Source organism: Zingiber officinale, chromosome 5A, assembly GCF_018446385.1.
Source record: "Zingiber officinale cultivar Zhangliang chromosome 5A, Zo_v1.1, whole genome shotgun sequence".
Lineage (NCBI taxonomy): Eukaryota > Viridiplantae > Streptophyta > Magnoliopsida > Zingiberales > Zingiberaceae > Zingiber > Zingiber officinale.
In genome coordinates, this window is record NC_055994.1 from 71,537,075 (window position 1) to 71,609,163 (window position 72,089).

Consider the following 72,089-nt stretch of genomic DNA (forward strand, 5'->3'; position numbering starts at 1 on the left):
TTGGTGGCTGTGTGACATACATAGAATGCTCCATGTGTCTCCTCAGCTGTTTGATTTTCTCCAACCTGATTTGCCTGATAAGAGTTCCTACTTCGGCAATCTTTGGCGAGGTGACCAAATCGATTGCATATTTTGCATCTCGATTGGCCTTTGAACCAACCGTCCTTCTCTGAGTGATTTGGCTTATTGCAGTTGCTGCAATTCGATGAGTTATCTTTTCCTCTTCCTTTTGAGTTACGTCCACCTCGTCCTCTTGATTTCCATCCACCTCGTGATTGACCCTCTCGTTCGTTGTTACCAATTTTGAGCTTTGATTGGAATGCACCCTCTATTTGCTTTTCAGAATGTCTGGACAATCTTTGCTCGAACGATTTTAGGGACGCCATCACTTCTTGAACTGTGAGTGTTGTAAGGTCCTTTGTTTCTTCAATGACGACAACAATGGGATCATATTTCTCGGGAAGACAGATGAGAATCTTTCGTACCAGTCTCTGATCTATAATATCTTCACCATGAGATTTCATTATGTTGACCAAATCAAAGATTCTGGTTGAGAATTCCATGAGTGTTTCTTTCTCCTGCATCTTGGCATTTTCGAATTCCTTGAGTAGTGATTGGAGCTTAATCGCTCTCACTTTCACATCTCCTTGAAATTCGCTCTGCAAGATCTCCCATGCTTCTTTAGCAGTGTCGGCACGCATGATTCTGGGAAATATAGCCTTAGTGACTGCTCTTTGAAGGATTGAGAGAGCACTTGGTCGGCTTGTCGAGACTTCTCTAATTTCTACAGACCGGCTTCATTGAGGACAATGGTTTCCTCGGGCTCTTGCACTCCATTCTCCACAATCTCCCATTGGTTAAGAGATCGAAAGATGGTCTTCATCTTTACGTACCAGAAATCATAGTCTTCGCCATTAAACTCTGGGATGAGATGGTTGATGTTTGTTAAGCTCGAGCTGACCATGGATTTGGATTGGTAGAACCTGGAGGCTCTGATACCAACTATTGAAATATTTTGGTAGAACTCTTGAGGAGAAAGAGATATTTTGTCTTCTATATCTTTAAACTTTTGATTACAAAGTCATTATATAGACTTGAAAGAAACTTAGAGGGTAAGTAAACTTAAATGCTAAGTAACCGTTTAGCTTATCAAGATGATTCTTTGATTCATACAACAATTGCATGCACGATGGAAAAGTGATGGTCCAACTTTCTCATAATGATGGTCAACACATTAACTTTAACACCCTCGATGCTGAGTTTTCTGGTTTCATCCATTGCACCCCTAGCTGCTTCATCGAAGATGAAAGATACCTTGACTGCAAGCACAACGTTGATAATCTCCATGTCATCCAACTTGGCTTTGTTCTTTTATGACCACGGCATCTATATATGCTGAGTGGTGGTTTGGCTCGGCCAGGAAGAGCAATGATTCAACTTGGCCAGGAAGAGCGGTGACTCTTTGCTTCCATGGCTAATTAACTTCTCTGACTATAAATATTTTGACCAAGGAGATTGTTGTGCCGCTCTACTCCGGGAGAGATTATTCGGCCATGACAGTAAGTTTGTCACGTTCCATGGCCTATACGATGCCACATACTCGTTAAAGATTTTAACCAGGCGGAAAGCTGCTGCCGGACATGGTGGAAGAGTTTATAACGGAGGCACGGAGCATTTTCGACGGAGGACTCTTTGATCTCAAGTAATGGCGTGGTTCTGCCATCGACACCTCGGTGGTGAGCTTGGGCTGATGAAGCTTGTAAATCTGTTGAATGTGGAGACCGATGGTGTCGCTCACCAAGCATGATTCGATAGTTTGGTAACCACACTAATTTTCCATGAGATGCATAAGAGGTGGGAGATAGACGACGAGCAAGTGTTTATGATTCTTTACGACTTGGAGAGTGCTTGCTAGGAGATTAAGGCTCCATATTCTCTCCGATGCCCACCAGCTTAACACCGAGTAGGAGTATTATTGTACCACTAGTGTTGATGATGTGCTCATCTTGTCCTTTCCCGTCTTAGCCCTTCAGCTACAGCGAGGGTGGTGGTGGCACTGTTCAGCCGCCGGCGACACCGTACGCCAGATGGTTTCCCGTTTCCAGCTCCAATCAGTTACCCTTGCCCTCGATCGATATCTTAGTTTGCAGTTAACTATTACTGCTTAGAAACCCTGATTCAAACTGTTGGGATTGTTTTTGTTTGGTTAATTTGTTATTAGAATTCTGTTGTTTGGTTGGCTGTTAGAACTCCGTTGAAAAGTATGTAATCAGCATTTGTTGTATAAAATTGAATTCTTATTGTTTGTTTGTCGATCAAATTAAATGGTGTTTTTCCTAATTGCTTGTTTGTGTTTTTATTATTAACTTATTTTATGTTTGTAGAAGGCAAAATAGCAGATATCTTTTTAAAAAAGAATGATAGGTCCACACGATAACTTTTCGCAACATTATTTCCTTATCCGAAACTCAAATCTGTATTATACAACGCTATTTAATGAGAAAATTAAGCAGTTTTTAGTGGAGCAGTTGAATAATGATTTTAATAAAAATAATATTTTAAAAAAGAAAAATTAGGACGAATAACTTTTTAATATTTTTAAAAATATTTTATTAAAATAATTTCAGTAATTTGCCGTTTAAAGAAAAAGGAAGCGTAATTCAGAAATATAATAATTCAGTAAAATGCCGTACTTACTCTCTGATGTTCTCAAGTTCCACCCAGAGTTTCAACTGTGAGTGAGAGCGGTTGCTCTCTCTCAGTCTCGCGTTAGGGTTCTTACGGGTTCCGGTTGTTGCCTCGAGTCTTGACGATGGCCGAGAGGGAGATGTCAGCATCGTTCCTCCTCCTTCTACTAGCTTCGTCACTCCTTCGGATTTGTGCAGGGGATCCCGTAATTCGTCTTTTCCGTGTTTTGAGCTAAGTTTTCCCTCCCTTTTTTTAAGCTGAGGGTTTAACACTTTTGTGGGTTATGTTTTAGTTGTTCTATGAGTCGTTCGATGAGCCGTTCGAGGGACGTTGGATTGCATCGGAGAAGGAGGACTATAAAGGTATACCATTTACCCCGAGATCTGTTGGTAGTATCGGGATGCTTGTACTGCCCCCCCTCTTTGATACTTGAGCTCTTCGAGTAAGTTGGTTATTTTCTCTAATTTTTCATATAGGTGAGTTCTATTATTGACTATTAAGTCTTTTGATTGTAATAATACTTGTTGAGTTTATTGAGTTTCTGTTTCAGACACAGCTTTCAAGTTTATTGATTGTTTTAAATAATCAAGATTACGTAAAACTTTAGCTAATACCTTTTGTAGTTGAAGAGAAATAGTAAGTAGATGTTCAACCTTGTGAGTTAAAGCTTGATTATGAGTTTCTACAGAAAGAGCAAAGCTTAAAAGTAAATCAGTTAAAGTATTTTAAGTGCGGTTGCTCAGAATGTAAAAGATGACCAAGTTGTTTACTTCTAACGTAACAAGTATGTTTGTTATGATCTAGAGTTATTATATTTTTGGGTTGTAAAGCAAGATCTAAATAAGAAAGAGTTTTAATAGTAGTAGAGGTTGTACACATAAAGAAACTAGAGAACGTATGACTCTGAAACCAAGTAGAGCTTCGATGATGGTTTTTTTTTTTTTTTGGGTGCAAGTAAGTTTTTCTGGGTGCAAGTAGAGCTTTGATGGGTGGTTTTCTGGTTTTTTTTTTTAGCAGAGGTGTTTGATTGTTGGATTAGGTCTAAACCTTAGGTAGTTGTATTGTTGTCCTAGAACTCACCAGTGAGTCTCACCTAGTAGAAAGCCTAGAGAACCGTTGTATACTCCTTGGTTTCTTATCCCAGCCATTCAGGTCTTACTGCAGCATACAAGCTATATTGCTTTACTTAGCCCGCACAGGTTTTCCATAACCAAGAACTATTGTTCTATCTTCTTTCTTAGCTAGTTACAGATCTGAGAAGGACTGAGCACTATTGTTCTTAAAACAACAAAACAAACACCATAAGGTTTAGAAAGAAAGAGTTACTGAGCCATGAACTAGTCCACATAATATTATTATAAACAAAGTACTTCTACAGAATACTTAATACTTACAAGAAACACTGCTACTGCTTAGAGAGGAGAGAGATTACAAACGTTGCACACTTATGCTTACAAGCTTCTTCTTCGATGCTTATTGCATGAAGAGAAGGTCTCTATTTATAGAGAAAGGAGAAGGAACTAGAAGAGCTACGTGGAAGATAAGTGAATGTTGTATGAGGTCAGCACATATGTTAGAAAGTTGATGAGGTCACTGCTTCTGTATAAGTACTGCTGACTTCATGGCTTACGTCATAAGTGAGCGGCCGTCATGTCTTTCTTCAGAGATTAAATTTCCATCATATTGATTAAATTTGCTTCTTCTACTGATCCCATGGACGGTGGAAGAGTTGTAGTAGAAGCAATTGAAGGAGTCTTTTGTTTTAACCATGCCAAATTTTTCTTTTGATAAAATTGGCATAGATTTTGATGTTGCGTTGTATATTGAAAAGGAAAATGAACTGTGCCTCATTTTGTATCGTAAATGTTTCTCCTGCAAGAACATAGTCTGTAGGGTCTTGATATGGATCCCATAACCAAGAACTGCCTTGAAGAGAAGCCCTCCAATGTTTTAGTTATTCAGATAATGGTTTAGGTGAGAGTCATTCTTTGTCTGGATGTGAGGGATATTCTTCAAAAGGTGATAAGTGGATATTGAGGCCTTGAACATCAAGTTTGATTAAGTGTTTTGCTGGTTCTGTTTGAGTAGGAAGTCATTCTGGCGGCGAACTATCAAACGTGGCTAAGACAAATGTTTCTCTTTCTTCAAGTAGATGTTGAATAAGTTTTCCAAGTACTTGTGGTAGTAATGGAATAGAGTCTAATTCTTGTATCCATACTTGATGGAGAAGTCCATAAGTCATTAATGAGTCTAATAAGTCGTCCACGATAATTTCTTCTTTGAAAGTTCTCAAGTTGTATGTTGGCTTGTCTTATCGAAAATAATAATTGACATCTACATCCTAATTCAGTAGGATGAGTACATTGTGGAAACTGGTTTGTACAAGGAAGTTTATCAGAATATTCTTCAGTATAAGTGATCATTATTCCTGAAGTGGGATTTTGATGAAACCAATTTAGAGCATCTGCTAGCTCTAAGAAAGTTTTGTAGGAAGAAATATCAGCTAATGTGTGTAAGTATAATGTAATGTCTTCTGGAAGTGCTTTCAGGGAGAAAAGATTATCTCTTTTTTTTTGGACCTTGTAGTAGTTCTAAGGACTTCTCCATCAAGTATGGATAAAAGAATTAGACTCTATTCCATTACTACTACCAGTACTTGGAAAACTTATTCAACATCTGCTTGAAGAAAAAGAAACGTTTGTCTTAGCCATGTTTGATAGCTCGCCGCCAGAATGACTTCCTACTCAAACAGAACCAGCAAGACACTTAATCAAACTTGATGTTCAAGGCCTCAATATCCACTTATCACCTTTTGAAGAATATCCCTCACATCCAGACAAAGAATGACTCTCACCTAAACCATTATCTGAACAACTAAAACATTGGAGGGCTTCTTTTCAAGGCAGTTCTTGGTTATGGGATCCATATCAAGACCCTACAGACTATGTTCTTGCAGGAGAAACATTTACTGAGAAAATTTACTAGCCTACAAAATGCGGCACAGTTCATTTTCCTTTTCAATATACAACACAACATCAAAATCTATGCCAATTTTATCAAAAGAAAAATTTGGCATGGTTAAAACAGAAGACTCCTTCAATTGCTTCTACTACAACTCTTCCACCATCCATGGGATCCGTAGAAGAAGCAAATTTAATCAATATGATGGAAATTTAATCTCTGAAGAAAGACATGACGGACGCTCACTTATGACGTAAGCCATGAAGTCAGCAGTACTTATACGGAAGCAGTGACCTCATCAACTTTCTAACATATGTGCTGACCTCATACAACATTCACTTATCTTCCACGTAGCTCTTCTAGTTCCTTCTCCTTTCTCTATAAATAGAGACCTTCTCTTCATGCGATAAGCATCGAAGAAGAAGCTTGTAAGCATAAGTGTGCAACGTTTGTAATCTCTCTCCTCTCTAAGCAGTAGCAGTGTTTCTTGTAAGTATTAAGTATTCTGTAAAAGTACTTTGTTTATAATAATATTGTGTGGACTAGTTCATGGCTGAGTAACTCTTTCTTTCTAAACCTTATGGTGTTTGTTTTGTTGTTTAAAGGACAATAATACTCAGCCCTTCTCAGATGCTTTCATCTGTAACTAGCTAAGAAAGAAGATAGAACAATAGTTCTTGGTTCGGGAAAACTTGTGCTGGCTAAGTAAGGCAATATAGCTTGCATGCTGCAGTAAGACCTGAATGGCCGGGGTAAGAAACCAAGGATTATACAACGGTTCTCTAGGCTTTCTACTAGGTGAGGCTCATTGGTGAGTTCTAGGACAACAATACAACTACCTAAGGTTTAGACCTAATCCAACAATCAAACACCTCTGCTAAAAAAAAAAAAAACCAGAAAACCACCCATCAAAGCTCTACTTGCACCCAGAAAAACTTACTTGCACCCAAAAAAAAAAAACCATCATCGAAGCTCTACTTGGTTTCAGAGTCATACGTTCTCTAGTTTCTTTATGTGTACAACCTCTACTACTATTAAAACTCTTTCTTATTTAGATCTTGCTTTACAACCCAAAAATATAATAACTCTAGATCATAACAAACATACTTGTTACGTTAGAAGTAAACAACTTGGTCATCTTTTACATTCTGAGCAACCGCACTTAAAATACTTTAACTGATTTACTTTTAAGCTTTGCTCTTTCCGTAGAAACTCATAATCAAGCTTTAACTCACAAGGTTGAACATCTACTTATTGTTTCTCTTCAACTACAAAAGGTACTAACTGAAGTTTTACGTAATCTTGATTATTTAAAACAATCAATAAACTTGAAAGCTGTGTCTGAAACAGAAACTCAATAAACTCAACAAGTATTATTACAATCAAAAGACTTAATAGTCAGTAATAGAACTCACCTATATGAAAAATTAGAGAAAATAACCAACTTACTTGAAATGAACAAGTTGAAATATGAAAATACACATTATGAAGATGCTATAGATTACACTAAACAATTTTCTGTTACAAAAGAAGATGGATATTGTACGATTAATCTTCCTGAAAAAGGTGATCAAATTCAGATACAACAAAATAATACTATTATTGCTTTACTTCTCTTCATTATAGGCTAGTGTTACTTGAATCAAAATTATTACAAGTAGAAAATCATTTAACAAACTCTATAGGGTCTAGTGAAGTCAAAGAAGCTTTTGCAAAACTCACCAAAGATCTAAGTAACTTATCATTAAGAAAAGTGATTGTTAAAACTCCTCCTATTACTTCAAAATTTTTAACATATAAATCTCATGAGTCTGGCAAAAACTGAACCTTTCTCAGACACTTCTAGATCTGTTAGATATATGGAAGCTAATACTTCTTCTTCCTGGTTAGACACAATTACTAGAAGAAATAACACTTCTACTTTAGGTCCACTTCGGTTAGAAGAAGTAATAGATGGAGATAAAGATTTAACAATCTTTTCCAATGAACAATTAAATGCTTTAAATCCCAAGAAACTTTATAGCCAAGGAATTCTAGATTTCTCTACTTCTGTCTATCGACATCATAGACAAGAAGCTCTTCATCTTCCAGATGGAGGTGAAGTCAAACTTGGTCAGATGACAGAAGAGGCAGCAACAAGTCTCTATATGCGAAGACACAATTATATACATCTTGGTCTTATTGTATTTGGTCTAAGAGGATTAACTAGAGCCAAATTAGGGGGAAAAGTATTATTAGTCTTACATGACACTTATTTCTCTTATACAAAGAAAGCAATCATAGGATTAATTGAAGTAGATATGAATGCTAATTTAGGCATTACTTATTTATGTCCTAATTTTAATATGACTATTCGTGACTTTGTTAAACATATCCAAATTCATATTCAAGCTAAAGGATATGGACAATTTCAAGGAGATAATTTACAATTTGATATTATTTTCTTAGGAAAAACCATGAACCATATGCATAATCACTTTAAAATCTCTGTTACAGGTATGATAGAAGCCTTAACAACCAAAGACATACACTTTTTAAAATCAAGAGAATACACTTCTGAAACTTTAGCTGGTTTAGAATGGAATATAAATTTACAAAATCATGATGTTACTTTAAAACCCACTACACCACTAATGTATAAAGATAGTAATAATCAACTTTCTGTTTTCTAGCTATCAACCCACGTCAATGGTACCTGAAATAGAAACAGAAGAAGAATCAATACCTCATCTAAACTTAATGAATCAAGCAATAGCCATAAAAACACAATTAGAAAAACAAAAACAAATACTTACTTGTCTATATCAAAAACACTTAAGTCTACTGCAACCTACAACTATAGGACTAACACAGTTTATGAATCCTATTGAATCCTCAGCTACTTCCAAACCATATGAAGTTAGATTACTAGAAAGTACTATGAAAACTTTGGATTATGGGCAAGGACATCCACCTAGAACTAGGATAGTACCTTATACTAATAATATCCCTTAAGTAAGAACCACTGGAAAACGAAGACCTCCAGAAATGACTTTCTTTGGAAAAGATGCAGTACTCTTGAATATTACAGAATGTGACCCACAATTATATGATACATACTTAGAACAATGGATTTTCAGTCAAAAGAGACTACCAAGCTAAACATGAAATGGATATCGAATCAAGAGAAGCCCTGATTCGAGTAGGAGAAAATTACTTAGGAGATGTAGCTAGAGCAGCCTGGGAGGATTTTAAAACACATTTTCCTCAAGAAATAACTCGTATTGCCTACCAAGGCAATAATATACTTAATTTCTGTTATGCCATTCATAGACTAATAATAGCCAAAGATGTTAATACTGGTTTAGATATTAGACAAAAAAAAAAAAGCTATGAGAGACTTAGAACAATTACAATTATTTAACTGGTATTATATTAAACCTTTTTGTAATGACTTTTTAGCTCTGACAGCAGTTTCAGGAAATTATTGTAATCCTGAATTAGGAGAAAGACTTTTTAGTAAATTACCTGGAGAATTAGGAAAAGAAATACATAAGTCTTGGATTGACTTACAGGTACCTCCTCAATATGATAATATTGGAGTTTGTATCCAACATATCTTAACAACCCTGAAAACTAAATGTACTTATATTCAAATCCAAAAACAACTTAAAAACCAACAGTATAGGTTTTGTAGAGAAATATACATCCCACAACAATATGAGACACAACAACAACAAACTAGGAAGCGACATTTTAAACAAAACAAAAGATTGCCACCCCAAAACCCAAATATAAACTGAAGAAAACATATTATCTTAGGAAAAGTAAAGAACAAAAACCCTTTTTAAATAAAGAAAAACATGTAAGAAAGTTCAAACCTAAGAAAACTTATTCTAATACTATTACATGCTTTGCATGTCATAAACCTGGACATTTATCGTTCGCTTGTCCTGAAAAAAAAACTTATATAGTAGAGAAGCTGAAGTACTTGGAAACACTAATTTAGACTTAATAGATATCCAAGATGATGTGTCTAGTACTTCCTCTATTTATTCAATACTGTCAGTTGTAGACCTAAAAGATCTACCAGCTCCAATACAAAAAGATTACTCTCTAATCAACTCTTTCTTAGATCCTACTTATAGTTCTGTTTCTGATGAAGACTTTTTCTCTGATCCTTTGTTTGAAGACACTCTTCACGATTTTCAGCATTTAAATCTTATGTATCATCACTTCATCCCACAAAATCTTACGGATCTTAGAGCAGATTAAAGAACCTGTACCCATGACTGGCAATTAAAACAAGGATCAGATCATATCCCTTGTTTTGCCTGTGGCTATTATCCTTCATTATTTCAAAGGGGCACTTGTAAATTATGCCATAAACAATGCTGTAATTTATGTCTTAATACTCTTTTTCAGATTATTATCCTACCATCACAACATGTTAAAAAGAGTACCCGAAATACTTTATTAGAATCTCGAGTTTCTATTTTAGAAACTCATCTTAATCTCTTAGAAACTGAATTGACACTTTTTAAGGAAGGACAGTATCCTCCTGAGGAACCTAGCCCATCTTCTTATCTTCAAGATCCTTATCTAGATAGAGGCAAGAGCCCTCTCATAGAAGAATCACCGCCGAATCCTGAATTTGTGTTTATCCAAACTCCCAGTATTTGTAATACTGGTCTTACCTTGGATATACGAGTACAATGCACCTTGAATATACGAGTACAATGCACATTGAATATTCAAGGTCATGAACTTACTCTTCATGCTTTCTTAGATAGTGGCGCTACCACCTCCACTATTGATGAAGTTTTGCTACTCTCTTTTCTCCCTCCTCTGATTAAAACCACTAATACACCTCTACTTAGTACCCAATTTGATGGTCAACAATTAAGTTGTCATAAATTCGTAAAAAATGTTCATCTTCGTTTTTTTTCAAATTGTGGAACGTTTAGTCCTCCTTTAACTTTATCTTAATTATGGATACGGCCTATGCCTCATAAATCTATTCCTCTCATTCTTGGCCTTAATTTATTGGTTTCCCTTGATCGTGCTCTCTTACTTACGAAAGATTATGCTGTCTTTCTTTCTACTCCCATCATCTCGCCTATTCTTTCTGCTTATCCCTAAAAAAAATTGCACTTATATTTAAATACAAAAACAACTTAAGAATCAATAATATGGGTTTTGTAGTCAGATAGATACCCCTCAACAATATGGATCAACAAATCAATAGCAATCTAGACGAAGAAAAATGCCAAGACCTATGATATCGGCAAAACCAAAAATGAAACCTAAGAAAACTTATTGCCTTAGAAAGAGCAAGGAAAAGAAACCTTATCTGAATAGGGATAAACACGTATAGAAATTCAAACCAAAGAAAACTTATGCCAATACAATAACATGCTTTGCCTGCCAGGACATCGTTCTTCTGTCTGTCCAAACAGAAAAATCTATATAGTCCGTATAGTCTGTATAGTTGTGAAGCACGATTAGTAGGGTGTACTAATCTGGACAATCAGATGTTTCTGATACATCTTCTATCTATTCTATTGTGTCTGTTAATGATATGGAAGAAATCTCTTCTTTCGTAGATTATACTTTAACTAACTCATTTTTACAGCCATCTTATGACCTAGCTGCAAAATATGAGACTCTTTATCTTTTGAGTCAGGACAAAGCAATTAACTTTGATGACACAGTAAATCTCTTAAAAGATTTTGACTTAATGTATCATCAATTTATTCCACAAAACTTAATAGATTTAAGATCTGATCAACAAACTTATACTCATGAGTGGAACTTAAACGAAGGATCAGATAGTGTTCCTTGTTTCATATGTGGATTTTATCCCTCTATGCTAAAAAGAGGCACTTGCAAAATTTGTAAAAAACAATGCTATCAGATAGTGTTCCTTGTTTCATGTGGATTTTATCCCTCTATGTTAAAAAGAGGCACTTGCAAAATTTGTAAAAAACAATGCTATATAATTTATGTCTCAAAAGAATATTTCAAATAACCATTCCTCCAATACATACAATCTGAGGAAGTATGAGGAATGTCTTATTAGAAAATTATCTAAATATGAGCCAAAGACTTCGAATCCTTATGCAGATATGCATATGGAAAATACAAAGAAAAAGAACATCTTACTTCTTTAGACTATGAAATTTTAGTTGTGATTTACTGTATAGATTTCTTTATGTTATTTATTTGTAGCAAGTTTGAAATCACAATTAGAACCGACTGAAGCTATAGTATGATATAGTCAATAAACAAAAGGAACTAGAAAAGAATTAGGTTCAAAAGGATGGATTTAGTTCACTGACACCATTATCAATAGAGGATTAAAAATAAATTGGGAACATATAAAAGAAACCAATAACGTCCTTTGGTTTACAGGATAATGGATAGATAAAAGAAAGTCAGAACTTATGGACACAAAACTATGAGGTTCGGAAATCTAGAACTCAACCGTATACTCAAATGGATAATACTTTCCAATTCAATCCAAGATCAAAGTTGGATCCTATCCAACAATGTCTTATTGATAATATCTGGAATATTCCTACGACACCACCAGGAATTGCTATTCATAAGATTTCAATTATTAATGCACTCTTTAACTACTTATTAACAACAATTCAAAAACCCATGAGAAAGAAGTATCTCGTTTTAGGTATTCAAGCATAACTCTATGCAACCTGGGATGAGTTAATATTTGTCATTAAACATTGTAGTAAGCCATTTTACAAAGGCTTTTATTCTATCAAAGAAGCTATGGACTTACTTAGGACTTGAGTGGGCCGAAATTACTTTATCAGTAACTCACTTAAAACAGAATGACAACTTGCTTCAGACAGTGAAGACTTATTACCTCCTCTTGATGACGAAAGTTATTATACTTCTACTTAACAACAACAAAAAAATAGTGACTTATTATTTGTACCATTCAGACCTCAAAGGCCTATGGATTACCAATCCTTGGAAATTCTAAAATCCAAGTCTGGAAAAATTTCAACTACTATATTTTCAGGATGTCAGCTACTTTACTCTTTTCTAAGAGCTAATATTCACTTCGAACACTTTGAGCATAAAAACTACCGAGGAAGACTTATTACTTCTTTCACATTAATGGACTTTGGTCTTCTACAACAACTATGGTTTCATGACTTAGACTCTATAGCACAATTTCCTTATAAATTTAATATTATTCTGCAACATGCACTCAATGAAAGAGAAATTTTCATATTATGCTTCTTTGATAGTTTTCCACTTGAATGACTCTATTTAAAAATTGAACCAGCCAGAAATATTATTAAACTTGGCATACAAGGAGTAAATGTACAACTCCTCCCTTTCGAAGAATACCCTTCAAATCTTGATAAGGGATGAACATCTACTAAACTTCTTGAAGAACAAATAAAACATTGGTGGGCTTCTGTTCAAGGGAGCTCTTTGTTATGGGATCCGTAATTAGATCATGCAGAATATACACTGGCGAGAGAAACATTTACTGATGGGCCAAAACATATGGGTATTGGGTTCTTCCCCTTCAAATATTCTACTCAGCATATATGGGTACTAAGTTCTTTCCTTTCAAATATTCTACTCAACATACAATACTGTCATTTCTACCCGAAGAAAAATAAAGATCAATATGATAAACATAAAGGTAGCCCCACTCCATTACACGGACATTCTACTTTCACCTTACCAACTTCTGTGGGCTCAGTTGAAGAAGCGAATCTCATGGAATTGTAAATAAGCTACTTTTTGGGAGCGCTAACTCTTAGATTGTAAAAAAAGCTATTTTTTTGAGAGCGCTAACTCTCAACTTTTGATATTTTCGATTATCACTTAGCATGACGACTCAGCAAACTGTAACAAGCACTCAAAGATTCTTCTAATCAACATGACTCAACATACCTAAAGATGCTTCTAGCAAGATGACTGTCTCTCCTTCTTCCTCTCCCCTCTTTCTTTCTCTATAAAACCCCTTTGAAACCTTTTAGCCAGGACATCCAAGAAACCCCCAAGCTTGTAAGCAAATCTCTGTAAGCAACCCAATAGTTTGTAAATGTTTTCCGTTTTCTGCAATTTCTTTATTGTAATTGTCTTAGTGTGTAATAAGTTGTTTATATTTTTGTATCTCAGTTTGCCTTTATGAACTCTTAATAAACTTATCTAGGCCCAAGGAAGACTTTTATTTTTTCTTCACTCTGTTTCAAGAATCCTCGGTCCTATCTGAGTAGAAAGGTAACTATCTATGGGAGAGGATGGATCTGCTCTTGTGTCTATGCTTGTAAATCCTATGTCGTCTAAGTAAGGCAAAAAAAGCTGAGAGCATCTATTGTAAGACCTGAAGACGCCAAGGTTAGGCTTGAGATAGAGGATGATAGATCTTGTTGCTCCTTAATAGGTGAAACTCACTGGTGAGAAACAGAAGTGAGAAAATTATCCTCCTAAGTGCCTATATCAATCCCAAAAGCCTAATCTTCCTAAAACCAAGGCTGGTTTTCCTAAAACCAACTCTAAAACTAACTTCACAAAATACATACTCTGTATTTCCAGAAAGAACCATACAATGCCATAGGCACACTACTTAACTCCAAGAATTTAATTCTTGGAGCACCCGATGGGTATCTTTTCCCAAGTCATCTAGAAGTTTGCTAAATAGTCTTTCTCCTAAAGTAAAATTACAATAATTTCCTGATACTATAGGAAGTGTATTCCTTTCATTGTTAAGGTTTCAATCATATCGGTAACAGTGATTTAGAACAATGAGAGACTTAGAACAACTTCAACTTTTCATTGGAACTACATTAAACCCTTTTGCAAGACTTCTTGCCACTAACAATAGTATTGGGAAATTATTGTAATTCTACTTTAGGAGAGACTATTTAGCTAACTTCAAGGTAACTTGGGAAAAGAAAATCAGAGCCTTGCTCAGGCTTAGATAAGTTTATTAAGCTACCATAAAGGCAAACTGAGATACATAAATATAAACAAACTCATTACACACTAAGACAGTTACAATAAATTAATTGCAGAAAGAGGAAAAGACTTACAAACTATTGGGTTGCTTATAGAGACTTGCTTACAAGCTTGGGGGTTTCTTGGATGTCTTGGCTAGAAGGTTTTAGAGGGGTTTTATAGAGAAAGAAAGAGGGGAGAGGAAGAAGGAGAGACATCTACACTCTTTTGGAATGCCAAAGCTGGGTGAGTTACCAATGTTGCAGAAAGTGCTAAGGGCCAGTCGGGCGCCCGACTGGCGCCTAGTGCCTAGAGTGCCTAGGTGCTCTAGTATTTTTAATTTTTTTAATATATATTTTTTAATTTCAGCATTAATAATATTGATATTACTTATAATTATAAATTATTTTGAAGTAATTTTTAGTGTTTCAATACTAATATTTATATTTTTTAAACTTTTTTTAGGTTGGCGCCTAGCGGCTAGGCTCTCTACTACTTTTAATTTTTTTTAATATATTTTTTTTAATTTCAGCATTAATAATATTGATATTATTTATAATTATAAATTATTTTGAAGTAGTTTTTAGTGTTTCAATACTAATATTTATGTTTTTTTAACTTTTTTTAGGTTGGAAGACAAAAAGAAGTTCAAATCCACTTGAAAAGTTCCCTTGAAGACATTAATTTCCTTGTAAAAATTGTTGAGGCTTATTGAAATTATTGTACTTTAATATTTTAAACTCGTTATATTTTATTTTTACTATGATGTAATATCTATTGAGTATCGAACAGGCCACCTATTCAGCGCCTAGGATCGCCTAGACCATCTATTCGGCACCTAGGAGTACACATAAATAGTGATGCTTACTTTGGCCGATTAGAGGGCTTTCGGTTTGGCTAGGGGCCACCTAGTGCCTAGGCGGCCGCCTAGGCCTAAATCTATAACCATGTGAATCACTGAGCATCGAGAAACTTTGAGGGTGTTGAGTCATCATGCTAGAAGCATCTTTAGGTATGCCGAGTCATGTTGATCAGAAGAATCTTTAAGTGCTTGTAACTATTTACCGAGTCATCTGTTAAGTGATAACCAAAAGTATCAAAAGTCACGAGTTAGTGCTCTGAAAAAGTAGCTTTATTTACGGTTCCATGAGATTTGCTTCTTCAACTGAGCCCATAGAAGCTGGTAAGGTGGAAGTAGATTGTCCGTGTGATGGAGTGGGGCTACCTTTATGTTTATCATACCCGTCTTTATTTCTTCGGTAGAAATGAGTCAATGACAAAGTGTTGTATGTTGAGTGGAATATTTGAAGTACCCATATTAAATGTTTCTTCGGCTGGTGTGTATTCTCCTAGGTCTAATTAGGGATCCCATAACCAAGAGCTCCCTTGAACAGAAGGCCGCCAATGTTTTTTCTGTTCTTCAAGAATTTAGTAGATAACCATTCCTTATCAAGATTTGAAGGGTACTCTTCGAAAGGGAGGAGTTGTACATTTACTCCTTGTATGTCAAGTTTAATAATATGTCTGGCTGGTTCAATTTTTAAATTGAGCCATTCAGGTGGAGAACTATTAAAGGAGCATAATAAGAAAGTTTCTCTTTCTTTCAGTGCATGTTGTAGAATAATACTAAATTTATAAGGGAACTATGTTATGGAGTCCAAGTCATGAATCCATAGTTGTTGTAGAAGACCAAAGTCCATTAATATGAAAGGAGTAATAAGTTTTCCTCAGTAACTTTTATGCTCAAAGTGTTCAAAGTTTATATTAGCTCTTAGAAAAGAGTAAAGTAGGTGACATCGAATTAAAGTGTTTGGATTTGTACATTGGGGAACAGTTTCAGGCATTGCATTTTGTAATTGTATTCTTCACCATATGCTATGCTGATATCAATGGTTGGATTCTTATGAAACCAATTAAGAGCTTCTCCAAGTTCCACAAATTGTTTAAAAGTAGAAGTATCTCCAAGAGTTTAATGTAAGTTTGAATATCTTCTGGTAGGTTTTTCTGCCCAGGATAGTAGCTGAAGTTTTTCCAGCCTTGGATTTCAGAATTTCCAAGGATTGGTAATCCATATGCCTTTGAGGCATGTATGGTACAGATAGGAAGTCACTATCTTTTAGTTGTTGTTAAGTAGAAGTATAATAACTTTCGTCGTCAAGAGGAGGTAATAAGTCTTCATTGTCTGAAGCAAGTTGTCCTTCAATTTTAAGTGAGTTACTGATAAAGTAGTTTCGGCCTACTCTAGTCCTAAGTAAGTCCACAGCTTCTTTGATAGAATAAAAGCCTTTGTAAAATGCCTTACTACAATCTTTAATGATGAGTATTAACTCATCCCAGGTTGCATAGAGTTCTACTAGAATGCCTGAAGCACGGATCCTCTAGACCACAAAGTGTGGTCCAGAGGATGGATCAGCTCACTCATAGGTGGGGTTTTATGGACTCCACTTGTTATACAGGTGGGATCCATAAAATCCCACCTATGAACGACCCTGGTCCAGGACCAGGGGTTGTGGTCCAGAGGATCTGGACTGCTGAAAAGGGAGCATAACAAGAATACTTTTTTCCCATAGCTTTTTGAACGGTTGTTAATAAGTAGTTAGAGAGTGCATAATGATTGAAATCTTATGATTAGCAATTCCTGGTGTCGTAGGAATATTCTAGATATCATCAATAAGACATTGTTGGATAGGATCTAGCGTTGATCTTGCATCAAATGGGAAAGTATTATCCATTTGAGTATACTGATGAAGTTCTTGATTTCCAAACCTCAGTTTTGTATCCATAAGTTCTGACTTTCTTTTATCTATCCACTATCCTGTAGACCAAAGGAAATATTAAAAGTTTGGATAAGGTATCAACTAGAGAATTATTGGTTCCCTTTATATATTCTCAATTTATTTTTAATCCTTTATTGATAATGGTGTCAGTGAATTTAATCTATATTTTTGAACCTAATCCTTTTCTAGTTCCTTTTGTTTACTAACTATATGTACTATAGCTTCACAGTTGGTTCTAATTGCAATTTCAAACTTGCTACAGATAAATAACATAAAGAAATCTAGACAGTTAATCAGAATTAAAATTTCATAATCTAAAGAAGTAAAATGTTCTTTTTCTTTGTATTTTCCATATGCATATCTGCATAAGGATTCAAAAGTCTTTGACTTATATTTAAATAATTTTCTAAAGAGAGCTCCAACCCATCCTATTTCACAACGATTACTTGATAGTCAGAATCTAAGGGTAAAGTAAGGACCGATAATTGTTTAACCATAGTTTTAATCTGTTTGAACATATCAATATCCTACTAATTAAAAGTTTTATTATATGGAGGGCCATTGATTTTGTCAATGTATTTAAGATATGGTCGAGCATAATTTAGAAGCCCAAGAAAAGAGTGAAGTGTTTTTATTTCTTCCATTTAATTGGAAACTTCAAAATTTTTATTGCTATATGGGCTTGGAGAGCGATCTTTCCCTACCCAATTTTACTTCCAAGAAAGTCTATATGGGTTGTGACTACTTTCATTTTTTTTCTAGATATTATTAACCTATGTTTCTCAAATAAATTAAAAATTATACGTAGGTGCGCATAGTGTTCTTCCTTAGTTTTGGAGAATACTAGTACACAAATTAAATAAAAAACTCCTCTGAAAATATCATCTATTTTCCTCTAGAAGATTTGGGGAGCTACTTTAAGTCTAAATGACATGACTAGCCATTCAAAGTATTCTTCTGAACAAGAAAATGCAGTCCATTGTATAGCGTTTGGGTGCATTTTGATTTGCCAAAATCTAAACTTCATGTCGAATTTGGAATACCATTTTGAATTTTGAATTTTATTAAGTAACTAGTTTTTATCTAATATTTTATAAGCATCCTCATGACAATTGTCATTAAGACGTTTATAATTAACAATTTTTTACCAAAACACGTAGGAAAGTTTTTGAAATACCCAAATCGCATACACTAGTTTCAAAATTACAAATCACATACCCAATTCCACGTTTGACCTTATCCCAGTCCACTGCTATGTAGCAATTAAATCGATTAATTCGAAACCGGCTAACAGATATATTCGTGTTAAAAAAAATCACTGCTCTCAATATAGTTGGTCAAAGGAGAACTAGACGAACATATAAGAACTAGTTTCATGTTATTTCGAGCATCAACCGATTTTGGCTGAAACTATTTAGGTTCATTCAACCAAATTCAGTTGATAAACCTAGAGGGTTCGGAATGACGTAAAATTAAGTTCTATGAGTTCATTTAGTTCTTATGATTATATTCATAGCCTCAAATATTAATTTGACCAAATATATTAAGAACAATGATTTTTTAACACGAATTAAAGTTTTTGAACACATTCATGTTCAAGAAATCACTACTCTCAATATAGTTGGTTAAATTAATGTTTAAGAGCATTTATATAATTAGGAAAACTAGACGAAGACATTAGATTTGATTTCATGTCATTCTGAGCTCTCTTGGTCCATCAGCCAGTTTTGGCTGAAACTCTTTAGATTCATTCGGCCAAAATAGGTTGACGAACCTAGAGGGCTTGGAATGACGTGAAATTAGGTCATATGAGTTCGTCTAGTTCTCTTGATTATATAAATGCCCTTAAATATTAATTTGATCCACTATGATCCTGTCCGAAAGCTGAATCAACGGACGCTGGGCACGTGACGCTCTCCAACTGCTGACGTAGATCCCTGGCCGTCCGCACGGACTTTCGGCGAACCTGCAAGCAAGTCGGGCCGGGAAGGGGTTCCCGGCGACGATCCTCCGACGCTCAAGTCAGGCAAAGCTCAACAAGAAAGTGACTCCGAGAATCATAGAATGCGTACCTCCAGCGAAGGATGAGGGCCTTTATATAGGGCAGTGGAGAAGCGAGTGCACACATATAGAGGTGTACACGTGTCCTCAGCCCATACCCCAGTAAGGGCCTGTCAGTGAGCTTACTTGACCCCATACTGCTACAGTTCAAGCATGTCTTCGATGGGACAGCGGAACCCCCTGTCGTAAGATTTGGAGTATGGCCTAAACGTAGAACATGCTCGCTGTCAGAAAAAGATGTCCCTTGTCCTTTTCCCCTTGCTTCCGGTCGGGCGTCCGGCCGGCCCGCCTCCGGGCGTCCGGCCGGCTAGCCTCTGCCTTACGTCCGGCCGGGCACATATAGTGGTCTACTTGGAAGATTCTCGGTGATGTGCTTTGTGGAGACTGTTAGCAGTATGCTACCTCATGTTTCGGCCGAACGTGCCCTCCGCTCGACCCTACGATCCTGTACCATGAGTGCCGGGGCCCAGCTTCCTGCTGGGGCGCCTTTTGCCATCAGTTAGACACCGGTCAGCAGGCCGGGCGTTCGACCCACCCATCTCCGGTCGGCCACCTGGCCCTTTGACTTCCACGTGGCGTTAACTCCCCAGAACGGGGGTCCCCTGTTCTTACCGCCGGATCACTTGCCTCCCCTTCAAGTCTAGTCGAAGGAGGCGATTAGTCTGACTGACTGGACTGCGAGTCTAGCCGGGCGGCGCCTTCGTGCCATTATCCTCCGCTCGGCCTACCACAGGGATGGCCTTAAGGTTAGTCAACAGCCACATTCCTTGGACCTCCTCGTAATCTGCGCCAATCTTCGACATTAAGGCTGAGCATGCGCTTATTAAATGCTTCGAATGGTTGAATGCCACGTGGCGCAATGTCGTCATCGTACGGCGGCGGCGTGGGTGTGGTGCTTTGATGGGATCGAAGCGGTTCGAAATGGACGGTGCGATGCACGCTTTGATTCCCGTGACCTGGATCCAACGGTGGAGGCCGCCCGGCCTCCGCCCTATAAAATCTTCGTTTTCTCCTCCGTCGCCTTACTCCTTCCTTCGCGTGCTCCTGGTTAACCCTCGCGTTCTGAAGCTCCGGCGATCGTATTCTTCTGCTTCCGTCGATCTCAGGTGTTCTTCCTTCGATCCTCCTTTTTCTCGTAGGATTCTCTTTTCTTTCTCGTTTCCGGTGCTCTCTTTGCATTTCTTTCCCCAGTTTTCGCTTCCAGGGTACTCTTTTTGCTTGCTGTCATCTTTCTTCAGCCTTTTTGCCTTTTTGATTTCTCCCGCTCGGACCATGGCTAGTTCTTCTCATCCTGAAGACCAGTCTCTCGGCCCATGGTACACTACCATGCAGTCACGATTCGACCAGCGTGACTTTGATGTTCTGACAGATAATTTTGAAATCCCCGCTGACTTTGAACTTCTTTTAGCCGGTCCCTCCGCTCGGCCACATAGGCCGCCGCGCGGAGCTTTCTGTGTATTCCGAGACCAGTTTACTGCCGGTCTGCGTTTCCCTGTACATCCTTTCATTATAGATGTTTGTAACTTTTTCGGCGTTCCGCTCGGCAGTCTAGTACCCAACACTTTTCGCCTTCTCTGTGGGGTTGTTGTTTTGTTCAAAATCCACAACATCCCCCTCCGACCGGACGTCTTTTTTTATTTCTATTACCCCAAGCAGTCCGAGCCGGGCACCTTCATGTTCCAAGCTCGGCCCGGTCTAGTCTTCTTTAACAAACTGCCTTCTTCCAATAAACATTGAAAGGAGTATTTTTTCTATATTCGTATGCCCGATCAGGCCAATTTCCGGACCAAGTGGCAGGTCGACCTACCCCCCACTCCCGAGCTGAAGAAGTTCAAGACCCGCCCGGACTACCTCCATGCTGCAAATATGCTAGCCGGTCTGCGACTTGACATCAATAAGCTTCTTCACGAAGGAGTGATGTACATCTTCGGTACGGACTCCTCTTCCGAGCAGCTTCGGTAAGAATTTAACTTGGGCATATGCTTTGATTGCTAACTGATTTCTCTTCTTTCCTTTGCAGCGGACATCGTCATGGAGTCGGTAATGGCCGACATTTTGAAGAGAAAGGCGGCGGCGCTCGAAGCCGCGGCAACCAAAGAAATGGAAGCGCTTGGTATCCAGCCGGTCGGCTCGCATGAAGAAGAGAGCGGGATACATGCCGGGGAGTTGGCCGCTCAGGCTTCTCTCCCCGGGCCAGCGGTTGGAGCAACCATCAGCCAAGAGCCTTCTGCTCGGGGTGACGACTTAGCTCCGGAAGAAGAGCAGCCTCTCCCCAAAAGGCGCCGAGTGGAGACTCCCGTCCGTTCGGCCACGTCTGCTGTTCAACCTGCCGCCCGAGCCACTGCAAGTGCTCGCGGAAAAGCTCCGGAGGTCGAAGCCATTTCGTTCGATCGGACTCCTTCGGAATGGGACGACCCGGTGGCCCCTATTGAGGCTGTTCCAGTCAGCACCCTTCCGCCCTCTCAACCAGTCAGGCGTTCAACCATCCACTCAGTTTTCGGCGCCGGCCTCTGATCCTCTACCGGATGCCGGTCGGACGACCCCAGGTCATGGCCGCACAATACGAGTCACTTTTCATCTTCCAACTGAAGAGCTGCTGCCAGAGGCCGACCAACCGACAGCGCCCGAACATACCATCACTCTGAAGGGCCCATTAGCTGAGATGTGGGCCGACGCTCGGGCACGCGTCGCGCTCATCCCCCTTCGAAATTTGGCCAATAGTCATATGCAGCAGGTCACGGGGGTAAGTTTATTTTCTCCGAGTTTTGTATGCATTCCTTCCGATCGGTCAATAACAACTTCTTTTGTCAGAGATGGGTGGAGGAGATTGCTGTCTCCAACCGCTTGGCCTTAGTAGATAAAAAACTAAGGCAATTGAAGGCGGCAGTCGGTCCGTTCGGCCCTCAAGGCCCTTCATATTCTGAGCTACAAAAGGAGCTGAAGAAAGCTCAAGATTTGTTGGCGGCCGAGCAGAAGAAGACGGCTGATCAGACCCACGCCCTAGCCGAGTCCGAGCGACAAGTCAAGTCGCTCGACACAAAAATAACCCTGGCCACCACTCGAAAAAACACGGCCATCTCCGATCTGGAGAAAAAGAACGTGGAGGCTCGGGGTCTGGAGCTGAAGGTAAAGGAGCTGATGGAGCAGCTTGATAGAGAGAAGGCGGGCCGCTCGGCCGACACGGAAAAGCTTCAAAATCTGAATGAGGCCCTTACTGCCTCCCAGGCGGCTCTCAAAGAATATCAAGAGGCTGAGCCGAGTCGGGTCGTTGCCCTAAGACAGAGCTACATCCGCTCGCCTGAATTCTCGGAGAAAATCTGCGAGCGGATGTACACAGCCTTCGACTTGGCTATAACCGCCACCACCACGTATTTGAAGTCTAAAGGTCTTCTTCCGGAGTCCACTACTATTCCGGCCGACGATCAAGTGGCGCTCTTGGACAACATCCCCAAGGACCTTTATGATTACATTGAGTAGACGTCTGTATATGTAGTTAGGCCGCTAGGCCAAAAAATGATCCTTTTTTGTACTTAGGCCGCTCGGCCTAAAGTTTTAATTTTAATGCAATGTTTTCCTTTCGCGTACTTTGTCCTTTTGCACTTTGTCCTTTTGCTAGTTAATATGTGTGTTGTCCGCTCGCCTATTATCACACCTCTGGCATTCGAAAGGGATTTTTGCGAAGTACTTGGCATTGCCCTTCCGCTCGTCTAAATATGTAATATTTCGAATGCTTAACATTCCGCTTTGATAGCAGAGATCGCTCGCTAGAAGCCGATAAGTACCTTTGGGCTCTGAGCCGAGCGGAACGTAGAGTCGATCGAACGATATTGATGGCGAGTTTCTCGTACACTTGCAGTCCTTTTTTATGGCCTTCTTCCGCTCGGAGGGTTTATAGACGCCGGCTCGTCTCTCGATATTTAACATCGGAGCTCGACGGTCTTTCGCTCGGAGGGTTTATAGACGCCGGTTCGTCTTTCGATATTTAACGTCGGAGCTCGACGGTCTTCCGCTCGGAGGGTTTATAGACGTCGGCTCGTCTCTCGATATTTAACGTCGGAGCTCGACGGTCTTCCGCTCGGAGGGTTTATAGACGCCGGCTCGTCTCTCGATATTTAACGTCGGAGCTCGACGATCTTCCGCTCGGAGAGTTTATAGACGCCGGCTCGTCTCTCGATATTTAACGTCGGAGTTCGACGGTCCTTAAGGCTAACTTTAACGCTGCCGTTCGGCGAAACTATTTGCCATCCTTTAATCATTTTTGCTTCCTGCATTACAAGTACATAGGCGGCCCAAAATATATACAAAAATGAGTTACCCCAGTGCACCTTTCACCCAGCTCGATAAGGTTGGAGATGATTCGCGCTCCATGGCCGATCCAGCTGTCGCTCGTCTTCATCCTCCAAATAATAAGCGCCCGAGCGGAGCTTCTCGATGATTTTGAAGGGGCCTGCCCAGGGAGTCTCCAATTTACCGACGTCGCCGACCGGCTTCACTTTCCTCCAGACAAGGTCGCCGACCTGAAATGATCTGGGGATGACGCGTCGATTGTAGTTTTGCTTCATCCGTTGCCGGTACGCCATCAGCCGGACGGACGCCTTGGCTCGTTCTTCATCAACCAAATCTAGCTCCATGTTCCTCCGCTCGGCGTTGCCGTCATCATAATTCTGGATTCGGGCGGACTCGACGCCGACTTCGACAGGAATAACCGCTTCGCCGCTATACACCAGATGGAAAGGCGTGACGCCCGTTCCTTCCTTTGGGGTGGTTCGGATGGCTCATAGGACGCCCGACACTTCATCTACCTAGCTTCCTCCCAAATGGTCGAGCCGAGCGCGCAGAATACGAAGAATTTTCCGATTGGCTACTTCGGCTTACCCATTGCTTTGGGGGTATGCCACGGACGTGAAGTGTTGCTCAATGCCATAGCTTTTGCACCAATCTCCGAGCAACTTTCCTGTGAATTGCCGCCCGTTGTCTGAAACAAGTCGACGAGGGATGCCGAACCGACAGATGATGTGTTGCCAGATGAACTTCTTGACCATCTGCTCGGTGATCTTGGCTAGCGGCTCGGCCTCCACCCACTTGGAGAAATAATCAACCGCCACCAGTAAAAATTTCCGCTGTCCGGTCGCCATAGGAAACGGACCTACAATATCCATTCCCCATTGGTCGAACGGACAGGACACAGCAGCTGCCTTCATTTCTTCCGTCGGTCGGTGAGAGAAATTATGATACCTTTGGCAAGATAGGCACGTCGCGACGGTCCGAGCGGCGTCTGCTTGTAAAGTTGGCCAGAAGTATCCGGCTAGCATGATTTTCTTAGCCAACGATCGTCCGCCCGGATGCCCACCGCAGGATCCTTGATGCACTTCTTGGAGGATGTACGCCGCGTCTTTCGAGCTCACGCATTTCAACAGTGGGCGAGAGAAAGCCTTCTTGTATAGTTGGTCTCCAATGAGCGTGAACCGACCGGCTCTCCTCCTTAGTAGATGGGCCTCATCCCGATCGGACGGTGTAACACTCGAGCGGAGGAACTCCATGATGGGTGTTCGCCAGTCTCTCGGAAACGAGAGGCCCTCCATCCGATCGACGTGCGCCACCAAAGATACTTGTTCAATTGGCTGCTGGATGGCGACTGGCGTTATTGAGCTCGCTAGTTTGGCTAACTCATCGGCCGCTTGGTTTTCCGCTCGGGGTATCTTCTGGATAGTGACTTCTCTGAAATGTGCTTTGAGCTTTTCGAAGGCTTCAGCATAAAGTTTGAGCCGCGCGTTGTTAATCTCAAAAGTACCAGAAAGTTACTGAGCGGCCAATTGAGAATCTGAATGCAGCGTCACCCGTCCGGCTCCCACGTGCCGAGCTGCCTGTAAACCTGCTATAAGGGCCTCATATTCCGCCTCATTGTTTGTAGCTTTGTAATCTAGCCGGACGGATAAGTGCATCCTTTCTCCTTGAGGGGAGAGTAGCAGTATTCCAACTCCGCTCCGGAGCCGAGTAGATGATCCGTCTACAAATATCTTCCACATAGCTTCGGGTTCTGGCCTTTGTACTTCGGTGACAAAATCTGCCAAGGACTGCGCCTTTATCGCCGAACGGGGCTGGTATTGAATATCAAATTCGCTCAACTCCGTTGTCCATTTGATGAGCCGCCCGGACGCTTCTGGATTCAACAGCACTCTTCCCAGCGGGCTGTTCGTCCGGACGATGATAGTATGGGCCAAGAAATAGGGACGGAGGCACCGAGCGGCGAGGACCAAGGCGAAAGCCAGTTTCTCGAGCCCAGTGTAGCGAGATTCAACATCTTTTAAAATATGGCTCAGAAAATATACAGGCTCTTCTCCGCTCGCCCTTACTAGTGCCGAGCCGACGGCTTGCTCGGTTGAAGACAAGTAGATACAAAGTGGCTCGCCCGCAGTTGGCTTGGCTAGTACCGGAAGAGAATTTAGATATGTTTTCAGATCTTCGAACGCCCGATCGCATTCTTCGTCCCAGTGAAACTTGGTGGCTTTGCGCAAGATTTTGAAAAAAGGCAAGCTCCGATCGGCAGTCTTGGAGATAAATCTGGACAGAGCAGTTATCCGACCGGTCAAGCGCTGCACTTCCCTCAGATTTCTTGGAGGCGGCATATCTTGTAAGGCTTTCACTTTGCTAGGATTTGCTTTGATGCCCCGCTCGGTCACTATGTAACCCAAGAAACGCCCTCCTTTTGCTCCGAACAGGCACTTCTGTGGGTTTAACTTAACGCCATATTTCCGCAGCGTTCGGAAAGTCTCCTCCATATCTTTAAAGAGGTCGGCCGCTCGGACGGACTTGATAAGAATATCATCCACATATACTTCCAGATTTCGCCCGATCTGCTCCTTGAACACTTTGTTCATCAAGCGTTGATAAGTGGCTCCCGCGTTCTTCAGTCCGAACGACATCACATTATAGCAGTAGGTGCCGTCTGCTGTAACGAAGCTGACTTTTTCTTGATCCTCCCTGGCGAGCGGCACTTGATGATAACCTTGATAAGCGTCGAGCATGCATATCAACTCGCAGCCGGCCGTAGAGTCCACCAGTTGATCGATCCGGGGCAAGGGATAAAAATCTTCTGGACACACCTTGTTAAGGTCCCGGAAATCGATGCACACTTTCCACTTGTTGCCCGGCTTGGAGACTAGCACCACGTTTGCCAACCAGCTCGGGAACTGGACCTCGCGTATATGGCCGGCCTCCAGTAGTTTCTCCACCTTCGCTCGGATTATGACATTCTGTTCGGCGCTGAAATCCCTCTTTCTCTGCTTCACTGGCCGAGCGTCTGGTCGGACATGGAGCTCATGCTGCGCTATACTTGGTGAAATTCCGGGCAACTCATGCGTCGACCAGACGAAGACATCATGATTTTTCTGGAGGCATTGGATCACCTCCTCCTTCTTGCTCGCCTCCAGATCGGACGCGATGAACGTTGTGGCCTCCGATCGGGTCGGGTGAATCTGCACTTCCTCTTTTTCTTTATAAATCAAAGAGGGTGGCTTTTCAGTAATAACGTTCACCTCGATCCGGGGCGTCTTCCGAGCGGCATTGGCTTCTGCTCGGACCATCTCGACGTAGCATCGCCGAGCTGCCAATTGATCCCCTCGTACTTCTCCCACTTTATCCTCGACGGGGAACTTGATCTTCTGGTGGAAAGTGGAAACGACCGCTTGGAATTCACTGAGAGCCGGTCGCCCCAATATGACGTTGTATGCCGACGGAGAGTCCACCACGACGAAGTTTGCAGTACGCGTCCTTCTGAGCGGCTCCTCTCCCAGCGATATGGCCAGCCGAATTTGTCCGACCGGCTGAACTTCATTGCCCGTAAACCCGTAAAGGGGGGTTGTCATGGGAAGTAGCTCGGCTCGATCAATTTGCAGTTGATCGAATGCCTTTTTGAATATAATATTGATCGAGCTTCCTGTGTCAATAAAAACGCGGTGAATAGTGTAATTGACTATTACCGCTTTAATGAGAAGGGCATCGTCATGGGGAACTTCAACCCCATCCAAGTCCCTGGGCCCGAAACTAATTTCGGGTCCGCTCGCCCGTTCCTGGCTGCAGCCGACCGCATGGATCTGGAGCTGCCGGACGCTCGCCTTCCTTGCTCGGTTGGAATCTCCTCCGGTCGGACCACCAGCTATGATGTTGATCTCGCCTCGGGAAGTATTACTTCTATTTTCTTCTTCCCGAGCGGACGGTCAGGGCCGTTCTCTAGACATCCGGAGATTCTCCCGCCTCGGAGAGCGATGCCGTTCGGGAGTCTGTTGTTGTCGCCTGTCGGGTATCGTCCGATCGGCTTCACGAGGCCTCTGTCGCCTGTCGGCTGATGGCGACCGACGACCGCCGCCTCTGGGAACGGGGTGGGCAATTAGAGGAAGACTACGGCAATCCCTGGTGTTATGTGTGTCCGTTCGGTGGAAGGAGCAGAACATTGGGGTCCATCTCTTCTTTGGCTTGGGCCGCGCGGTAGCTACCTCTTGCACGTGGGACCTAGCATGGGGGGAGCTGATTGCTTCGGCCCTTGGTCCTCTGGGTGGCTGATGAGCAGCGTGCGGCTTCCGTTCGGCATGAGGAGCATGCTCGGTTGAGGTTTCTTTTTTCCGGGCCGCTTGGGCTTCCTCCATGTTGATGTATTCATTGGCCCGGTGTAGCATGTGGTTGTAGTCTCGGGGCGGCTTCCGAATGAGTGATCGGAAGAAATCCCCATCCACGAGGCCTTGTGTGAAGGCATTCATCATGGTCTCCGAGGTGGCCGTTGGAATGTCCATGGCCACTCTGTTGAACCGCTGGATGTAGGCTCGGAGTGATTCGCGGGCTTCCTGTTTGATAGCAAACAGACTAACACTGGTTTTTTGATAGCGCCGACTGCTTGCGAAGTGGTGGAGGAAGACCGTACGGAAGTCTTTGAAGCTTGTGATAGATCCGTCCGGTAACCTCCGAAACCACCGTTGAGCCGATCCAGAGAGGGTGGTGAGGAAAACTCGACACTTCACCCCATCTGTGTATTGATGCTGGGTTGCAGTGTTATCAAATTTACCCAAATGATCATCCGGGTCGGTGGTTCCATTGTATTCGCCGATCGTCGGAGGCACATAGTGCTTGGGCAGAGGGTCTCATAGAATAGCCTCTGAAAATTGGCGGTTGATTCGCTCGGGCGATGCGTCCGCTCGGGGGGCTTTCCCTTTTCTGCTATCTCGTTTTGGCATTTCATCCGAAGATGATCCCCGATCTCGATTAGTTGCTGCGGCTTCAGGAGTGCGGAATAGGGCCCGATGGAATGCAACGGTGGCCTGAGGTGCTTCCGCTCGGCCGCCTGATGCTGATGTTGCTTGCTGCTCTGCCCGCTCAGCTTGTGACTTTTGTCTCTGTTCCATAAGCTTGGCAGCTCTTGTCTCGATCAACGCGTCGAGTTCCTCCGTGGAGAGCATCACCGAGTGCTGTCGTCCAGCTTCGTCCATTGCTTCCGATCGAATGCAGGAGCGTTCCCACAGACGGCGCCAAATTGATCCTGTCCGAAAGCTGAATCAACGGACGTTGGGCACGTGGCGCTCTCCAACTGCTGACGTAGATCCCTGGCCGTCCGCACGGACTTCCGGCGAACCTGCAAGCAAGTCGGGCCGGGAAGGGGTTCCCGGCGATGACCCTCCGACGCTCAAGTCAGGCAAAGCTCAACAAGAAAGTGGCTCCGAGAATCATAGAATGCGTACCTCCGGCGAAGGATGAGGGCCTTTATATAGGGCAGTGGAGAAGCGAGTGCACACATACAGAGGTGTACACGTGTCCTCAGCCCATACCCCAGTAAGGGTCTGTCAGTGAGCTTACGTGACCCATACTGCTACAGTCCAAGTATGTCTTCGATGGGACAGCGGAACCCCCTGTCGTAAGATTTGGAGTATGGCCTAAACGTAGAACATGCTCGCTGTCAGAAAAAGATGTCCCTTGTCCTTTTCCCTTTGCTTCCGGCCGGGCGTCCGGCCGGCCCGCCTCCGGGCGTCCGGCCAGCTAGCCTCTGCCTTAAGTCCGACCGGGCACATATAGTGGTCTACTTGGAAGATTCTCGGTGATGTGCTTTGTAGAGACCGTTAGCAGTATGCTACCTCATGTTTCGGCCGAACGTGCCCTCCGCTCGACCCTACGATCCTGTACCATGAGTGCCGGGGCCCAGCTTCCTGTTGGGGCGCCTTTTGCCATCAGTTAGACACCGGTCAGCAGGCCGGGCGTTCGACCCACCCATCTCTGGTCGGCGACCTGGTCCTTTGACTTCCACGTGACGTTAACTCCCCAGAACGGGGGTCCCCTGTTCTTACCGCCGGATCAATTGAAAATAGTGATTTTTTGAACATAAATTTGTCATTTTTTCAAAAATATTAATCGATTCGACTGGGAATAGGGGCAAAAATGAAATTGGGTACGTGATTTGGTAAATGTAATTTGGGTATTTTATAAACTTTCCTACGTGGTTTGGTAAAACGTTATATAATTAGACACCATTCTAGACTGTCATCTTTTCTGTTCCGCGCCTTTATTAATAATGAATGCGCTCGATTTCAACGTCTAGGTTCAGACCTTTTGTATGACTCTAAGAGTAAGTAGTTGGGAAATATGATTTTTACATTCTTCTCCATCTTTATTTGTATATTTTGAATCTTATACCTTGATGCTAAGATCAGGATTAATAATATTTAATTTACAATATATCATATCTCTTTTCCCGTATTTGGTAGGATTTTCTTCTAGAATTTTTAGTTTTTCAAGCCTAAAAATTAAGGAGCCTAGATTGTCATGGGTCTTAATCATAGTTAACAAATAAGTTGGATTAACATAGTCCTCTTCTACTTTTGGGCTTATTTCGCCAAGTAGCATTAGTTTTCCGGTTGAATAATATCTTTAGTTTTGCATGAATTTTAAATAGTGCAAGGACAAGTGTCCGAGGTAGGATTATAGGTTTCAGCGATGGGAGGGGTATTACCACGCTTACGAGTGCTGACCTCTAATGGGGCAGCAGAGAGAATAGGGACAATTATGAGAGTAGAGAGAAAGACAACATTGTCTTTCGTATGTAAAAGGGCACGACAGAAGCAAGGAGGAAACTAAGACCAAGGATGAAGGAAATATTTTTACGTGGTAAAGGTTTGACGGAGAAGAATAGGATTGAAAGTGCTGCAATTGGTATAAAAGCGAAGTTAGGCATTCTTCACAAATTTGTGGCAAGAGAGTCGTTGGCCATCTAATTGGGTACTGACTAATGGAGTATTTGTTTGTTTGATTAAGCTTGTAGGTAAGACAGATAACAAAAGACTCTCATCAATATTAGAGGTAGTAGCTCCATTATCTAGAAAGACATATAAAATAAGTTCATGGCCTTGTGTGTTTAAGATGCACTTATATCTATTAAATGTTCGAAGTTACAAACATAGTTTGCAAAAGTGCAAGGTGCAAAAAAGCGCTCAAGGGTCTTGGGGCTTAAAGCGGAAAGCAAAGCACACGCTTTACGGAAAAAAGTCTAATAAATAAAAGGACTAATGTATCTATTAAAAGTCTTTGAAAATGTCTTTGAAAATTCAAATGACCATAAATAAAATATTCTTTGATGAAGCTATAGATTATTCAAAAAAATTAAAAATAAATCAAAAGTCTTTGAAAAATGTGATAGATGAAATATCAAATATCAAAATAATCATCTTCTTCATCTTCATTGTCCAAATCTACGTCATCAGCTCCATCGCTTGATTTGTATCCATCAGTATCTTCTTCTTCAGTTTCATCGTCATGGTTAATCTCTTCTTCATCCACAAGACTAGTTTGAGTTGAAGATTGTTTTCTTTTTGCCGATGTAGATGATGATGCCCCTTTTGAAGAAGACTCATTGTGAGATCGAAAGCTATATGCACTTTCACCAATCCCAGATGCTCGTGCTACATCACTCCAACGCAAATCTTTACCTTTATTGACAAAATCATCATCATTGTCTCTCATCCAATTTTCCCAACAACCATTCATTACTATCATCTATATCTGACAAAGTAATAGGATCAATCTTATCTCGTTTGTCATATCTTCTCCTCAAAGCTCTATTGTACTTGATATAATACAAAATCATTCAATCGTTGTTGAGACAACTTATTTCTTTTCTTAGAATGTATCTAAAAAAAATTTAAAAGTAAAAAAGTTAAGTCCATAATATAAATTTTAATATATATTAAAAAAAATTCTAACTTACATATTCAAAAAGACTCCAGTTATGTTCACAGCCTAAAGAAGAGCATGTGAGGTTCAAAATCTTCATTGCAAATGTTTTAATTCAGGTGTTGATGCACCATAAGAAGACCACCCATTAGCTTGAAATACAAAAACATATAAGATTAATTTTATTATAAGAATATTGATAATGCATAATATATTATTTATGAATTTACCTGGTGATTTTGAAGTTCTTTGTTTGATAGCCATTGGCAAACCAAAAGGTTCTTCTTTCTTGTATTTTTTCAATTGCTTTGTGATCTTATCTTGTAAATCCTTACCTTTGACCAATCTAGATATGTACTTGTATAAATCCTCCATCACTTCTGTATCATTTTCTATGTCAAAGTTTGAGTAAAAACACTCTGGATTCAAGAAATATTCGGCTGCGTGCATGAGTTTTTGGAGTTGAACATTTCATCTTTTGTCAATGAATTCAAAAATCTACGACATTTTTCTTCATTATTGTTAAATGACGCAGCGACAGCTTCTTTTGGCTCTGTTCGTTGACTCATAAATATAACTCATAAAAGGGCAGTCCGGTGCACGAAGCTCTCGCCATGCGGGGTCCTGGAGATGGATCCATTGTACGCAACCTTACCTGCTTTTTGCAAGAGGCTATTTCCAGGATTTGAACCAGTGACCTTTTGGTCACATAACAACAACTTTACCGTTACGCCAAGGCTCCCCTTCATAAATATAACTCATGTGAGACTTTTTTCACCGTCTACTAGTCGTAATGCTTTCACCAATGGGCCATCAACTTTTAATGCAAAAATCATATTTTTCCGAAAAGAAGACATCAATATCATTTCTACTACACGCATTCCTGCAAGCTCTTTAGAAAATTGATTATTTGTCCACTTTTCAGATGTAAACATTTTTCTCAGATTTGCTTGTTGTACGTGCAATCACTTTAAAGTAAAAAAAAGCCGTTGCGAAACGTGTCTTTGTGGTTTTTACCATGTCTCTCTGTCCAGTAAACTTTCTCATCACGCTCAATACTTGTGGTATATTGTAAATATAATCATTCACCATCAACGCCCGTTCATGTAATTTTCTGAGATGAGGAATTTTGAATATATCCTCAAGCAACAAATCTAAACAATGAGCTGGTGTGGAAATCGGTTTTCTAAAAGACTACTTGAAAAAAAAGTGAATTTAGTAAAAAAAAAAAATTAAAAATATGATCCAATTCTTAATTGAAAGTAACATAAATTTAAAATATTACATGCACTGACATTGTTAACTATGCGAGAATACATAAATTTGAAAAGTAACTCAAACATCTTGTCAGTTGTGTGAGAATAGTCTGAAACATCAACTAATTCAATAAATATGCTTCCTTTAGGACCATTTACCAAAAAATTTATAAGAGTCCTACACTTTTTATTTGTCTATCCATCTACCATGATTACACATCCAAACTTAGCATGATCTTCTTTGTGGGATTTGAGAAGTGAGTTCATATTTCCCAACTACTTCAAATACTTAACCTTGACTTTATGATATGATGGAGGCTTCATCCCCGATCCAAATTGCCCAATAGCTTCAATACAAGACTCAAAAGAATTATATTTAACGACATTTAAGGAAATTCTGGCATCATATATCCATCTAGCAAATTTCTCAACCGCAATATCTCTTAACTTCTTTTTATTTTCATCAAATTATCCTTTGTTTTTTGCATGCCTTTGTTTGACAGTTTCATCGATTATTTTATAAAATAAAGATTAATAAGTCCACTTTGTTTACACATTTTGCCTTGGACCATACGATGAATATTTGGATCGGATATTGGTCGTTTTCCTTCCACTTTAGTTTGAAGATCGTCTTCATTTTCTTCCAAATTATCAATATTATTAGAATGAGGAATATCATTCATTTGATTCTTCAAATTCCTTTTTTTTTTTTGCATGAATTCCTTAATTTTTTCTTTAACATGCTCGGAACATTTTGGACAAACTTTTGCAGTTTTATTGCCTTCAACTAAATGTAGTTTTTGTCGATAAATTCCACCATTTGTTACTTTACCACAAAAAATATAACCGACTATATTTGAATTTTTAGGATCCGAACATGTTGCATAATTCCCAGCAATATCCTTTCGAGTTGATAGAATTGTTGTATTTGATATGATTAAGACTTAAGACCACTTAAATCAATAAATAAAAAAAAATATTAAATAGTAAAACAAGATTATTAGAATATAGTTTTTTTTAATGATAAATATAAAATTATGAATATAAATCTGATTTATATGAATTAATAACGTTTATTAGAATTTGTAAAATTTTCTATTTAAAATTATGAATATAAATCTCATTTATATGAATAAATAAAATTTATTAGAATTTTTTAAATTTTAAATATAAATATTAGAATATAAATATGATTTATATGAATTAATAATATTTATTAGATTTTTTTAATTTTAAATATAAAATTATTAGAATATAAATTAATTAATAAAATTTATTAGATTTGTTTTTTTAAATTATTATAATGTAATTACCATTTATATGAATTAATAATATTTATTATATTTTTTAATTTTAAATATAAATTATTAAAATATAAGTATGATTTATATGAATTCATAATATTTATTAGATTTTTTAATTTTAAATATTAAATTATTAGAATTCAGAATATAAAGAATTAATAGTATTTATTAAAATTATTTTAAATATAAAATTAGAATTAATAAAATTTATAAAATAAATAATTTTAAATATAATTTTTATATATTTATTTGGGTAATTTAATTATAACTATAAAAGTCTATTTGAATTATCTCTATTTAAGTGAGGAGTTGTTTGAATTAATTAATTAAATATAAAATATGAAAAAAAACCTCGTTGTCGTCGCTGTAGCCGCGGTAACCGTAGGCATTGCAACGCATTCGGTGGCGTCGAACGTGTCACGGGACAAGTCCGGTGGCGCTGGAAGCGTCGCGATGGCCACGATAGCAGGTGATGCTGTTCGGTAGAATCGGAAGTTTATCGCGCCGCTTTTGGCGACGTCGATGCTAGACAATGCAAAAAATAACATAATGAGAAAGAAAATGTGAAAAAATAAAATTTTATCGATGATTGAGCAGACGCTTCGAGAGGCAGATGATCCGATGGTGAACACTAATCAACATGTTGATTAGGACTTTAAAAACAAAACGGGAAACTTAGGCGAAATGAGCACTTCCAAGATCTCATATGCTTTCGAGGTCTCAGAAGCGCAAGGCTTGCATCTCATTGTACTTGGCGTTTGAGCGAGCGCTTCTTGCGCTTTTGACTACTTTGGTTACAAATACTAGGAGTTTTAATAAACACTAGATTTGTATCGTCTGGTTCATCTGAAATTAGTATACCTTTTCCCTTATCTAAGGAAAGGGTAGAAGTTTGGTCTTTGATACTAGTCCGTTCAGCTTCTAATAAGTTTAATCGGGTTTCTAATACTGAAACTCGAGTTTCTAATAAGACATTCCTCATACTTCCTCAGATAGTATTGTACTAGAAGAATGGTTATTTGAAATATTGTTTCGAGACATAAATTACAGCATTATTTTTTTACAAATTTTGCAAGTGCCTCCTTTTAACATAGAGGGATAAAATCTACATTTGAAACAAGGAACACTATTTGATCCTTCTTTTAAGTTCCACTCATGAGTATAAGTTCATTGATCAGATCTTAAATCTGTTAAGTTTTGTGAAATTAATTGATAATATATTAAGTCAAAATCTTCTAAGAGATTTCCTGTGTCATCAAAGTTAATTGCTTCATCTTGACTCAAAAGATAAGGGGTCTCATATTTTGCAGCTAGGTCATAAGATGGTTGAAAAAATGTGTTAATTAAAGTATAATATGTGGAAGAAGATATTTCTTCCGTATCATTAATAGACACGACGGAATAGATAGAAGATGTATCAAAAATATCTGATTGTCCAATAGTACACCCACTAATTGTGCTTCATGACTATACAGATTTTTCCTGTTTGGACAGGTAGAAGAAAGATGCCCTGGTTATTGTATTGGCATAAGTTTTCTTTGATTTAAATTTTCGAATGTGTTTATCCTTATTCAGATAAGGTTTCTTTTCCTTGCTCTTTTTTAAGGTAATAAGTTTCTTGGGTTTTATTTTTGGTTTTGCCGTTATCATAGGCCTTGGCATTGTTCTTTATCTAGATTGCTGTTGATTTGTTGATCCATATTATTGAGGGGTATATATCTGACTACAAAATCTATATTGTTGATTCTTGAGTTGTTTTTGTATTTGAATATAAGTGCATTTTTCTTTAAGTTTGGCTAGAATATGTTGAATTCTAACTCAAATGTTATCATATAATGCAGGTATATTCTGATCAGCCCATGACTTATGGATTTCTTTTCCCAAGTCACCTGGGAGTTCATTGCAAAAGGGTTTAATGTAGTTCCAACTGAAAAGTTAAAGTTGTTCAAAGTTTCTCATTGTTTCTTTTTGTCTAATATCTAATCCTATATTTGCATCCCTAGCCGTGAGTAATCTATGGATTGCATAACAAAAATTACATATGCTATTGCCTTGTGAGGCAATTCGTGTTATTTTGTCAAAAAAATTGTAATTTAAAATTTTCCCAGGCCGCTTTGGCTACTTGTCCCAAGTTGTTTTCTCCTACTCTGATCATAGTATCTCTTGTTTCTTTGTCCAGTTTATGTTTTGCTTGATAATCTCGTTTAACTAAGACTATCCTCGTTTAACTAAGACTATCCATTGTTCTAAGTATATATCATATAATTAAGGGTCACATTCAGTGATATTTAAAAGTACAATGTCTTTTCCAAAGGTTACCTTTGGAGGTTTTCTTTTTCCTATAGTCCTCACCAAGGGATTATTATTAGTATAGGACATTATCCTTGTCCTAGGGGATGTCCTTGTCCATAATCCATGGTTCCCATAGTACTTTCTGGCATTCTTACTTTATATGGTGGTCTAGAAGTAGATGATGATTCTCTAGGATTCATCAAATCTTTTGATGATGCCGGAAGACTAATACTATCATCTTCTACAGGAAGGCTGATATTATCATCTTCACATTTTTGGGCTATTATATTTCTATCCTCATCACAATATAATATCCAATTGGGTTGTAGCTTATTAAAAATTTCGAGGTCAACTAAGTCTTGTTCTGTTAAGTGGATCGCTAATTTAGAAGGCATGTAAACATAGCTACTCCAGAAGGCATGTAAACATACTCGTCTAAATCTCCAAAAAAACTTCTTATTTCATCTGTTTTATTCATTAAGTTAAACTCCTATGCTAGAGTCCTTGCTTGTTTTATCTTTCATTGTTGTACTAAAAACAGATGTTTGGTTCCCAGTCTTTTTCAGAACACTGATAGGATCAGTTTGTCTAAACATGAGATTTAAGTTATCAGTCTCTATGGTGTCTTCAGTTTGTGAAGTAGAAGGCTGATATCCTGAAAATCTAATAGAAAATTTTTCATTTCTGTCTTTGTACATGATAGAAGTTGTGGGTTTCAATGTTGTATCAGGATTATTCAGATTTATGGTCCATTTTAATCAGATTCTCTTGGTTTTAGGAAGTGTATTCCTTTTGTTGTTAAGGCTTCAATCATATCAGCAATAGTGATTTTAAAATGATTATGGATATGATTCATTGTTTTTCCTAAAAATATGATGTTTATATTGTCTCCTTGGAATTGTCCATATCTTTTTGTCTGGATATGTATTTTAATATGTTTTACAAAGTCCTTGATGGTGATATTGAAATTAGGACATAAGTAAGTGATGTCTAAGTTATTATTCATATCCACTTCCACAAGTTCTATGATGGATTTTTCATTATCAGAAAGACGAGTCATATAAGACTAATAAAATTTTACCTCCTAATCTAGCTCTTGTAAGTCCTCTAAATCCAAATACAATTAATCCAAGATGAATATAATTGTGTTTGCGGTTATATAGAGTCTGGCTGCTGTTTCAGTCATTAAATTAAGTCTTCCTCCCTCCATCTAGGAGATGAAGCGATTCTTATCTGTGGTGTCTATATACAGCAGTTGAGAAATTGAGTATTCCTTGGCTATATAGTCGCCTAGGATTTAGTGCGTTTAACTGCTCATCGGAAAAAATGTTTATATCTCTTTCAATATCAATTACTTCTTCTAGTCTTTGTGGACCAGTATTAGAAAAACTATTTCTTTGTGTGAGAACAGTTTCTAGCCATGAAGTAGTATTAGCTTCAGTTGGTCTTTTTCTTATTATTTGTGAGGGACCGGTAAAAGCCTAAGTTCTTGTTAAGTTCATTTTGACATATATGTTAAGAACTTAGAAGTAATAGGTCGCTTCCTATTGATTGTTTTTCCAATAGAGAGTTTACTTGAGTCTTTATTCAGAGTCTCTAATACTTCTTTCAAGTCTGTTGTTCGAGTATTTCCTGAAGTGAAGTTTTCTATGGCCAATATCTTATTCTCTAGTAAAGAGAGTCTATAGTGAAGTGAAGTTAAAAGTGCTAATATAGTATGGTTTTGCTGAGTGATTATTTGATCACCTTTCCCACTTAATTCAAGATTACAATAGCTGTCTTCTTTAGTAATAGAAAATTGTCAAGCACAGTCTAAAGTTTCCTCGTAATGAGTGTTTCCAAATCTAAGTTTGTTCATTTATACTTGATTTCCTCAAGTATTGTATGAAGGATGTCCAACTTTTCATAAACTTGTGTTTTTTTACTGACAATCAGTTCCTTAGATTGTGCTGTTTTTGACTCTGTGTTGTACTAGCTGTCTTTTTTTACTTTTCTATATAAGGTCAGAAAGGACTAGTATATCTCGTTTTGTAGAGATACTATCCAAGTTAAAAGTTCTTTTGAAGGATCCTTGGGTTTCTTTTAGATAATCCAGATTCCTTAATACCTCAGCTAGAAGTTGATTGTGTAGGATCGAAAAAAATATAGATATCTCCACAATTGCATGATATTGTCCACTTTGGGCCTAAACCCTCATGGTTTTGCTCTTGGGCTCTCCCCAAAAGGTCTCATTCCAATGGAGATATCTTTTCTCTTATAAACTCATGATCTTTCCCATGTGTTTCCAATATGGGACTATGTTTGCAACCTTGCAACCCCAACAATCCCCCCCTCAAACAAAGGACCATAGGCTTCCCACATCCGATCCTTGACCCACCAGGTCTTCCTGCCCCTCGGCCCATCCGACCTACTAGAACTTCCTTGCTTAGTCGCAACTAGGACTTCCTGCCTGGTGTCTGGTTCTCTTGATCCGAACATAGGAGCCTCCACTTTCTTTGTTCGAGGTCAATATTGTACCCACATGGCTCAATCAGACCATAACTCTTGTGCACAGTCGGCGGTTAAACCTTCTGGTAGTCCGGGCTCTGATACCAATTGTAGGATTGAAAAGAATGTAGATATCTCCACAATTGTATGATATTGTCCACTTTGGGCCTAAGCCCTCATGGTTTTGCTCTTGGGCTCTCCCCAAAAGGTCTCATTTCAATGGAGATATCTTTTCTCTTATAAACCCATGATCTTTCCCATGTGTTTCCAATATGGGACTATGTTTGCAACCTTGCAACCCCAACAGATTGTTCTGTCTAAGAGTCTTAGTAAAGGTGTCAATCTGTTGTTAGAGAAATTGTTGTTGGGTTTGGACAGATATTCCTAGACTTATCAGTAAGTCTGTAAGGGAATTTAAGTGAGAATTTTCTGTGTGCAGGCAGTGAGCATTCTCTTTGATCCTAATATAACAACTATGTTTGTTTTGATATAAAGTAATTACCGTTCTTGGCTGTAAGGCTAAAGTCTAAATACTCTAACTTTCTAACTTTCTAACTTCCTAACTTCCTGTGGAGTAGTAGAAAGCATAAACTAAGTGTCCCAAAGTCGTAATGGGCTCTGATACCAAAATTTCTAGGCCGGAGGTGTATCTTTTTAAGTTAATTGCTCTATCCTATGAACTGCCCTTCGGTGTATCATTGCCTGCAAATGCTATGAAATTTTGCATCTATCAGACCCATGATTAATGATAGAATTTTTCATTCTCTAGCGGAAAAAAATACTAGTTTCTTTTTTGCCGTATCACCCTCTACTAGTTTACTTTCGATGGTTTTTCTGAATAAAGGAAAGTAGAAAAAAATATTAACTGGTTCGTCGAGACACTTAGTTATTTGTAAGGCTCTTTGCATCTTAAGACTATCAAACTCTTTATGTACAATATCTTTAATTAGTTAGGCTAAATCATTGTATTCTTTTTCCTAATCAATTATTGCACCGTAACTTTTTTATATATCAACTTAAGCTAAGTTTCAGATTTTGTTTTTTGAATGAATTTCAATTCGTCACTGTTATCTTTGAATGGTCACAAATTTGGGATTTGTTTCTTTTCATATACTGTTCCTAACTGGTTTTGCTGTAATAACTTCAAGAATTTCCATTTTAAAAACTGTGTAGATTATTCTGTCACAGCTGAAACTGATGTAATTATTTTTTCTTTTGCATTTGTCATCAGTGAATATTACCTTGTATCCTCACTATCTGTAATTCTTTATGTTTAGCATTTCAAAATTGAATTAAAAAAAATATATTTCAATAATTCTATGTTTTTATGTTATTGTTATATTATGGTGTATGCCATGATTAGTAAAGACTACTATTATGTGATTAAGAGTCAAAAGAATGCTGAATTGAAGTGAAAACAAGTGATAGTTTCTTCAGATGATACAAAGGGATCCCATTGCCGTCATGTTATTAAATCTTTTAATATGGTCATAAATTTTACCTGAATGCTGTTAGGATGACTACAAGATAGTTGTCTATGTGAATTTATCTCCTTTGGTTTGATTCTGGTAAAAGTTGCATTTATTCATGGTATGGAAAAGGTAGATTTGCCATTGGGTTTTTTCCTTATGGCTATATATAGTTATCCACATTACATATGGATATGCTTCTGTTTTGCCCCCTTATGACACACCAATGAAGTATTAGCCAGTCCATGATATACTGATCAAGTACGTGTATCATAACTTATAGATATATTTTGCATACGTTTATGCTTAGCTACCGTTTGAGATATAAAACAAGCAACTCCAACTGCAATCCTAGTTTGGAACTCAGACTAGCTGAACATCTACCTTACCATCAGTTAGTGAACCAATAAGTTTGCATTTGTCTGTTTTTACATCTGTCATTCTTTTCCTGTTTATTCTTGATCAGGGATATTAATTTTTATGACTTCCTTTGATCTTTTCTTGCCATCTAAATCTGAGGTAAAGGAAGTTTGGAAGTATAAACCTATTGGAATCTCATTTGAGTTCTAAACAACCAATAAGAGAAAATGAGTGTTAATTCCAGCAGTCATTGGTTTCTATGTTCTTAAAGAAAATTTAATCCAAATAGTTTTACCTTTCAGATGGAGGTCTTTTGGCTTAATGCAAATGAGATAATATGTCTGATTTAGAACGCAGTGTCTTGATTATCTTCCAATTAAATTTTGTTACAACCATTTTAGGTTGCAAACCATTTTTTGGTTGAATTGTAAGGGAGTAGATTTGGACACTCTACAGGAAGTTAGGATATGAAACAAAATCTATTTAGAGGAAAAATGATTCAATTAGTACCATAGTTATGAATGAAACAACAATTGTCCAAGTAATGGATTCAAGTATTAGGCGTCTATTTCTCGCCTGTGCTTTTGTCAGTGAAGCAGATACAATGATCATTATGTTGTCATGTTATATGCACCAAAAGCAAAACAATATGTTGCAGAGTCACTGTCCATGAATTTTTAGTTGTGTATATAGGTGTGGATAAATGCAAGCTATTTTCTTTATTGTTTATTTCAGGACTATATTACAATTCAGTTTCAATGTTGTTTTGCTCTGGGAATTAGGATAGGTCTTCTTCCTCTTTTCTTTTGCTTGCTGCATTTTGCCTATGGTGTCCATCATCTTTTTACAGAATTTCTATTTCTTGTTTAGGTATATGGAAACATGCAAAGAGTGATGGTCACGAAGACTATGGGCTACTTGTTAGTGAGACGGCTAGGAAGTATGCGATTGTAAAGGAACTTGATGAACCTACTGTTCTGAAGGATACAACTGTTCTACAGTTTGAGGTTCGATTTCAGAATGGACTCGAATGTGGAGGGGCATATCTGAAGTATCTCTGTCCTCAAGATGCTGGATGGACTCCTAAGGGTTTCGACAATGAGTCTCCATACACTATCATGTTTGGACCTGATAAATGTGGGTCCACAAATAAGGTGCACTTCATCTTTCAACACAAGAATCCAAAGACTGGGAAGTTTGTAGAACATCATCTAAAATATCCTCCTTCCGTCCCATCTGACAAATTCACTCATATCTATACCGCAATTCTAAAACCTGATAATGAACTAAGAATTTTAATTGATGGGGAGGAAAAGAAAAAGGCAAATTTCTTATCCACCAACGACTTTGAGCCGGCACTTATTCTGCTTAAGACAATACCTGATCCTGATGACAAGAAACCTGATGACTGGGATGAGAGGGCTAAAATTCCAGACCCAGATGCTTTAAAGCCTGATGACTGGGATGAAGATGCACCTATGGAGATTGAAGATGAAGAAGCGGTCAAGCCAGAAGGATGGTTGGATGATGAACCTGAAGAAATTGATGACCCTGAAGCCACAAAACCAGAAGATTGGGATGATGAAGAGGATGGAGAATGGGAAGCACCCAAAGTTGACAACCCAAAATGTGAAGCTGCACCTGGCTGTGGAGAATGGAAGAGACCAATGAAGAGAAACCCAACATACAAAGGAAAATGGCATGCTCCTTTAATTGACAACCCAAACTACAAGGGTATCTGGAAGCCACAAGAGATAGATAACCCTGATTATTTCGAGCTCGACAAACCAGACATTGAGCCAATTGCTGCTATTGGTATTGAGATTTGGACAATGCAGGATGGTATTCTGTTTGACAATGTTTTGATAGATACAGATGAGAAGGTTGCTGAATCATATAGGCTGGAGGCATGGAAGCCAAAGTATGAGGTTGAGAAAGAAAAGCAGAAGGCTGAAGAACCCTCTGATGTGTCTTCGGATTGGTTTTCAGCTGTCCAGGCATGTGCCCAGTATAATTTATCCAATAGCTAAGTCCTTTTATTCAGGCTGGATTTTACATTTACCACTTTTTTGATTTATTGCAGAAGAAAGTATTTGTTGTTCTTTATAGGATAGCTGATATTGCACTACTGGAGCCCTACAAGATCAAAATTATTGTGAGATCCTAAATTTTTTTTTTTTTACTTCGTCCACATTGAGAACTGAAAATCATTTACAAAATTAATGTTATTGGATGCTTTTCCTCTCTCTGGATATCACCATTCTTTTGGTTATTTGGCTACTTTAACTTTGCACTTTCTACTTCTTTTACATAGAACAACTAATCTTTGAGGTCTCATTCATATTGTCTTTCAGGATGTCATTGAAAAAGCAGAAAAACAACCTAACCTCACTATAGGAGTCCTGGTTTCCATACTGGTCATATTCGCTACTGTCATTTTCAAGCTTCTCTTCGGCAGAAAGAAACCTCAAGTGAGCTTACTGTCTTGCAGTGACTTCACCATTCGTTCCTGTCTACAACTTATACATGATTTAACTTTTGTTGTTTTGCATCACAGTCACCGGCTCCACCAGCCGCTACTGTCGCACCAGCTGCTCAACCCCAGAACCCTGATTCTGTAGAGTCTGAAGTTCTAGGAAGCAGTGAAGAGAAAGAAGAGGAAGGGAAGGATGATGTATCAGCACCTCGCCCTAGGAGATCTAGGAGGGAGACATAAAGGTAATCAGGTCTTCAAATTTGGTGTGCTATAAATATATTCAGTCTTCGGTTTGAAGTTTCAGAAGTTAACTTGGAAAAGATGGATTTTTAGTTTATCTTTCCTCTCTTCTTGTTTTTCTTAGAATCAACCTGAAAAAGATGGATTGTACTAGAATTTTTTGATGTACTTAAAAATCAGTAGTTCCTGGGTACTGTTTTATGTGTCTAAACAGCTTATCATCCATCGCTTTGAAGTTTGCCTATTTACATGCATCTCATTGCTTTGAAGAGTGATTCTTAGTATTACGTCTTGCAATTCCGTTGGTAGCCTACTATTTATGTTATTTGACATGCCTAATTGTATCTGTCTAACACATTGAAATGGTATCTAGAGAAAATGGGCATGATGACTATGAACTCAGTGTCAACTTAGGTTCTTGACATTTTTGTGTGAATACTTGAGCCTCTTGAGCACTGAAAGGATGACCGAGCTATGGATGGGTGTTTAAACTTTTTAAAATAAATAAACCTTTTTAAATGAATAATCTATACATTTCTATAAAAAGGAAATATCTACGTTATAAGTAGAGCAATTTAAAAGAGCACAAATTTATGCTTTCCTTTTCACAAGATGGATCATCAAGCGGATCTTCTAGGGCAAATAAGGGAAACCCTGAAAACTCTATGCCGGCCAAAAAGTTTGATTTGTATCTATGAAAATGATGATCATTCCATTATAATTGGCAATGAAATGGTATAACAAGTGATATTATATATATAGCGTAATTTTATCCTAGCGACATTTGTGTGAGATGCATGTGGATACCTCTTTGCATGGGAGACGTCCACGCGTGTCGCACATGGATGCCACCCCGAGATGGGACCAGATCTTCTGGACCGCCTTTCCCTGGTCCGCCCCTGGACCACACCGGCTGTATAAAACGTCTCTCACGTGTAAAACACGTGCACGCTCCAACTCGAAAAATCCCTAACCTCTCTCTCGCCCTTAGCGTCGCTCCGCGCGAAAAGCAAAGCTCTCGACCTCCAGCGCCGAAGCCCCGTCGCCTCCCTCCCTCCCTCCAGCGCCGAAGACCTAGCCCCGTCGCCTCCCTCCCTCCCTCCAGCGCCGAAGCCCTAGCCTCCAGCGCCCTAACCTCTCTCGCTCTCCAGTGCCCTAACCTCTCTCGCTCTCCAAAGCCGCTCAACGCGAAAAATCCCTAACCTCCCTCGACCTCCACCGTCGCCTCCCTCCTCCCTCTCGCTGCCTCCCTCTCGTGGTCTCCAGCGACATCTTGCGGCTTCCTCCTCCAACGTCGTCTCCAGCGACATCCTGCGCCCTCCCTTCAGCGACCTCTCTGCTGCGTCGCCGGCCTCCGACGACTTCCCTATTGCGTCGCCGGCATCCTCGACGACCTCCCTCCCGCGACTTTCCCGAACGCGACCTCCATCCCTGGCACCGTGTGGAAGAAAGCAAAGACTTTTTCTGTTATTAAGTAAAAACTTCTCATTTATTGTTACAATTTCGATTTTCTCCTGATCGTGTTAGCAGATTTTGTGATGATATTTCTCAGTTTAGTTTTTTTGTGCTACAAATGCTACTTGATTTCCACAAGGATAATTAAAGTAGTTACTAGTGATTTTAAACTTTGCCCTGAATACTAAACGTATGGTATCTAAAAGCTCGGGTCTTCTAGATCACTGTTGGATGATTTCATGCATGACCAAACTCTCTAATTTTTTTAGTTCTGACAAAGAAAATGCAGAAATCAAGTAGATGGATGATGATGTAGTGAATTAGGGTGTTGATATTTTGTAAGTCAAACAAATACCTATTTACTGTTGATAGTTTCACAATGAATTTCATTGGCCAGTTTAATGGTTTTTTGACGAGGCTGTACAAATTATTAATTTACAGAAATAAAAAAATTATTAATCCAAGACTAACGTGGTCATGTTAGCAGTGTGAGTGTAAAATACCCTTTCACATAGGAATATTTTACAGAAATATTTTAACTTGATTATATGATTCATAGGAAGTCTCTACAATATTTCATACATACCCTTTCACATTTAGCTAGTGTGAGTGTAAAAAAAAATTCATGCAAATGGTAGCAAGTGTAAGTTACTTAAAGGTTTTACATGATGGACAGGTGATGTTAAGCATGACATTCTTGAAGTGAATTAAGGCATTTTATGCAAGTTTGGAGGGTTGTTGTTAGCTTTTTTTAGTCCAAAATTCTATGTTTTATTTTAATTTATGTCTTTTTTTGCATATTGGTGTTGTTCAGGTATAAGGTAAGAAAATCATGGCAGTTGGCTCTTCATCAGCATCATCTTTCACTCGAAGACGTATGAACGATGAGCAATGTGACACTCCCCACATATTATGTTATTGTGGGTTACGAGCTACTCTCCAAACATCATGGACGGAATCTAATCCAGGAAGACGATTTTTTTCATGTTCAAAATATAGAGTAAGCTTTCGTTATATCAACACGGTATTGTGAGTTTTTTTATTATTGAGTTTTAATTAAGTTGATTTGAAATTCAGCAAAGGGGTTGTGGCTTTTTCTTATGGCATGACCCGGAACTCTCAGAAAGAAGTAAGACAATTATTAATGAGTTGAAAATGAATAACAAAAAATTAAAGTTAGAGATCAATGAATTGAAGAAAGGTACTAGTTACGAGGGCACAGGTGACTACAATGATGTTCTGGATGATGGGAACAACAATCATGTAATTATGCAGTTGAGAGATGAAATATGTTCCTTGAATAGGAAATTTAGAATTGCTATCGCTGTAGTTGTATGTATTTGGATTGTGATGATGAGTATGTGGTTAATGTAACTTTTTTTGTGTCAAAATTTGACATTATGATGTAACTCTAAATGGTGTAACTTCTTTACTAATGTAACTTGTTTTGTTTTGCCGATGAATCTTTGACTTTGACATTTTCCTTCAACTTCTTCTATTAGACAATGTTACAGAACTATTCTCTTTTATTTTAATTTGATTAATTCTAGGTTGTTGGTATTGAATTTTACACTTATTATAATCCATGTGCTCCTTTAATCTAACATTATTTTTGTTGTGACTAGCTCGTGTTGATCATATGAAGTTTGTTGTCCTTTGTGGATGCATGGTGTTCCATTGCATGTTTTTATGGTTCTGGTGATGTAAAGAATATTGGAGAATTGAAGGAGCATTTGGGAACATATATGATAAGGCTGTATTTGGTATAAATTATTTTTGCTGGGTGCTACATGTTATCAGAGCCTAAAATATGGTTTTTCTAGATCGTTTGACATTATTTGTTTCATTGGCATCTGGGGAAGCTTTGTCTAAGTTGTTAGCAGGTTTATTCAATTGGATGAAAATTACTATAGGCTGAGCAGTGCAGTAATATCACAACAAACTGATCTCAATTTCAGTTACAAACTGTCAATTCCCAACTGATTAACAGCAGCTACAAACTTCCTATGTAAGTCAATAGACCAAACACCCTTGGCTTTTTTGAATAGTTGTATCATCAGTCTCCTGGATATTCTCCTCAGAGTTGTCATCGCCTTCGTCATTCTGGTCCTTCCTCTTCCTTATAAACTTTTCATTGCAATTGGGCGAGCTATTCATGTTCAGACCGCCAGCATTGATTCTCCTTACAACATGCTGCCATATATTCTTGAGCTCCTCAATCCGAACTGGTTTGAGCAAGTAGTCACAAGCACCATGAGTTATGCCTTTCATTACAGTTTTGGTCTCACCATTCACAGAGAGTACTGCATCCAACCAATTTATCACAGTCAACCTCTGTGGAGTTCAAAGATTCAGTAAACCAATAGAAACTCACAATTGCCAAATAAAAAACATTACCAAAATGGTTTCTGAAGAAGAAACTAGCATGCGTACTAGACAAGCATATATTACTATACAAATCATGGATGAAATTGAGACCATCCTTGGCTTACTGATGACCGGAAGGTCCATCTCCAGAAAATGGCACTGATGACCGGAAGCATTGTTCAATTGGATTAACTAGAAACTGATTAAATTATATAGCACCGAGCGAGCATTTCCACAAGAAAATGGCACGATGACATCTTTATATGCCACTTTATGCAAGGACTGAACAAGAACTGAATGAAACAAAATAATTTGTCGTGATGTATGTAGTGAACCTAGTCACAACATTATTCCAAATCCTATATCCTGCCAATCTTACCCTGAAATGTAGACTGACAATCTTACACTGCACTATACCACTGCAACAGCCATCAAACAACACCTTAGCAACAACCATTACTCTATGAATTAGAAAACTATCAAACATCTCAAAGCACACATCATCATAAACAATTACCGAAAAAACATCAGTAGAATCTTAACATCAGTAGAATAGTCCAGAAAACAACAACTTCATAAAAAAAAAAACCTGCAGTAGAATCTAATTCTTCATAAAACAACTTCAGTAGAATCTAATTCTTCATCCATTAATTTTCACAATATAAGAGAAATTTAGCCCATCAAAAATCTGCATCTTCCAAATTTTACAAAAACCTGCAAATGCACAACACTTAAAATTCCAACATTGCATATATACTTTAATCACCAAACCAAAGAACAAAAGTCACCGTACCTTTGTACTAACTGCATTACGGTAAATAATTTGTTGGAAGATAACCAAGATGAGATGATTGATGCACCTATAACATAATAGTAAAGCATTATCAAGTATATAGTTAACCGTAAACTATTAAAAAAAATAAGTTAAATTACTAAATGGTGTAACTTGTATGGAAAATAAATACTAGTGGTAAACTACACCATCTAATGAAAGATTATGAACTTGTATTAAAAATAAATACCTGTGAAAGTTGTGATGCTAATAATGGTGGAAATTGAGTCTCAGTCATACTCACACTATCAACAGAGCTACCAATTGTTGGCACAGAATTTATAAGCTAAAACAAGAAAAAAAATACAATTTTAAATAGTTATAACATAAATTATGTTAGATTAACATAAGGTAAACAAATACCAACTTGATGATTGATCTGGTCATATTGTACGATGGGCATGCTGGAAATAGTTTGATCTACATCCTGTATTATACAAAAAAAAAATTAATGATTTACATTATTCAAATTTAACACCAAATAATACCAAATAAATAAAAATTTAAAAGTTATGAAATAGAAACCATTACAGTCGTTGAAGCTTGGTTTATTTTCCTCGTTGCTTTTCCTTTCCTTGAAATCTTCTCTAACCCACCTTTCAACCTTTTACTTGAGACCGTTTTATTCTTTGTTTTAATTCCTTTCACTCCTGTAGAGTTCCCTTCACCATAATCAAATTGCAAGGATTCTTGGCTCACTTTTGATTGTTGGACATTTGATTCATTGAATTGTAACTTATCATCCACCATCTTACACAAGCTCAACATGGCATCTTTAACAACATTGTAAGTGTCATCCCTTTCCGCTGCCTTGGTAATCAATTGAACATTCAACCCACACAAATGTTTGTATCGCATGTTTTGAAGTACTTTTGGATCGAAACTAGCATTGTTGGCCATTGAATCATAAACTCCAAAATATCCAATTTTTGCTTTTCTTGTCCACCTTTTCAATACATACTCACTTGGGATCTTCATGATATTATTCCAAGTAAATATTTTCAGAATATGAGAACACAAAATTCCAGCAAATTCATATTTTCTGCAACTACACTCAATTTTTTCAGACTTCTTATAAAGTGTAACTATATGCAAGTTTCTCTTTTTGTGAGGAGTAACTTTATATTTTGTAAATGCATCAACATCCTCACAAATTTCTAAACTTGAATCATGAGATAAGCACCACTCTTGTTGAAAACACTTGTATACCTCAGGAGTATAAATTTCACTAGCATACTTTAGAATCTCAATTGGAAAGATTAAATATGGAACTGTTGTATTTGATCTAAAATCTGCTTTTAATTCCTCATATCGACGATCATCAAGGAGTCTTTGGAAGTGATTGAAGAAGTCTAAAAACTTATGTTTATAAGTCACATACTTTTTCACAATACTATTCATGCTCTCACTTCTTTGGGTTGTAGTCATATCTGCGCAAAACATTTGCCGTCCATATACTAAAGCCCATTTTTCCTTTTTGTTGTACATGCGTCTCAACCAATCATTGTCTTCAAGTGAATACTTAGTCAACATCAAATTCCAAGCTGAAATAAAATCTTCCTCTTCATCAAAATCATACACACATGAAGCAAAATCTTTAGCAAAGTCTCTAAATTGAGAGAAAACTCCACTCAAATGTATGGCGGCATTTTGATAAATGTGCCAAATGCACAAACGATGATGTGTTTCAGGCCATCTGGAAGCTAATGCCTTTGCCATTGCTGCATCTTGATCTGTAAGAATAGTAGTTGGTTTTTTCTCACCCATAGCTCTAGTTAATGTATCAAACAACCACTCAAAAGTCAAACTGGTTTCATCATATAATAAAGCTGCACCAAAAAGTATCGATTGTTTATGATGATTAACACCTACAAATAACGCAATTGGCCGACCTTCATTGTTCTTTCTGTAGGTTGTGTCAAAGCAAATAACATCTCCAAAATTAGCATAATCAGCTCTCATCTTAGCATCAGACCAAAAAATATTAGTAATCAAATCATCTTCATCAACTTGAATAGCATAGAAAAAATTAGGATCATCAAACTGCATTTTCTGCAAATACTCCAATACATCCCCTGTATCCCCAACTCTCATATTTATTGTTCTTTTGGATCGCAAGTAGTTTTTGTAATCCTCAGGAATAAATCCTAAATTCTCCCTCCCACCTACTTGTCTCACCATAAGATCATGAGATGCTTTTGGGGGGATTCCCACATCACTTGCAATCTCAATCTGTTTCGCTGCAGAAAAAGATATATTTCTATGACTTCTATAGAGGTGAGTTTTGTTTGGACTTGAGAGATAATGATTATGCTCTTTAACAAATTGCACCACAGTAAACTTGCTTTTTTTTTGAATACTAATCTTCATTTTAGCCTCACAACCAAACCTAGTTTCATCACGACTTGCTTTGACATAAATATCTCGTTTGTCTTTTCCTCTTTTGCCTTGGGCACAACAATAAAAAACTCTATCAAGTAATTTACCCGATTTATCATTGTGGATTTTTCCTCTCCTTATGCCAAATCCAACTTTTTTAGCATATGCCAAATAAAATTGATATGCATCTTCTTCCGTATCAAATTCTAACCCCAATTGTGGTATATCCAAATCTGTTTCAATGTTTAAGCCTATAAAATCAAATAAACAAAGAAAAATGTATAAAAAGTAAAATTTGATATATTGAAACTCCATACATTTCCAATATGAATCTTATTACCTTCATCAATAACATCAAAGTTACCTTCCTGACTAGCTTCATTTTCTTCAAAGTTCAATTGACGACAACTCGTAAATTCACCCTCCATGGTTAGAGTCCAAGCTGAAACCTTATCTTGATGGTGAGCACAAACTGCATATCAGTCTCAATTCAAAAAACTTCTAAAAAAATCATATTGTGTCGGAAGCAAACATCAAGGAGGACAGTAGAAATTGTGGATTCTGATCCAAGTGTGTAAAAGAACTAATTATATTAACTCTTGTATGAAAAGAATAACATACCTCAACCCAGATAAAGGAGGACAGTGGGTGAGCTGACGGAATTCTCTACCTGCCACAGAAGAGTGTTCCTCACTCTGTGCAAAATTACTCAAGAACCTTTCTTCAAGCAAAGCCTAGGTATGATGACCATACACAAAAAGTGCATCATATTAGAAAACATCTTAACTGCAAAATATCCAAGTAACCTCAAAATGTAAAAATTAGTACCACAATTAAGAATGGCATATAATCCATAATTGCAAGTAATGTGTCAGCAATCACAGTTGTCAAGTCCTAAAAGGCGTGTTCTTTATTTTTACAACATGAAAAATAGATAGATTCATTCACAACCAGTAGGGTAGCAGAAATCAAAATCCATATCTTATATTCTTAGAAAAAAATATTGATGTCAGTTGGTGATTGTTCAAGTCTAAGTTGATTCAATTTGTAAGAATAAACTGATAAATGAGGCAAATTGGAACACTTTGTAAGAATTGACGTGTACGTTGGGGAAATTAGGAACACGTTTGTAGGGATGCACTGGAGGTGATGGCAGCGGGAGGGAGGTCGGCGATGCACTGGATGTTGCGGAGGTCGCTGGAGGGGGCCGTTGGAGGTCGTCGCAGGGGCTGGAGGGCGCGAAGGTCGCTGGAGGCCGCAGGAGAGAGGTCGCCGAAGGGAGGGCGCAAGATGTCGCTGGAGACGACGTTGGAGGTGGTAGGGATGGAGTTTGGCGTTCGAGGTTGGGGGAGAGAGGTACGGGGCGGGGGCTGCGGCGCGGGGGGGGGGGGAGGGAGCGGGGGCTTGGGCGCGGGGGGGGGGGGGGGGGGCGAGGGGGCTGGGTCTTCGGCGCGGGGGGGAGGGAGGGAGGCGACGGGGCTGGGGCTTCGGCGCTGGAGCGACGCTGAGGGCGAGAGAGAGGTTAGGGATTTTTCGAGTTGGAGCGTGCACGTGTTTTACACGTGAGAGACGTTTTATACAGCCGGTGTGGTCCAGGGGCGGACTAGGGAAAGGCGGTCCAGAAGATCTGGTCCCCACCCGAGATATCAAATTCGTATTTTTTCTTTTTTGATAAAAAGTAAATAGATCATTAAATGGGAAATGCCTATAGGCAGAAAAGGTACGATCGGTCTTGGACACGTCATATCTAGACCAATGCTGGATTAGTGTCGAGTCCCACCGCATTTTGTAGGGCAAATGTATGCACAGATACATCCTCCTAGATCACTGTCAATCAAAATCATACAATTAACAATCACGCATACGACATTAACATACATCACATCACTGTCACTAATGTGATGTCATCATCATCGTCGCAATCTCATCTGTCCATGGCTGATCCTCCTACCGACTGTACCTGGTCATCCTTCACGCTAGTGGCATCCATCATCGACAGCCGTATCCATGGTCCTCAGATCACAAGCGTGGGTAGCACCTCCATGTCCAAGACCACCCCTCCACCTTTTAAACAATCCATCAACCAAATGAAGCTCCGACCATCCTCCATTGGCCGGGACTCCGGCCGTCCTCTGTTCATCGCCGTGCAGGCACAACACACTGGCCGGCAAAGGGGACAATCCAATGTAGATATTGTAGATGTAATCCCAGTCATATGGTGCATCCTTCATCCGTGAAATCATCTTGTGGCAGCCCCCTTGTGCTCTTCTTTGGCCAGCAGTGAGCAGCCTCCTTCTGCCGTCGCTTTCTCCTCGCCGGACCATCTAGCACGCCCAATTGCATCCGCTAACCCGCTCCATATGTGCTCCCATGGCCAAGGAAGCGTATGGCGTGAAAAATCGAGCCGGGGAGCTCCTTCACCGGGGGTAGCTCCAGGGAGGTTGGAATGGTCGGCTGCCACCATCAGTGAAGAACCTACTCTTCCAGTGGGTTGGCCTTGGACTCACAGCCTTGCCTTGGGTTCGAGCCCAACTTCCATGACCCACAAGTCCACCAAGTTCGAGTACGAATTCTGCCACCGAATTAAGGGGGAGAGGAAATTTGAAATTCAAAGACGTACCAACTCCCCTCTTGCTGCCCAAGCTTTGAATTTTGATTTTTGAATTCTCCCGCTCCTGGAACCATCTGACCACATTCCCCAAGGTGACACCAAGTCTCTTTCATCCCAAGTTCGCCGGAAACCGCCCGGAGCTCTGCTGATGGCCGGAAAACGCCCAGTTCCTCCAAACTGCATTTCCTGCTTGCACTCCCCAGCCGATTGCCACCGCAGCACTGCATTCGGTCGGCACAGCAACTTCCGTTGAAGATGAACTGAACGGACCTTGTCTTGTGAACCACACTGCCTCCTTCCTTCCCAGTTCGCCGGAAAGACACCCAGCAACCTGCTGGTCACCAGAAACACCAAACTCCTTAGCTGCTTGCACAATCCCGGCCACCAGCCACCGCGGCACTATCTGTGGCCTTTACCCTCCCGTTCCACCCTTCACCCAACAGGACGGTCGGCGAGGGTGACCAGAGAGTAGCTGTAGTTGGTCTATGGCCGGAAATTGGGCTTGCTGGCTTCGGCACAGAGGCTGTGTGCTAACACACCTTGAAGCTTGACGAGTTCACTGCCGTTTCTTCTTGTCCCCGGCTCCAGAAACCCAACCTTCTTAGCTCGCCTCCGCATCAAGCCAAGTCTTCCGATCATCTTCCACAGTGACTCCCGGATGGTGGTGGAGTGGAGTGGGGCGACAGTAGGCTTGCATGACCGGGGGAAGCCACCCACAAGAAACTTCCCCCTCCTTTTTGTGTGGGGCTTTCGGAAGTGCTCTTAGGACCTGTCGTGCACAGGAAGATGTGTAGGATATATATAATTGTGTTGTGTTGTGTTGGATGCCTCTCGTGTGCGTTGAGAAGTCCGTGATAGAGCATTTTTTATTATTTTTTTAAAAAAATTATTAATTTTTTTAACTTACGATTATGTCATTTAAGGGGGCGTTTGGTTCTTTTCTAGAAATAACAATCGGAATGAGAATCATTGTATTGTGGAATGTGAATGAGTATGAGCATGAATATCACTCTTAAAAGCAATGTTTGATTAGTTGCATATTTTCTATCGAAATAAATCAAAATTTCTCTTTTTACTCTTAAAGGAAAATAAGAGAAAAAAAATAGATGTGAGAGAAAAATATGATAAAAGAGAATGATGAGGGATAAAGTCTGATGAGAGAGAAAGTGTTATGAGAGAGAAAGTGTGATAAGAAAGAATAAAGAGAGAGAAAGTATGATGAGAGAAAATGAGAAAAGAGAGTGTGATAGGAGAGATCATGATGAGAGAAGATGAGAGAAAAAATATGATGTGAGAGAAAGTATGATGGGAGAGGATGAAGAGAGAGAAAATGTAATGAGAAAAATGAGGGGAGAGAGTGTGATGAGAGAGATTGAGGAGAGAGAAAGTGTGATGAGGAAAAAAGAGAGCAGTGAGTGTGATAGGAGAGATTGAGGAGAAAGAAAGTATGATGAGAGAGAAAATGTGTTGAGGAAAAAAAAGAGGGAGCGAGACAAGAGAGATTGAGGAGAGAGAAAGTGTGATGAGAGCGAAAATGTGATAAGAAAAAAAGAGAAAAGATAGTGTGATGGGAGAGATTGAGGAGAGAGAAAGTATGATGAGAGAAAAAGAAGGAAGAGAGTGCGATGGAAGAGATTGAGGAGAGAGAAAATATGATGAGAGAGAAAGTGTAATGAGAAAAAAAAAGAAAAGAGAGTGTGATAGGAGAGATTAAGGAGAGAGAAAGTGTGTGATAAAATGATGAGAAAGAAAATATGATGAGTGAGAACAAGGAGAGAGAAGTGATATGAAAGAAAAAATAAATAAATATATTTTGATATTTGGTATTAAGGGAGAAAATTTTAGTTTCAGGTCAAGGGTATTTTTGGAATAAAGAAATATTTTGATTGATGAAAATAGGGTAATGGATCATTGAAGGGGAGGTACATGGGAATGAGTTATTACCCAATTTCAAGAATTTATTCCCTTATTTGCATTCCTATTCCTATAATCTAAACATTAACAATGACAATCAATGATTCTCATTCCCATTTCCCACTCTTATTCCCCTAAACCAAACGCCCCTAAGTTTTCGTTTTAAATTTTATAGGTTAAGTTATAATATTAAATATAAAAAAAATTATGTGTTCAAGGATGTAAGGTCCACGAGATATATATATATATATATATATATATATATATATATATATATATATATATATATATATATATATATATATATATATATATATATACATACATACATACACACACACAACCAGAAATTATTTACTCAAGTTTCATTTGTAAGTACCCCAAGTTGGTTGTGATGTGATCAACTAGGTTAAGTTAGACTTTATGTATTTGATGCTTTGCGTCTAAGTGTGCATGACTTAGGAACACAGGAAGTCGAGCAGAAGATGTGGCGAGAGAGAAAGATGACACGGGAAGTGAGTCGACGAGCTTGATGCATCCGAGGGGAGAAGAGCTGTGGAAGAGTACATCGGAGGACGAGAAGAACGCGCGCGTCGCTTCCAAGGGACGAGAAGCCAGGAACGAAGTTTGCTCGAGGAGAAGGCCGAAATTGGTTTCGGATGAGCTCAACTCTGGATGACCGGAGAATCACCCAAGTAGAGTAGCAACCAGACAAGTCAACACAAAGTTGACTTGTCAAGGCACCCAGAGTCCGGGCGTCCGGACCAGTGCGAGGGTTTGGACCAGTGCGGGCGTTCAGACCAATCTAGACCAGTCCGGGTGTCTGGATCAATTTGGGCTAGTAGAGGCGCCCTTTCGGAGACGTTATAACGGGGATAGGATTTGGGTCCACGTTAGCAACATTCTAGGTGCCCGGGTATGGATAAGAGACTTATCACGAAGCTGTTGTGGAGCCATTGCAGACCGGATAAGGCGTCACAGTGGAGGCGCCCGGACTTGGTCTAGGCGTCCGGAATCCACCACGTCCTCAACGGCTATATTTCGACTAGTGAACTATGAATAGAATGTTGGGAACTTTGTGCTTGCTAGAGGGGGGGGGGGGGTGAATAGCGTTTCGTCGCGCTTGAGTTGGTTTGCATCTTCTTGATGATGTGCAGCGGAAAATACAAGAACCAAACACCAACAACGCTAACTCTAGGGATTTACTTGGTATCCACCTCAAGCAGAGGTGACTAGTCCAAGGATCCACACACTCACGCACCCTCCACTATGAAACCACTCCTTTGTGATAACTACCGAAGGCGGAGAAGCCTTACAAGCTCACAATACAACAAGAGTATAAAGAGAAGCAAATACAAGGGAAATCTTACAAGATTTGTACAATAAATCGTAACCCTAGCTTCTTCTTCTTGTTGCAACTCACCTCTTGACTTGGACGTGCCTCCAAGAACCTTCAAGACTGGCGGAGAGAGTTGTGGAGAAGTCGCTGTGAAAGTCACACACAAATCGCAGCAGAAAGCTCGCCAAGAACTACAGAGAAAATGCTCCGCCAAGGCTTTAAACAGTGCTCCCAATCGATCCAATCCATCCCCAATCGATTTCCACGTCAGCACCCAGCAATCCCAACCGTCCATCGCTTGCAACCTGCGCAACGGTCACTTCCCAATCGATCGACCGATCGATTTGGACTGCCTGAATCGATCGGCCGATCGATTCAGAGCCTTTCTGTGCTCTCGCGTCCGCGCGAGAGCTTCTACTACCCAATCGATCGACCGATCGATTGGCAACTCCCAATCGATCGCCCGATCGATTGGGAGAGCTTCTGTGCTCGCGTTTTCCTGACCCCAATTGATCGGCTGATCGATTGGGTCATTCCAACAATCGCAACACACTCCAATCGATCGGTTGATCAATTAGAGTCTGTTCAATCGATCGCCCGATCGATTGAACACCCTGGACTTGACTCAAACTCAAGTCCAGCTTCCCAAACCCAACTCTCAGTCAACCGTAACCTATTGGGTTTGCACGCCTAGCATTTGGCTACTCCCGACCAACCTCGAACTAGCCTTCTAGCCTCCTCCATCAGCCTTGCGTCCCTCGGATATCTCCCCATCCTTCACGCCTTACCTTCTGGAGCTTCCATCGGCCTCATCCTAGTTGTTGGGTTCTCCTCGCCAAGTCACACTAGGACTTACCTTGCCAAGACTACATGCTTGGGCTTACAACCTGTGACAAGCTCACACTTGGACTTTCCAATTGCCTGGCTCCTCACCAGGACTTTCTCCTTTGCCAAGTTCACACTTGGACTTTCCAATTTGCCTGATCTCACTTATCAGGACTTTCACCACCAAGTATGGTCAACACTGACCTACTTGGATTTTCACTCTTATCAACTTTCCTGTTGGACTTACCTTTGCCTAATCTCCAATTAAGACTTTCCCAGTCAAGTCTCCTGTCAACCTTGACCCACTTGACTCCTTTCTTGCCTAACCTCCAGTTAGGACTTTCCCGGTCAAGTCTCCGGTCAACACTGACTCACTTAACTTGTCTTCTCATCAACCTGGTCAATCCCTTGACCATCTCCACAATCGAACGATTGCTCCAGTAATCTCCATATATTGTCAACCGGACGATTGCCATAGCAATCTCCATATATTGTCAAACATTAAAACTCAAATCTCGACTCAAGCTTGACTCAACTCAAGCTTAGTCAAACTGGTCAAACTTGACCTAGAGAAATTGCCCCAACAATCTCTCCCTTTTTGATGTTTGACAATTCCTCTAAGTTAGGCTCAATCCCATAGTCTTAACATTTTCCTTATACCAAGGCTAAATCCCATAACCTTAATCTCTTCTTTATACCAAGGCTAAATCCCATAGCCTTAATCTCTTCTCTATACCAATGCTAAATCCCATAGCCTTAACCTCTTCTTTATACCAAGGCTAAATCCCATAGCCTTAATCTCTTCTCTATACCAAGGCTAAATCTCATAGCCTTAATCCTCTCATGACAAAGCATGAATGAAGGTTTCCTTCATTCTCTCCCTTTCCTAGAGGGCAAACTCCCTCTGCTTGGGATGAAGACCTAACTTAACTTTCCATTCTCCCCCTTTGTCACACATCAAATTAGAAAATAAACTCTTCCCCATAAGAGTTAACTCTTCATTATTTACAACCTCACATGTTGTTAATGTTGGTCCCTTTAGAGGCCGGCAAGAGGGGAGGGGTGAATTGCCCTACAAAATAAAACTCGAACCTTTCTCGGATTTCAACTATATAATGAACACTTGTAATAAGTAAATAAAAGAGACTAAGTAAAGAAAAGCAGACACCAGAGTTTTACTTGGTTTGCAATCAGGGGATTGCTAATCCAAGGAATGTAAACGCACTATCTGATTCTCCTCTGGGCGGAGTAGCCTCTTTACAACGTTGACAGCACAAATGAAAAGAACAGAATTGAAAGCACAGAAGGAATTGATTACAAGTGAGTTATATTGATCTGTGCAAACCAGTGCTATATTTATAACACTGGTCGGGGCGCCCCGAGGGGGTTCCGGGCGCCCTGGGGGGATAAAACTTTATCCCCCAACGTTCAGATCGAGTTTGACTCGATCTGGTCAAAAACCTCGTTCCGGGCGCCCCGGAGGGTTCCGGGCTTCCGGGCGCCCCGGACCCCAAAAGTCAACTCTGGTTGACTTTTTCCGTCCAGTCGCTCTGCTTCGGTTCAGCTCGTCTCGGTCCGGGTCTTCTGTTCTGGCTCCACTAGCTTGGGTGATCTCGGCCATCCGGAATAGGGCTCACCCGAACCCATGTTCCAGCCTTCTCCTCGAGCAGCCTTCCTTCCCGGTTTCTCGTCCCTCGAACGCCGTGCACGTTCTTCTCGTCCACCGGTGTACTCTTCCGCGGTCACCTCGTCCCTCGGACGCACCGAGCCCATCGGCTCTCTCCCCGTGCCGTCCTTCTCGCTAGCCGCGTCTTCCGCTCGACTTCCTGTTTTCCTAAGCTCCTGCACACTTAGACACAAGGGTTAAACAAACGCAGGACCTAACTTAGCTTGTTTGATCACATCAAAACACCTTGGGGTTCCAACAGTTAACAACCCCACAATGAATATCTCATAGTCTTCATTGCCGCTAAAGCTCCCCCTTGAGCTCTACTTCACTTCACAATACTCATCCTAGAGCATGCATCCACTTCTCAATGAAACTCCCATTCATTGTATTCAATGCTCCCCCTTGAGCAGTAATCTTCTTCTCAATGCTCATCCAAGAGCATGTTTCACTTTACCAATGAAGGTCCGATCCCCTTCATTAACTCAATGCTCCCCCTTGAGTAGTAATCTACTCCACAATGCTCGTCGGAGAGTATTTATCATCCTAGCAATGAAGATAACCAATCTTTCATTGCTCCCCAATACTCGACCCTGAGTATTAATTCATCACGAAGGTTTAACCCACATTCTAAGGTCTTTGAAAAGATTTTTATGTTTTCAAAGAGTAACTCCCCCTAAAACATGGTCAAATTTCTATCATTGCACCAACAATGACTCGGGGTTCCTAAATAATTAGGAAAACCAAAACTCGAAGTTTTGAGGTTCAAAATTCAATAAAGAAGCTAAACTTCAACCTAAACTTCACCTAACTCTACCTTAACCAATCCATACTTGCCTTTAACATGAAAACTCCTCCTAAATGGATACAAGTGTATGCCAAAGGGTTAGGAATGGTTAATGACCCTTGAAAACCAACACTTGAAGTTTTAAGATTCCAAAAATCAGAATTGAAACTAAACCTTATCCTAAACTTTACTTTGGTTTCTTTTAACCAATCCATACTTGTTTTCATCATGAAAACTCTCTCTAAATGTCTAAAAATGTATTCCAAGGGGTTTGGAATGGTTATTGGGACTCGAAGTGACTTGAAGTGCTGAAATCAATCTTTTCAGGCTAAAATCAGACTTCCGAATCGATTGGAGTTGGGACTCAATCGATTGAAATCACTTCAATCGATCTATTGATCGATTCCGCAAGCTACTGCTCATAGAAATACCCTCTGAATCGATCCATTGATCGATCCAGCCTGGGTCAATCGATCGACTGATCGATTCAATACCCTTTTATTTGCGGGAAATGACTTCCCAATCGATCGGCTGATCAATCGAACCTATCCCAATCGATCGGCTGATCGATTGGGTTTCTGATTTTATGAAATTCAATTTCAGCGAAATTCAAAAACTCCCCAAAAATTCTATAAAATTCTAAAAATCATGAAAATTCATATAGACATTATTTAGGGTATACTTTATCAAGGAAAAATAGTTTTCTATGAAAATACTTTTTATTTTCAAAAATTGACACAAATTTGAAAACTTATAAAAACTTTTGTATTTTCTTCAAGTTTGTGTCTAACTATTCAATGATGATCACTATCAAAAGATAGTGTTCACCAAAGCTTTCCAAAAGCATTTTAAAATCATTTTCAAAACCAATATCCAACCATGTTCTTTGGACTCAATGCACATGACTTGTACATTAACTTTCCCAATGATTGGAAGTCACATAACTATGTGTTTAGATGAACCTAAAACTCAACAAGATGCACTAGATCAACATATTGAGTTTTGTTCACCATCCTAACATCTCACTTGCATCTAATGTGTGCTAAAACACATACAAGTCACCTTATGATTCATTGTGAGATGTATATTTGGTTTTGCCCTAAACTAAGGGATCATGCATATCTATCTAGGCATTAAGAGACTTATGATCATTCACCTAGGATGTCATTTGGTATAATCCCACTTGTTGGTATATTTACCATTCTTAATAAATGCCTTTTGTCCTTAATTACAAGGAAATTAACATAATGCATGATGTTACATGACATACATCAAAATAAGCAATTTTCAAAAGAAAAACATGCTATAGCTACATGATGTATGTATGACATGACATGATATTTTTGTATTTTTCATAATAATCATGAATGCAAAAATGAATATGATGTCATGACATATGATGGGCAAAGAATCATGACATTTTAGCATAGACAAAATATACCTAGATAATCTATTTAAGTATCCTCAATTCTTAACTAAACCTTAAAATTAAATCTTCAATTGCCCAATTCCATCAAGAATGTGCCAAACCCAATTTTGACATTTCTTTTTCCCTTTCTAAATCTGTGTCATTTTAAACTAAACAAATTCCTCAAAGTATGACACATTTTACTCTTTCAAAGAGTAAATAAAATCAAATTAAGGCTTAGATTTGCCTTTAGCCTTCTAAGAAAATGCCAAAACCCCAACTTGACATTTCTTATCCTTTTCTACATTGTGCCAATTTAATTCAAACATAATTCCTTAAGATTTGGAACATGTTACTCTTTCCAAGAGTGACAATTTGGATTAAGGTTTACATTTCCCTTAATTCCATAAGAAAATGCCGAATTCCAAATTTGACATTACTTTTGCTTCTCTCTAGTGTGTCAATTTAAATTAGATTTAACTTCTCAAACTTTGACACATTTTTGCTCTTCAAGGCTTTAATCACATTTGATTAAAGCATGAGTTTTCTCTTAATTCCTTAAGAAAGTATCAAAATTCTAACTTAATTTTTCTTATACTTTTCTTAAGTGTGTCAAGTTAGATTAAGTTCAACTCTTCAAATTTTGGCACATATATTACTCTTTCAAAGAGTAACCCTACAATCCTTTTCATTTTCAAAGGTTAACAATAACCTTGAAAATGCTCTCAAGTGTCAACTTTAACAAGGTTGAGTTAACTACCCTTCCAAATGGAGTTGACACTCTCTAAACCCACCTAGGGTGTAGAGAATATGCTCCTAGGAACCCAAAACCTATTGATGCTCCTTGGATGCTCTAGGTATTCCCTAGGGATGACTTCCCTAGTTACCTTCCTAAGGATCTTTCTAGGCTTCTTAGAAGCCTTGGTCACTTCTACTAGGTCACTCCTAAGGATAACTTCCCTTGTAACCTTATTTATGACTTTATTAGGCCTTTTTGGAGCCTTAGTCACCTTTACTAGATCAACTTTAGGGATGACCTCCCTTGTGATCTTCCTTGTGACTTTGTTAGACTTCTTAGAAGTCTTAACCACATTGGTCTTGCCAAAAAGACCTTTAGGTATTCCTTCCCTAGTATCTTTGACTTGACCTCTAAACCTAGGGTTGGTCCCATAGCTATATGGAACTCTATGAAAGAAAGTCACATCCTTCTTGACTTTAGGTTTGTATCCCAAACCTCTATAGCTATTGGATGACTCTTGTCTAGCTCTCCCAGAGTTTACTCATTTTGACCCCTAAGCATATTTTCCATTCTTGCTAGGTTCCTTTCTAAGTTATCAAGTCTTGACCTCAAGACTTGGTTCTCCGTCATTAAATCCATAGATTTGGATTTTTCTTGACCCCTATGAGCATTTCTATTTTTAGGCATATATCTAAAGTCCTTAGAGTTATTGCCTAAATGGTTATCTACCTTCCTAACCTTAGGTGTGGTAGTTCTAGCATGAAGAGGAATGTATTTACCCTTAGTGCCATCATGCTTCCTACTTTCATGATAATTAACATTAAAATAAGAAGAATTATTTCTAGCATGCTCCTTATCATGTGTCAAAGGAATAGGTTCATTAAATGATACCTTAGTTTTTACCTTGGAAGCTTCCCCTAGACTTGTGCTTCCTCCTTTGACTTTAGTTGACTTCTTCCCTTTAGGACATTGACTTCTATAATGCCCTCTTTGATTGCACGAGAAACACACAATATGCTCCATGCTCTTGTGTTACATGGGACCAACCACTTTAGGCTTCTCCTTAGCCTTTAGTGTCATTTGACTCTTCTTCTTAGTCAATTTGGGGCACTTACTTTTATAGTGCCCATGTTCCCTACACTCAAAGCAAATGATATGATTTTTATCTTTAATAATTGAAATCTTTATACCTTTGCTTGTAGGGTTGATGTTTGATCCTCCATTTGATTTTTCTTGCAATATAGAGATGACATCATCTTCTATTTCTTCCTCTTCACTTGAGGATGTGGACTCTTCCACTTCTTCATCTCTTGAGAATGTGGAGGATCTCTCCTCTTCCACCTCTTCCTTCTCTTTCTCTTCCTCCTCTTCCTTTTCCTCCTCGAATGTTGATCTCTCGTCAACATCGGATTGCATCTTTTCTTCCTCCTCTTCTTCGGATGTTGACCTCGTGTCAACATTGGATTGATCCTTCTCTACTTGGACCAATGAGCCCTTCTCATTGGGCTCTTCCACTCCTTGAACTTGTGTAGGTCTTCATGATAGGCAATGATCCTTTTCCAAAGATCACTTGCATTTGTAGTTTCACCTACACTCAACAAAATATTAGAAGGTAGTAAATTATGCAAAATTCTCGTTACCTCCTTTTCCGCCTCCGATTGCTCTCGTTGCTCTTCGATCCAATGTCGAGGTTGGAGGCGTTTACCTTTTTTATCCATAGGAGCTTCAAATGGGTCACTCAAGACAACCCATTGGTTCCAATCCATTTGGAGCCATGTCTCCAGCCGATTCTCCAAAAGGAGAAGTTTTCCTTGTCGTATGGCGGAGGAATCCGGATGTCTCATCCAAGTGGACCTCCCAAGTCCATCTTCTTCCTCTAGCTTCTTGCACTCTTGGCGGTTAGTCCGTAGAAGAGTGACCTGGCTCTGATATCAATTGTTGGGACCTTTGTGCCCGCTAGAGGGGGGGGGTGAATAGCGTTTCGTCGCACTTGAGTTGATTTGCTTCTTCTTGATGATGTGCAGCGGAAAATATAAGAACCAAACACCAACAACGCTAACTTTAGGGGTTTACTTGGTATCCACCTCAAGCAGAGGCGACTAGTCCAAGGATCCACACACTCACGCACCCTCTACTATGAAACCACTCCTTTGCGGTAACTACCGAAGGCGGAGAAGCCTTATAAGCTCACAATACAACAAGAGTATAAAGAGAAGCAAATACAAGGGAAATCTTACAAGATTTGTACAATAAACCGTAACCCTAGCTTCTTCTTCTTGTTGCAACTCGCCTCTTGACTTAGACGTGCCTCCAAGAACCTTCAAGACTGGCGGAGAGAGTTATGGAGAAGTCGCTGTGAAAGTCGCACACAAATCGCAGGAGAAAGCTCGCTAAGAACTACGGAGAAAATGCTCTGCCAAGGCTTTAAACAGTGCTCCCAATCGATCCAATCCATCCCCAATCGATTGCCATGTCAGCACCCAACAATCCCAGTTGTCCATCGCCTGCAACCTGCGCAACGGTCACTTCCCAATCGATCGACCGATCAATTGGGACTGCCTGAATCGATCGGACGATCGATTCAGAGCCTTTTTGTGCTCTCGCGTCCGCGCGAGAGCTTCTGCTGCCCAATCGATCGACCGATCGATTGGCAGCTCCCAATCGATCGCCCGATCGATTGGGAGAGCTTTTGTGCTCACGATTTCTTGACCCCAATCGATCGGCCGATCGATTGGGCCATTCCAACAATCGCAGCATACTCCAATCGATCGGCTGATTGATTGGAGTCTGTTCAATCGATCGCCCGATCGATTGAACACCCTGGACTTGACTCAAACTCAAGTCCAGCTTCCCAAACCCAACTCTTGGTCAACCGTGACCTATTGGGTTTGCATGCTTAGCATTTGGCTACTCACGACTAACCTCGAACTAGCCTTCTAGCCTCCTCCATCAGCCTTGCGTCCCTCGAATATCTCCCCATCCTTCACGCCTTACCTTCTGGAGTTTCCATCGGCCTCATTCTAGTTGTCGGGTTCTCCTCGCCAAGTCACACTAGGACTTACCTTGCCAAGACCACATGCTTGGGCTTACAACCTGTGCCAAGCTCACACTTGGACTTTCTAATTGCCTGGCTCCTCACCAGGACTTTTTCCTTTGCCAAGTTCACACTTGGACTTTCCAATTTGCCTGATCTCACTTATCAGGACTTTCACCACCAAGTCTAGTCAACACTGACCTACTTGGATTTTCACTCTTATCAACCTTCCTGTTGGACTTACCTTTGCCTAATCTCCAATTAGGACTTTCCCAGTTAAGTCTCCTGTCAACCTTGACCTACTTGACTTCTTTCTTGCCTAACCTCTAGTTAGGACTTTCCCGGTCAAGTCTCCGGTCAACACTGACCCACTTGACTTGTCTTCTCATCAACCTGGTCAATTCCTTGACCATCTCCACAATCGGACGATTGCTCCAGTAATCTCCATATATTGTCAACCGGACGATTACCCTAGCAATCTCCATATATTGTCAAACGTCAAAACTCAAATCCTGACTCAAGTTTGACTCAACTCAAGCTTAGTCAAACTGGTCAAACTTGACCTAGAGAAATTGCCCCAACATAGAATTCTGATAATTTTCATTCAATACAACACATTGTCTTCGAATTCTATTCTTTATTTTTCTTTGAGCATTAATGTTTGTTAGAGGCTACTTTGTCTTCACCAAAGGAGATCTTCTAGTTGAGCTTCCACTGCCTTGGATTAACAACCTTCTCGGTTGTAAACTAACTAAATTCTTTTGTGCCTCTACTTTTTAATTAATGTTTATGTTTTATTGTTAAACTAACATGTGCTCCTTTCTAAGTTCCGAAAGTGAGAGAAGTGCTAACTTTCTTTTATGGATATTCACTCTTTCTAGTCGGTCTTACCGGGATCTAGAATTGGTATTAGAGCAAGGACACTTCAGAAGGACTAGCCGTCGTTTAAAGCACAAAATGACCAGAGTGAGCATTCATCCACCAAAGTTCGAGGGGGACTTCATGATTTGGAAAAGGAAAATGGAAGTATTCTTTAAAACAAACTTTGATATATTACTTACAATTAAATATGATTTTGTAGCATCTAGACATCAACAAGGAGCCAAAAAAGAGGAACATTTTTGGAGCAAGAAGGAGCAAGTTGACTATGTGACAAATGACAAAGCAGAGTTCTATCTGCTAAATATTCTACCACCGCAAGAAGTTAACCAGATCAGCGGCTACGACTCTGCCAAGGAACTCTGGGAGAAATTCCTAGAGCTACACAAAGGAACATTAGAGGCTAAAGCTAGCAACACGGGACTTGCTCAGAAATCAACTGACAAACCTCTGGATGCAAGAAGGAGAAACGACAGCTTAATTGCATGGAAAGATCAAGGAGCTTATCGCTGGACTGACGAACCTCGGAGAATTGGTAACGAATCGAGTCTCAATCTAATATGCCCCTAGAACTCAACAGTGGACATCAATAGTAGATGTCTACTATATATCAAAGAATTTAGAGATAAGTAATTTAGAAGAACTATTTTCAACTTTGAAATTACACGAATCTAGATGTATAGATATGAGGAAAGAAAATGAGCCAAGTCAGAATCTAGCGCTGAAAGCTAGAAAAGATGAATCGGAGTCTGACACATCGTTAGACGACGACAAAGCAGCTTTTATGGTAAGAACATTTTCAAAGTTTTTTAAATCTAACAAATTTAATAAATCGTAGACTAAGAAGTTTATTCTGGGAAAGAGGAAAGTCATATGTTACTAATCCTGTCTGAAAGTCGATGAGACGGATGCTGGGGACGTGGCGCTCCTGCTGACCTCCTGTGGACTTCACTCCCGCTTACAACATAAGCAGCATTAGTGCCGAGCCAGGGAAGGGATCCCCGGTGACGGCCCTTCGACGCTCAAGTCAGCCTCCGACGAAACAAGAAGAAGCAACGAGAACTATAGCGCAACAATAGAAATTGCGTGTAAAGCATACCTCTGCCGATTCTTGGACCCCTTTTATATAGAGCCCCGGAAATGTGCGTTCATGCTTTCCAAGGTGAGCACGTATCACAAAGCTTTCTCTAAAAAGATGTGTCAGCAAAGTGTCCCTGACACAGTACCTTAACGGGCCGAGCATATCTCTGAAGTAATACTGGAAGCTTTCGTCGTACGATCTTCTGTCTGACCATGCCGCCTGTTAGCGACACTAGCTCCCAAAAGGATGTCGAAAGATATCCTGCTGCGTCTGTTGCCTGGCCGAGCAGAATGGCCACTCGACCGGAAATTTGCTATCCCTGCGCTGCTTGCTGTCATGTCGAGCGGGATAGTCGCTTAGCTGAAAGTCCACTGTTGCGCCGAGCGGGGATAGCCGCTCAGTTTGAAAGTCCGCTGTCCCAGTGCCTTCCGTTGCTGGGCCGAGCTAATTAGCCGCTCAGTCGGAAGCCCACTGTCCACATGATCCATCGCTAGGCCGAGCGGGATAGCCGCTCGACAAGCAATTCATTGTCGGCGTGCTCATCTGATGTCGAGTCTGCTGCTAGGCCGAGCGGAGGAGCCACTCGGCTTGGCTTCTGCACGTCCCTTGAGCATCAGTTTGATTATTCCGTGTTGAAGACAATGAGTTGGTGCTTGAGCTCCGGTCGGAGTATGCCTTGCCCGAATGACCAACACCGTCCACTCGTTGACCGTCTTGACTTTGACCTCCTTTGACTTCCACCCTGGCAGCGGGGTGGGGCCCCTCATCATCATTGCATCACAAATATCCCCTTTAAGTCTAGTCGAAGGAGGCTGTAATCTGATTGATTGGACAATTGTGTGAGCAGATTCCCTTGCAATTGGATTTCGTTACTGCGTGGCCTCCGATCGGGATGGGTTTGATCCTAGTCGATCGGCCTATTGAAGCTTGTTGAACGGGCATAAGTACGCTCCCTCTATCTGATCGGCATGACGAAGTTTACACTTGTAAAAATTCTCCTTGAGTTGTCTCGAGCGAGCGCGATCCGACTGACGTCACCTAGATTTTACAAGCCAAATCTCTCTCGACAGATGTTCTCCTTGCACCTCTGTCCACGATCACCTCCAATCCCTTACCTTTGCGATTGCTCTTGGACGCTATATAAAAAGGAGAATCCATTGATATGTAACCGACTCTATAATGACACATAATGGAGGAAGATGAAGGTAAAATGACATCCCTTCATCTTCCTAATGTTGCAACTAATGCAATGTCCAACCGTTTAAAACTTAATTCCATTTGTAATATTCCCTTTCACAATGTTATGCATGAAATCAAATTCTAGAATAGAATTTAGAAATAGTTATTCATTTTTTTGCTTATTTTAGTTTGGTTAGCTCTCTAATATATGTTATAATCAAATTTATCTTTTCTTTAACAATAGATAAATTTCCCACTCTAATCGAAATTTAATCGACTCGAATCTTTCATAGTGGGCTCAACAAGTTTCAATCGACATAATTGACTATGAAAATAAGTTTATCTTTCAACAAATACTTTATCAGTCGATTAAATATCTATTTAATAAACTCAAGCCTAACAAGAGTATTGTTTATTGAATAGTCAATTATCAGTTAATGAACATCATAAGGAAAATTTATTATTATTTTTTTTATATAACAAGTGATATATATTTATCAATTTTAAAAAGTACAAGTCAATAATCTTCATGCTGTGTAATTATTTTTATAATTTTTTATTGTGTAATTTATTTTCAATTAAAAATAATTTTTAGTGTGACTAGAAGAGCTGATCACTATGTTCTATAAAGTCCTACATAAATATTATATTTTGCTCACAAAATTGGTCAATTAGAAGACTAAATTTAATACGTACAACTTGCTTATAAAACGATATGTTCTGACCTTATGAAGCCTTGAAAGACTCAAGCAATTTTACGCAGGATCTTATCTTTGAATTTGTAGCAAGATAAACAAAAGACCAAACTGTAAGCGATGAAACTGTAAAATGAACTTTGAATTCAGAGGCTTCATCTTCCATGGGGTTCGGGGTGACGACAACCATATCCTCTTCTGGATGGAAAGAAAGAAGTTTCATTGTCATAATTCTATGCGCCCACCTCTATTATAAGCTCGTCATCGGGTCGGCTCAAACTTATTTGAGGTTTTGGGTGAAAAAAATTTAAGTGTTGATATTATTTAATAAGTTTTTATTTATTTATTTATTTTTCAGATTTGGGACCGACAATAGTGATTGTGGATTTTTTTTTTTCAAAATGAATTAAAATATTAATTTAAAAAATAAATTTTATATAAAATTAATGTTTTTGAAATGCAAAATTATTTAAATTTTTATATATAAGTTTTAATAATAATTTCTTTTTAATTGATAAAATTACTAAATAATTTAATGTTTCTAGACAACAATTCTTAAAAACAAAACAAAATTGATAAAATAAGAAATCCTTAAAAAAATTGAAGATCACAATAAGACTAAATTAGTTATTATCCTTTATCACGAACTGTCTTTTTTAGACACAAAACAAAAGAAAAAAAATAAATTATATTTTTCATCAACTAAATCAAAATAATTATAAATGATAGAATAGAAATAAAGGAGAAATCGAAATATTTATAATTGTAAATACATTTAAATAAAAGCTAAACTTAATGTTTATCAAAGAAGTGAAATAATTGAGATATCTAAGTCGTTATTGTTAAAAAATAATAAAATACTCTATTTCGATCAGATACAATACGAACAAATATATCAACATTTGAACTTAATCAAATAAGGAGCATAGTAGCACCAACCTGATCAACGTGACATCATTAGATGTGATTTCTCTTTCCTCAATCTTAACGAGCAAAGAGGTGGAGTTAGACAAGGGAAAGAGGGAGAACTCGAAAAAAATAGTATTTTATTTTGCATTGTATGGATAAAGTTTTTTTTTAATTCATGCTCTTATTGATCAGAGAAGAAAGCGTCACCAACCAAGGAGAAACATAATAAGAGAAGGAGCAATGATACACACAAGTAAAAATCTCAAGGAAATGTTTAAGGATAGACACATAATTCATGACTTATAATTTCACTTTTTGTGGGACCCATTGTTTTATATGTCTATTCTTGAGTATTTCATTGAATTTCTTTCTCTAAATATATTATTTTTCTTAGAGATGGCTAGAATTAAGAGATATTGAAAATAAATAAATTAGAAAAATTTTATAAAATAACATACATAATTAAAAATAAATTTAACACATACAAAAGAGAGCCCTTTTATAACTCTATTTATTGTAACCATAACAAAATCTAAAATTTGAAGCTTTTACTAAACAGCGAGATCATATAAATCTTTTATCATGTAGAGCCTATTTTTTCTATTTTTTTAAAAAATATATATTAAAATATATTTAATATATTAAAAATAATGAGACCTATGCCTAAAGTCGTCTGGCCATCAATAATTACAAAAAGCATGTTAATATGTTTCTACACAGTTCACATTTATTAAATCAAATTCATAATTAAAACAATAATTAGATCATTTTATTGGATTTAATCCTTAATGACAAATTCCTGTGTTATAAATTAACATGTAAGCCAACCGAACAAAGAAATAAAATCCAACGCCAACAACAATTTAACGGTCGTAATTGCCAAGCACAAAATGACCATATGTTTGATTGATCACCAACTACTAAATCAAAACAGATTAAATTAAAATTATGATCTATTTATCCGACATAATTTAACAAGCCTCTGTAATTGTTTGCTAGAGTTTTTCTATTTCTTTTTTCTTTTCTGTACTGGAAAATTCTTCAGTGTGAGTTTACAGCATTCTTCTGAAACTTCACAGACTTTTGAAATTTCATTTTGATTGGTGAAAATTGAAATGGTTATACAAAAATGCTGCACATGCCTGTAACTGATACTGCACACACCTGGTGAATATCTCTTCTTTTTCTCAAAAACAAATTTGAATAAGAGATTTTCTTTCCTCACGATCGCGATGTTGAACCAAATCATCTGCATTTGGCACGCTGATTCTGAAGTTTGTGCCAGAAATTCCAGTTTTCTTGAAATGGCACAAGTTTTGTTATTTTTCATGTGAACAGTTTGTAGTTTATGTTGCATAGATTCATGTTCAAAGGCTGAATTGCACAGGGATTTACGCTCTGATAGCCCTGCGGTTCGACCCGGCGACCTCATGTGGTAAGCATGTCACCACTTACCATCTCGGATGACGTGATTTACCTCCCTCGTGATGGCCTAGGGTCGGGTGCGATGGAGACATTGGGGGCGAACGATTTCACCTTTACCACATGTTTAGAGGCTGAATTACATTTTATCGAGTGATATCTTAAAACATGCTAAAACTTTAATGAAAATAGTTTCTTTAAATTTTGTTGCTTGTTCCATCTACAACCTCACAAATGCTCCATTCAGTAAGAATACACAAGTTTATATTAATATAATTATCAATTCAGATTCTATTTACCGTTTTCATTGCTTTTGATTTTGCTTTATTAAATTGCTAAAAATTCAAACGATAAGATCCTCCCTAGAATTATTCTCGCCTATCCGGTTGCATAATTATAGAATAATTAACCGTGAGATTGAATTTTCAACCGAGGCCTCACCTCTCGCTGAACAAACAAAGCCCAGCACTAACTTTCTTGGACTCTTTCGTGGACTTGAAGGAGTTGTTTGCGGATGTCTAAATTAGCTACTTTCTGTGGGAACAAGGTTACCTACTTTACATGTTCTTCACTTGTCTTTCAGAATTCAAGTGGAACAAGTAATTCTGTTTCAGGCCTTTCGTCTTGTTAATCATCATCATCATAACACAAGTTGGTGTTGGGCGATGAGACCTACCCAGTGCCCTCTCGGAGTAGTACGATAGTTAGTTGAGTAGTTGAGGCATAGGATATTATCACGTGAGGTCTTGGAATCAAAACTCGACACGTCCGAGCATGTATTCCATATGTCTTGGCCACCTACACTAATAGCTAGTCATCATCCATGATTTATCTCTTTCATATTGACCTAATAACTAATTGACATAGATATTGAGACGAACGAAACACCTATAATATCACATAAGACCTACCCAGAGCGTACCAATTGTCACATGATCCTACTGTTCCTACTTCAGAATCATGATCCAAGTCTTTGTCACTGTCCGTCCTTATCAGATATGCAAAGTCTTCTTCTCGGAATTAGCT

General features: G+C 39.2%; 2 protein-coding genes across 2 annotated transcripts; one reads left to right on the forward strand and one right to left on the reverse strand.

Annotated features, from left to right (window-relative positions):
* Nucleotides 1-2,687: 2,687 nt before the first annotated feature.
* On the forward strand, nucleotides 2,688-43,790 carry LOC121980568 (calnexin homolog 1-like). The gene is made up of 6 exons (XM_042532664.1): nucleotides 2,688-2,893; nucleotides 2,981-3,050; nucleotides 41,697-42,823; nucleotides 42,910-42,981; nucleotides 43,181-43,297; nucleotides 43,384-43,790. Exons 1-6 carry the CDS (start codon nucleotides 2,813-2,815, stop codon nucleotides 43,540-43,542), a joined length of 1,626 nt encoding a protein of 541 aa, XP_042388598.1. The 5' UTR covers nucleotides 2,688-2,812; the 3' UTR covers nucleotides 43,543-43,790.
* Nucleotides 43,791-48,173: 4,383 nt separating this feature from the next.
* On the reverse strand, nucleotides 48,174-50,566 carry LOC121979627 (protein FAR1-RELATED SEQUENCE 5-like). The gene is made up of 4 exons (XM_042531620.1): nucleotides 48,728-50,566; nucleotides 48,564-48,623; nucleotides 48,387-48,482; nucleotides 48,174-48,224 (listed from the first exon to the last, which is right to left on the reverse strand). Exons 1-4 carry the CDS (start codon nucleotides 50,564-50,566, stop codon nucleotides 48,174-48,176), a joined length of 2,046 nt encoding a protein of 681 aa, XP_042387554.1.
* Between the last annotated feature and the right edge of the window lie 21,523 nt (nucleotides 50,567-72,089).

Coding starts and splice junctions, on each gene's coding strand:
- LOC121979627 (XM_042531620.1), bottom strand. CDS start 50,566: ATGAAGATTAGTATTCAAAAAAAAAGCAAGTTTACTGTGGTGCAATTT. Junction 48,624..48,727: donor TAAACCAAGCTTCAACGACT/GTAATGGTTTCT, acceptor TGTATAATACAG/GATGTAGATCAAACTATTTC. Junction 48,483..48,563: donor ATGACCAGATCAATCATCAA/GTTGGTATTTGT, acceptor TTCTTGTTTTAG/CTTATAAATTCTGTGCCAAC.
- LOC121980568 (XM_042532664.1), top strand. CDS start 2,813: ATGGCCGAGAGGGAGATGTCAGCATCGTTCCTCCTCCTTCTACTAGCT. Junction 2,894..2,980: donor GGATTTGTGCAGGGGATCCC/GTAATTCGTCTT, acceptor GTTATGTTTTAG/TTGTTCTATGAGTCGTTCGA. Junction 42,982..43,180: donor CCTACAAGATCAAAATTATT/GTGAGATCCTAA, acceptor ATTGTCTTTCAG/GATGTCATTGAAAAAGCAGA.